The sequence below is a fragment of the Ambystoma mexicanum genome, chromosome 4q, assembly GCF_040938575.1.
Source record: "Ambystoma mexicanum isolate Mex_15411 chromosome 4q, UKY_AmexF1_1, whole genome shotgun sequence".
NCBI classification, from domain to species: domain Eukaryota; kingdom Metazoa; phylum Chordata; class Amphibia; order Caudata; family Ambystomatidae; genus Ambystoma; species Ambystoma mexicanum.
The window spans coordinates 1,316,625,765-1,316,692,250 of NC_090928.1; positions in this window are offsets into that span (position 1 = coordinate 1,316,625,765).

Sequence of the window (66,486 nt, forward strand, 5' to 3'; positions counted from 1 at the left end):
GATGAGGGGGCTTGTGAATGAGTCCTGTGTGGAGGAGTGAGGGGGCTTGTGAATGAGTCCTGTGTGGAGGAGTGAGGGTGCTTGTGAATGAGTCCTGTGTGGAGGAGTGAGAGGAGCTTGTGAATGAGTTCTGTGTGGAGGAGTGAGGGGGCTTGTGAATGAGTCCTGTGTGGAGGAGTGAGAGGAGCTTGTGAATGAGTCCTGTGTGGAGGAGTGAGAGGGCTTGTGACTGAGTCCTGTGTGGAGGAGTGAGAGGAGCTTGTGAATGAGTCCTGTGTGGAGGAGTGAGCGGGGCTTGTGAATGAGTCCAGTTTGTATGTGTGAGGGTGGCTTGTGGATGAGTCCTGTGTGGAGAAGTGAGGGGGCTTGTGAATGAGTCCTGTGTGGAGGAGTGAGAGGAGCTTGTGAATGAGTCCTGTGTAGAGGAGTGAGGGGGGGGCTTGTGAATGAGTCCTGTGTGGAGGAGTGAGGGGGCTTGTGAATGAGTCCTGTGTGGAGGAGTGAGAGGAGCTTGTGAATGAGTCCTGTGTAGAGGAGTGAGGGGGGCTTGTGAATGAGTCCTGTGTGGAGGAGTGAGAGGAGCTTGTGAATGAGTCCAGTTTGTATGTGTGAGGGGGGCTTGTGAATGAGTCCTGTGTGGAGGAGTGAGGGGGCTTGTGAATGAGTCCTGTGTGGAGGAGTGAGGGGGGCTTGTGAATGAGTCCTGTGTGGAGGGGTGAGCGGGGCTTGTGAATGAGTCCAGTTTGTATGTGTGAGGGGGGCTTGTGGATGAGTCCTGTGTGGAGAAGTGAGGGGGCTTGTGAATGAGTCCTGTGTGGAGGAGTGAGAGGAGCTTGTGAATGAGTCCTGTGTAGAGGAGTGAGGGGGGGCTTGTGAATGAGTTTTGTGTGGAGGTGTGAGGGGGCTTGTGAATGAGTCCTGTGTGGAGGAGTGAGGGGGGCTTGTGAATGAGTCCAGTTTGTATGTGTGAGGGAGGCTTGTGAATGAGTCCTGTGTGGAGGAGTGAGGGGGCTTGTGAATGAGTCCTGTGTGGAGGAGTGAGGGGGGCTTGTGAATGAGTCCTGTGTGGAGGGGTGAGCGGGGCTTGTGAATGAGTCCAGTTTGTATGTGTGAGGGTGGCTTGTGGATGAGTCCTGTGTGGAGAAGTGAGGGGGCTTGTGAATGAGTCCTGTGTGGAGGAGTGAGAGGAGCTTGTGAATGAGTCCTGTGTAGAGGAGTGAGGGGGGGCTTGTGAATGAGTCCTGTGTGGAGGAGTGAGAGGAGCTTGTGAATGAGTCCAGTGTAGCGGATGAGGGGGCTTGTGAATGAGTACTGTGTGGAGGAGTGAGGGGGCTTGTGAATGAGTCCTGTGTGGAAGAGTGAGGGGGCTTGTGAATGAGTCCTGTGTGGAGGAGTGAGAGGAGCTTGTGAATGAGTCCTGTGTGGAGGAGTGAGGTGGCTTGTGAATGAGTCCTGTGTGGAGGAGTGAGAGGAGCTTGTGAATGAGTCCTGTGTGGAGGAGTGAGGGGGCTTGTGAATGAGTCCTGTGTGGAGGAGTGAGAGGAGCTTGTGAATGAGTCCTGTGTGGAGGAGTGAGAGGGCTTGTGAATGAGTCCTGTGTGGAGGAGTGAGGGGGCTTTTGAATGAGTACTGTGTGGAGGGGTGAGCGGGGCTTGTGAATGAGTCCAGTTTGTATGTGTGAGGGGGGCTTGTGAATGAGTCCTGTGTGGAGGAGTGAGGGGGCTTGTGAATGAGTCCTGTGTGGAGGAGTGAGGGGGGCTTGTGAATGAGTCCTGTGTGGAGGGGTGAGCGGGGCTTGTGAATGAGTCCAGTTTGTATGTGTGAGGGGGGCTTGTGGAGGAGTGAGGGGGCTTGTGAATGAGTCCTGTGTGGAGGAGTGAGAGGAGCTTGTGAATGAGTCCTGTGTAGAGGAGTGAGGGGGCTTGTGAATGAGTCCTGTGTGGAGGAGTGAGAGGAGCTTGTGAATGAGTCCAGTTTGTATGTGTGAGGGGGGCTTGTGAATGAGTCCTGTGTGGAGGAGTGAGGGGGCTTGTGAATGAGTCCTGTGTGGAGGAGTGAGGGGGGCTTGTGAATGAGTCCTGTGTGGAGGGGTGAGCGGGGCTTGTGAATGAGTCCAGTTTGTATGTGTGAGGGGGGCTTGTGGATGAGTCCTGTGTGGAGGAGTGAGGGGGCTTGTGAATGAGTCCTGTGTGGAGGAGTGAGAGGAGCTTGTGAATGAGTCCTGTGTAGCGGATGAGGGTGCTTGTGAATGAGTCCTGTGTGGAGGAGTGAGGTGGCTTGTGAATGAGTCCTGTGTGGAGGAGTGAGAGGAGCTTGTGAATGAGTCCAGTGTGGCAGATGAGGGAGCTTTTGAATGAGTACTGTGTGGAGGAGTGAGGGGGCTTGTGAATGAGTCCTGTGTGGAGGAGTGAGAGGAGCTTGTGAATGAGTCCAGTGTGGCAGATGAGGGGGCTTGTGAATGAGTCCTGTGTGGAGGAGTGAGGGGGGCTTGTGAATGAGTCCTGTCTGGAGGAGTGAGGGGGGCTTGTGAATGAGTCCTGTCTGGAGGAGTGAGTGGGGCTTGTGAATGAGTCCCGTCTGGAGGAGTGAGGGGGCTTGTGAATGAGTCCTGTGTGGAGGCGTGAGGGGCTTGTGAATGAGTCCTGTGTGGAGGAGTGAGGGGGCTTGTGAATGAGTCCTGTGTGGATGTGTGAGGGGGGCTTGTGAATGAGTCCTCTCTGGAAGAGTGAGGGGGGCTTGTGAATGAGTCCTGTCTGGAGGAGTGAGTGGGGCTTGTGAATGAGTCCCGTCTGGAGGAGTGAGGGGCTTGTGAATGAGTCCTGTGTGGAGGCGTGAGGGGCTTGTGAATGAGTCCTGTGTGGAGGAGTGAGGGGGCTTGTGAATGAGTCCTGTGTGGATGTGTGAGGGGGGCTTGTGAATGAGTCCTGTCTGGAGGAGTGAGGGGGGCTTGTGAATGAGTCCTGTCTGGAGGCGTGAGGGGCTTGTGAATGAGTCCTGTGTGGAGGAGTGAGGGGGCTTGTGAATGAGTCCTGTGTGGATGTGTGAGGGGGGCTTGTGAATGAGTCCTGTCTGGAGGAGTGAGGGGGCTTGTGAATGAGTCCTGTGTGGAGGAGTGAGGGGGGCTTGTGAATGAGTCCTGTGTGGAGGAGTGAGGGGGCTTGTGAATGAGTCCTGTGTGTTGAGGAGTGAGGGGGGCTTGTGAATGAGTCCTGTGTGGAGGAGTGAGGGGTGCTTGTGAATGAGTCCTGTGTGGAGGAGTGAGGGGGGCTTGTGAATGAGTTTTGTGTGGAGGTGTGAGGGGGCTTGTGAATGAGTCCTGTGTGGAGGAGTGAGGGGGGCTTGTGAATGAGTCCAGTTTGTATGTGTGAGGGAGGCTTGTGAATGAGTCCTGTGTGGAGGAGTGAGGGGGCTTGTGAATGAGTCCTGTGTGGAGGAGTGAGGGGGGCTTGTGAATGAGTCCTGTGTGGAGGGGTGAGCGGGGCTTGTGAATGAGTCCAGTTTGTATGTGTGAGGGGGGCTTGTGGATGAGTCCTGTGTGGAGAAGTGAGGGGGCTTGTGAATGAGTCCTGTGTGGAGGAGTGAGAGGAGCTTGTGAATGAGTCCTGTGTAGAGGAGTGAGGGGGGGCTTGTGAATGAGTCCTGTGTGGAGGAGTGAGAGGAGCTTGTGAATGAGTCCAGTGTAGCGGATGAGGGGGCTTGTGAATGAGTACTGTGTGGAGGAGTGAGGGGGCTTGTGAATGAGTCCTGTGTGGAAGAGTGAGGGGGCTTGTGAATGAGTCCTGTGTGGAGGAGTGAGAGGAGCTTGTGAATGAGTCCTGTGTGGAGGAGGGAGGTGGCTTGTGAATGAGTCCTGTGTGGAGGAGTGAGAGGAGCTTGTGAATGAGTCCTGTGTGGAGGAGTGAGGGGGCTTGTGAATGAGTCCTGTGTGGAGGAGTGAGAGGAGCTTGTGAATAAGTCCAGTGTGGCAGATGAGGGAGCTTGTGAATAAGTCCTGTGTGGAGGAGTGAGAGGAGCTTTTGAATGAGTACTGTGTGGAGGAGTGAGGGGGCTTGTGAATGAGTCCTGTGTGGAGGAGTGAGAGGAGCTTGTGAATGAGTCCAGTGTGGCAGATGAGGGGGCTTGTGAATGAGTCCTGTGTGGAGGAGTGAGGGGGCTTGTGAATGAGTCCTGTGTGGAGGAGTGAGGGTGCTTGTGAATGAGTCCTGTCTGGAGGAGTGAGAGGAGCTTGTGAATGAGTTCTGTGTGGAGGAGTGAGGGGGCTTGTGAATGAGTCCTGTGTGGAGGAGTGAGAGGAGCTTGTGAATGAGTCCTGTGTGGAGGAGTGAGAGGGCTTGTGACTGAGTCCTGTGTGGAGGAGTGAGAGGAGCTTGTGAATGAGTCCTGTGTGGAGGAGTGAGCGGGGCTTGTGAATGAGTCCAGTTTGTATGTGTGAGGGTGGCTTGTGGATGAGTCCTGTGTGGAGAAGTGAGGGGGCTTGTGAATGAGTCCTGTGTGGAGGAGTGAGAGGAGCTTGTGAATGAGTCCTGTTTAGAGGAGTGAGGGGGGGCTTGTGAATGAGTCCTGTGTGGAGGAGTGAGAGGAGCTTGTGAATGAGTACTGTGTGGAGGAGTGAGGGGGCTTGTGAATGAGTCCTGTGTGGAAGAGTGAGGGGGCTTGTGAATGAGTCCTGTGTGGAGGAGTGAGAGGAGCTTGTGAATGAGTCCTGTGTGGAGGAGTGAGGTGGCTTGTGAATGAGTCCTGTGTGGAGGAGTGAGAGGAGCTTGTGAATGAGTCCTGTGTGGAGGAGTGAGGGGGCTTGTGAATGAGTCCTGTGTGGAGGAGTGAGAGGAGCTTGTGAATAAGTCCAGTGTGGCAGATGAGGGAGCTTGTGAATAAGTCCTGTGTGGAGGAGTGAGAGGAGCTTTTGAATGAGTACTGTGTGGAGGAGTGAGGGGGCTTGTGAATGAGTCCTGTGTGGAGGAGTGAGAGGAGCTTGTGAATGAGTCCTGTGTGGAGGAGTGAGAGGGCTTGTGAATGAGTCCTGTGTGGAGGAGTGAGGGGGCTTGTGAATGAGTCCTGTGTGGAGGGGTGAGCGGGGCTTGTGAATGAGTCCAGTTTGTATGTGTGAGGGGGGCTTGTGAATGAGTCCTGTGTGGAGGAGTGAGGGGGCTTGTGAATGAGTCCTGTGTGGAGGAGTGAGGGGGGCTTGTGAATGAGTCCTGTGTGGAGGGGTGAGCGGGGCTTGTGAATGAGTCCAGTTTGTATGTGTGAGGGGGGCTTGTGGATGAGTCCTGTGTGGAGGAGTGAGGGGGCTTGTGAATGAGTCCTGTGTGGAGGAGTGAGAGGAGCTTGTGAATGAGTCCTGTGTAGAGGAGTGAGGGGGGCTTGTGAATGAGTCCTGTGTGGAGGAGTGAGAGGAGCTTGTGAATGAGTCCAGTTTGTATGTGTGAGGGGGGCTTGTGAATGAGTCCTGTGTGGAGGAGTGAGGGGGCTTGTGAATGAGTCCTGTGTGGAGGAGTGAGGGGGGCTTGTGAATGAGTCCTGTGTGGAGGGGTGAGCGGGGCTTGTGAATGAGTCCAGTTTGTATGTGTGAGGGGGGCTTGTGGATGAGTCCTGTGTGGAGGAGTGAGGGGGCTTGTGAATGAGTCCTGTGTGGAGGAGTGAGAGGAGCTTGTGAATGAGTCCTGTGTAGAGGAGTGAGGGGGCTTGTGAATGAGTCCTGTGTGGAGGAGTGAGAGGAGCTTGTGAATGAGTCCAGTGTAGCGGATGAGGGTGCTTGTGAATGAGTCCTGTGTGGAGGAGTGAGGTGGCTTGTGAATGAGTCCTGTGTGGAGGAGTGAGAGGAGCTTGTGAATGAGTCCAGTGTGGCAGATGAGGGAGCTTTTGAATGAGTACTGTGTGGAGGAGTGAGGGGGCTTGTGAATGAGTCCTGTGTGGAGGAGTGAGAGGAGCTTGTGAATGAGTCCAGTGTGGCAGATGAGGGGGCTTGTGAATGAGTCCTGTGTGGAGGAGTGAGGGGGGCTTGTGAATGAGTCCTGTCTGGAGGAGTGAGGGGGGCTTGTGAATGAGTCCTGTCTGGAGGAGTGAGTGGGGCTTGTGAATGAGTCCCGTCTGGAGGAGTGAGGGGGCTTGTGAATGAGTCCTGTGTGGAGGCGTGAGGGGCTTGTGAATGAGTCCTGTGTGGAGGAGTGAGGGGGCTTGTGAATGAGTCCTGTGTGGATGTGTGAGGGGGGCTTGTGAATGAGTCCTCTCTGGAAGAGTGAGGGGGGCTTGTGAATGAGTCCTGTCTGGAGGAGTGAGTGGGGCTTGTGAATGAGTCCCGTCTGGAGGAGTGAGGGGCTTGTGAATGAGTCCTGTGTGGAGGCGTGAGGGGCTTGTGAATGAGTCCTGTGTGGAGGAGTGAGGGGGCTTGTGAATGAGTCCTGTGTGGATGTGTGAGGGGGGCTTGTGAATGAGTCCTGTCTGGAGGAGTGAGGGGGGCTTGTGAATGAGTCCTGTCTGGAGGCGTGAGGGGCTTGTGAATGAGTCCTGTGTGGAGGAGTGAGGGGGCTTGTGAATGAGTCCTGTGTGGATGTGTGAGGGGGGCTTGTGAATGAGTCCTGTCTGGAGGAGTGAGGGGGCTTGTGAATGAGACCTGTGTGGAGGAGTGAGGGGGGCTTGTGAATGAGTCCTGTGTGGAGGAGTGAGGGGGCTTGTGAATGAGTCCTGTGTGGAGGAGTGAGGGGGGCTTGTGAATGAGTCCTGTGTGGAGGAGTGAGGGGGGCTTGTGAATGAGTCCTGTGTGGAGGAGTGAGGGGGGCTTGTGAATGAGTTTTGTGTGGAGGTGTGAGGGGGCTTGTGAATGAGTCCTGTGTGGAGGAGTGAGGGGGGCTTGTGAATGAGTCCAGTTTGTATGTGTGAGGGAGGCTTGTGAATGAGTCCTGTGTGGAGGAGTGAGGGGGCTTGTGAATGAGTCCTGTGTGGAGGAGTGAGGGGGGCTTGTGAATGAGTCCTGTGTGGAGGGGTGAGCGGGGCTTGTGAATGAGTCCAGTTTGTATGTGTGAGGGGGGCTTGTGGATGAGTCCTGTGTGGAGAAGTGAGGGGGCTTGTGAATGAGTCCTGTGTGGAGGAGTGAGAGGAGCTTGTGAATGAGTCCTGTGTAGAGGAGTGAGGGGGGGCTTGTGAATGAGTCCTGTGTGGAGAAGTGAGAGGAGCTTGTGAATGAGTCCAGTGTAGCGGATGAGGGGGCTTGTGAATGAGTACTGTGTGGAGGAGTGAGGGGGCTTGTGAATGAGTCCTGTGTGGAAGAGTGAGGGGGCTTGTGAATGAGTCCTGTGTGGAGGCGTGAGGGGCTTGTGAATGAGTCCTGTGTGGAGGAGTGAGGGGGCTTGTGAATGAGTCCTGTGTGGATGTGTGAGGGGGGCTTGTGAATGAGTCCTCTCTGGAAGAGTGAGGGGGGCTTGTGAATGAGTCCTGTCTGGAGGAGTGAGTGGGGCTTGTGAATGAGTCCCATCTGGAGGAGTGAGGGGCTTGTGAATGAGTCCTGTGTGGAGGCGTGAGGGGCTTGTGAATGAGTCCTGTGTGGAGGAGTGAGGGGGCTTGTGAATGAGTCCTGTGTGGATGTGTGAGGGGGGCTTGTGAATGAGTCCTGTCTGGAGGAGTGAGGGGGGCTTGTGAATGAGTCCTGTCTGGAGGCGTGAGGGGCTTGTGAATGAGTCCTGTGTGGAGGAGTGAGGGGGCTTGTGAATGAGCCCTGTGTGGATGTGTGAGGGGGGCTTGTGAATGAGTCCTGTCTGGAGGAGTGAGGGGGCTTGTGAATGAGTCCTGTGTGGAGGAGTGAGGGGGGCTTGTGAATGAGTCCTGTGTGGAGGAGTGAGGGGGCTTGTGAATGAGTCCTGTGTGTTGAGGAGTGAGGGGGGCTTGTGAATGAGTCCTGTGTGGAGGAGTGAGGGGGGCTTGTGAATGAGTCCTGTGTGGAGGAGTGAGGGGGGCTTGTGAATGAGTTTTGTGTGGAGGTGTGAGGGGGCTTGTGAATGAGTCCTGTGTGGAGGAGTGAGGGGGGCTTGTGAATGAGTCCAGTTTGTATGTGTGAGGGAGGCTTGTGAATGAGTCCTGTGTGGAGGAGTGAGGGGGCTTGTGAATGAGTCCTGTGTGGAGGAGTGAGGGGGGCTTGTGAATGAGTCCTGTGTGGAGGGGTGAGCGGGGCTTGTGAATGAGTCCAGTTTGTATGTGTGAGGGGGGCTTGTGGATGAGTCCTGTGTGGAGAAGTGAGGGGGCTTGTGAATGAGTCCTGTGTGGAGGAGTGAGAGGAGCTTGTGAATGAGTCCTGTGTAGAGGAGTGAGGGGGGGCTTGTGAATGAGTCCTGTGTGGAGGAGTGAGAGGAGCTTGTGAATGAGTCCAGTGTAGCGGATGAGGGGGCTTGTGAATGAGTACTGTGTGGAGGAGTGAGGGGGCTTGTGAATGAGTCCTGTGTGGAAGAGTGAGGGGGCTTGTGAATGAGTCCTGTGTGGAGGAGTGAGAGGAGCTTGTGAATGAGTCCTGTGTGGAGGAGGGAGGTGGCTTGTGAATGAGTCCTGTGTGGAGGAGTGAGAGGAGCTTGTGAATGAGTCCTGTGTGGAGGAGTGAGGGGGCTTGTGAATGAGTCCTGTGTGGAGGAGTGAGAGGAGCTTGTGAATAAGTCCAGTGTGGCAGATGAGGGAGCTTGTGAATAAGTCCTGTGTGGAGGAGTGAGAGGAGCTTTTGAATGAGTACTGTGTGGAGGAGTGAGGGGGCTTGTGAATGAGTCCTGTGTGGAGGAGTGAGAGGAGCTTGTGAATGAGTCCAGTGTGGCAGATGAGGGGGCTTGTGAATGAGTCCTGTGTGGAGGAGTGAGGGGGCTTGTGAATGAGTCCTGTGTGGAGGAGTGAGGGTGCTTGTGAATGAGTCCTGTGTGGAGGAGTGAGAGGAGCTTGTGAATGAGTTCTGTGTGGAGGAGTGAGGGGGCTTGTGAATGAGTCCTGTGTGGAGGAGTGAGAGGAGCTTGTGAATGAGTCCTGTGTGGAGGAGTGAGAGGGCTTGTGACTGAGTCCTGTGTGGAGGAGTGAGAGGAGCTTGTGAATGAGTCCTGTGTGGAGGAGTGAGCGGGGCTTGTGAATGAGTCCAGTTTGTATGTGTGAGGGTGGCTTGTGGATGAGTCCTGTGTGGAGAAGTGAGGGGGCTTGTGAATGAGTCCTGTGTGGAGGAGTGAGAGGAGCTTGTGAATGAGTCCTGTGTAGAGGAGTGAGGGGGGGCTTGTGAATGAGTCCTGTGTGGAGGAGTGAGAGGAGCTTGTGAATGAGTCCAGTGTAGCGGACGAGGGGGCTTGTGAATGAGTACTGTGTGGAGGAGTGAGGGGGCTTGTGAATGAGTCCTGTGTGGAAGAGTGAGGGGGCTTGTGAATGAGTCCTGTGTGGAGGAGTGAGAGGAGCTTGTGAATGAGTCCTGTGTGGAGGAGTGAGGTGGCTTGTGAATGAGTCCTGTGTGGAGGAGTGAGAGGAGCTTGTGAATGAGTCCTGTGTGGAGGAGTGAGGGGGCTTGTGAATGAGTCCTGTGTGGAGGAGTGAGAGGAGCTTGTGAATAAGTCCAGTGTGGCAGATGAGGGAGCTTGTGAATAAGTCCTGTGTGGAGGAGTGAGAGGAGCTTTTGAATGAGTACTGTGTGGAGGAGTGAGGGGGCTTGTGAATGAGTCCTGTGTGGAGGAGTGAGAGGAGCTTGTGAATGAGTCCTGTGTGGAGGAGTGAGAGGGCTTGTGAATGAGTCCTGTGTGGAGGAGTGAGGGGGCTTGTGAATGAGTCCTGTGTGGAGGGGTGAGCGGGGCTTGTGAATGAGTCCAGTTTGTATGTGTGAGGGGGGCTTGTGAATGAGTCCTGTGTGGAGGAGTGAGGGGGCTTGTGAATGAGTCCTGTGTGGAGGAGTGAGGGGGGCTTGTGAATGAGTCCTGTGTGGAGGGGTGAGCGGGGCTTGTGAATGAGTCCAGTTTGTATGTGTGAGGGGGGCTTGTGGATGAGTCCTGTGTGGAGGAGTGAGGGGGCTTGTGAATGAGTCCTGTGTGGAGGAGTGAGAGGAGCTTGTGAATGAGTCCTGTGTAGAGGAGTGAGGGGGGCTTGTGAATGAGTCCTGTGTGGAGGAGTGAGAGGAGCTTGTGAATGAGTCCAGTTTGTATGTGTGAGGGGGGCTTGTGAATGAGTCCTGTGTGGAGGAGTGAGGGGGCTTGTGAATGAGTCCTGTGTGGAGGAGTGAGGGGGGCTTGTGAATGAGTCCTGTGTGGAGGGGTGAGCGGGGCTTGTGAATGAGTCCAGTTTGTATGTGTGAGGGGGGCTTGTGGATGAGTCCTGTGTGGAGGAGTGAGGGGGCTTGTGAATGAGTCCTGTGTGGAGGAGTGAGAGGAGCTTGTGAATGAGTCCTGTGTAGAGGAGTGAGGGGGCTTGTGAATGAGTCCTGTGTGGAGGAGTGAGAGGAGCTTGTGAATGAGTCCAGTGTAGCGGATGAGGGTGCTTGTGAATGAGTCCTGTGTGGAGGAGTGAGGTGGCTTGTGAATGAGTCCTGTGTGGAGGAGTGAGAGGAGCTTGTGAATGAGTCCAGTGTGGCAGATGAGGGAGCTTTTGAATGAGTACTGTGTGGAGGAGTGAGGGGGCTTGTGAATGAGTCCTGTGTGGAGGAGTGAGAGGAGCTTGTGAATGAGTCCAGTGTGGCAGATGAGGGGGCTTGTGAATGAGTCCTGTGTGGAGGAGTGAGGGGGGCTTGTGAATGAGTCCTGTCTGGAGGAGTGAGGGGGGCTTGTGAATGAGTCCTGTCTGGAGGAGTGAGTGGGGCTTGTGAATGAGTCCCGTCTGGAGGAGTGAGGGGGCTTGTGAATGAGTCCTGTGTGGAGGCGTGAGGGGCTTGTGAATGAGTCCTGTGTGGAGGAGTGAGGGGGCTTGTGAATGAGTCCTGTGTGGATGTGTGAGGGGGGCTTGTGAATGAGTCCTCTCTGGAAGAGTGAGGGGGGCTTGTGAATGAGTCCTGTCTGGAGGAGTGAGTGGGGCTTGTGAATGAGTCCCGTCTGGAGGAGTGAGGGGCTTGTGAATGAGTCCTGTGTGGAGGCGTGAGGGGCTTGTGAATGAGTCCTGTGTGGAGGAGTGAGGGGGCTTGTGAATGAGTCCTGTGTGGATGTGTGAGGGGGGCTTGTGAATGAGTCCTGTCTGGAGGAGTGAGGGGGGCTTGTGAATGAGTCCTGTCTGGAGGCGTGAGGGGCTTGTGAATGAGTCCTGTGTGGAGGAGTGAGGGGGCTTGTGAATGAGTCCTGTGTGGATGTGTGAGGGGGGCTTGTGAATGAGTCCTGTCTGGAGGAGTGAGGGGGCTTGTGAATGAGACCTGTGTGGAGGAGTGAGGGGGGCTTGTGAATGAGTCCTGTGTGGAGGAGTGAGGGGGCTTGTGAATGAGTCCTGTGTGGAGGAGTGAGGGGGGCTTGTGAATGAGTCCTGTGTGGAGGAGTGAGGGGGGCTTGTGAATGAGTCCTGTGTGGAGGAGTGAGGGGGGCTTGTGAATGAGTTTTGTGTGGAGGTGTGAGGGGGCTTGTGAATGAGTCCTGTGTGGAGGAGTGAGGGGGGCTTGTGAATGAGTCCAGTTTGTATGTGTGAGGGAGGCTTGTGAATGAGTCCTGTGTGGAGGAGTGAGGGGGCTTGTGAATGAGTCCTGTGTGGAGGAGTGAGGGGGGCTTGTGAATGAGTCCTGTGTGGAGGGGTGAGCGGGGCTTGTGAATGAGTCCAGTTTGTATGTGTGAGGGGGGCTTGTGGATGAGTCCTGTGTGGAGAAGTGAGGGGGCTTGTGAATGAGTCCTGTGTGGAGGAGTGAGAGGAGCTTGTGAATGAGTCCTGTGTAGAGGAGTGAGGGGGGGCTTGTGAATGAGTCCTGTGTGGAGGAGTGAGAGGAGCTTGTGAATGAGTCCAGTGTAGCGGATGAGGGGGCTTGTGAATGAGTACTGTGTGGAGGAGTGAGGGGGCTTGTGAATGAGTCCTGTGTGGAAGAGTGAGGGGGCTTGTGAATGAGTCCTGTGTGGAGGAGTGAGAGGAGCTTGTGAATGAGTCCTGTGTGGAGGAGGGAGGTGGCTTGTGAATGAGTCCTGTGTGGAGGAGTGAGAGGAGCTTGTGAATGAGTCCTGTGTGGAGGAGTGAGGGGGCTTGTGAATGAGTCCTGTGTGGAGGAGTGAGAGGCTCTTGTGAATAAGTCCAGTGTGGCAGATGAGGGAGCTTGTGAATAAGTCCTGTGTGGAGGAGTGAGAGGAGCTTTTGAATGAGTACTGTGTGGAGGAGTGAGGGGGCTTGTGAATGAGTCCTGTGTGGAGGAGTGAGAGGAGCTTGTGAATGAGTCCAGTGTGGCAGATGAGGGGGCTTGTGAATGAGTCCTGTGTGGAGGAGTGAGGGGGCTTGTGAATGAGTCCTGTGTGGAGGAGTGAGGGTGCTTGTGAATGAGTCCTGTGTGGAGGAGTGAGAGGAGCTTGTGAATGAGTTCTGTGTGGAGGAGTGAGGGGGCTTGTGAATGAGTCCTGTGTGGAGGAGTGAGAGGAGCTTGTGAATGAGTCCTGTGTGGAGGAGTGAGAGGGCTTGTGACTGAGTCGTGTGTGGAGGAGTGAGAGGAGCTTGTGAATGAGTCCTGTGTGGAGGAGTGAGAGGGCTTGTGAATGAGTCCTGTGTGGAGGAGTGAGGGGGCTTGTGAATGAGTCCTGTGTGGAGGGGTGAGCGGGGCTTGTGAATGAGTCCAGTTTGTATGTGTGAGGGGGGCTTGTGGATGAGTCCTGTGTGGAGGAGTGAGGGGGCTTGTGAATGAGTCCTGTGTGGAGGAGTGAGAGGAGCTTGTGAATGAGTCCTGTGTAGAGGAGTGAGGGGGGCTTGTGAATGAGTCCTGTGTGGAGGAGTGAGAGGAGCTTGTGAATGAGTCCAGTTTGTATGTGTGAGGGGGGCTTGTGAATGAGTCCTGTGTGGAGGAGTGAGGGGGCTTGTGAATGAGTCCTGTGTGGAGGAGTGAGGGGGGCTTGTGAATGAGTCCAGTTTGTATGTGTGAGGGAGGCTTGTGAATGAGTCCTGTGTGGAGGAGTGAGGGGGCTTGTGAATGAGTCCTGTGTGGAGGAGTGAGGGGGGCTTGTGAATGAGTCCTGTGTGGAGGGGTGAGCGGGGCTTGTGAATGAGTCCAGTTTGTATGTGTGAGGGGGGCTTGTGGATGAGTCCTGTGTGGAGAAGTGAGGGGGCTTGTGAATGAGTCCTGTGTGGAGGAGTGAGAGGAGCTTGTGAATGAGTCCTGTGTAGAGGAGTGAGGGGGGGCTTGTGAATGAGTCCTGTGTGGAGGAGTGAGAGGAGCTTGTGAATGAGTCCAGTGTAGCGGATGAGGGGGCTTGTGAATGAGTACTGTGTGGAGGAGTGAGGGGGCTTGTGAATGAGTCCTGTGTGGAAGAGTGAGGGGGCTTGTGAATGAGTCCTGTGTGGAGGAGTGAGAGGAGCTTGTGAATGAGTCCTGTGTGGAGGAGTGAGGTGGCTTGTGAATGAGTCCTGTGTGGAGGAGTGAGAGGAGCTTGTGAATGAGTCCTGTGTGGAGGAGTGAGGGGGCTTGTGAATGAGTCCTGTGTGGAGGAGTGAGAGGAGCTTGTGAATAAGTCCAGTGTGGCAGATGAGGGAGCTTGTGAATAAGTCCTGTGTGGAGGAGTGAGAGGAGCTTTTGAATGAGTACTGTGTGGAGGAGTGAGGGGGCTTGTGAATGAGTCCTGTGTGGAGGAGTGAGAGGAGCTTGTGAATGAGTCCTGTGTGGAGGAGTGAGAGGGCTTGTGAATGAGTCCTGTGTGGAGGAGTGAGGGGGCTTGTGAATGAGTCCTGTGTGGAGGGGTGAGCGGGGCTTGTGAATGAGTCCAGTTTGTATGTGTGAGGGGGGCTTGTGAATGAGTCCTGTGTGGAGGAGTGAGGGGGCTTGTGAATGAGTCCTGTGTGGAGGAGTGAGGGGGGCTTGTGAATGAGTCCTGTGTGGAGGGGTGAGCGGGGCTTGTGAATGAGTCCAGTTTGTATGTGTGAGGGGGGCTTGTGGATGAGTCCTGTGTGGAGGAGTGAGGGGGCTTGTGAATGAGTCCTGTGTGGAGGAGTGAGAGGAGCTTGTGAATGAGTCCTGTGTAGAGGAGTGAGGGGGGCTTGTGAATGAGTCCTGTGTGGAGGAGTGAGAGGAGCTTGTGAATGAGTCCTGTGTGGAAGAGTGCGGGGGGCTTGTGAATGAGTCCTGTGTGGAGGAGTGAGGGGGCTTGTGAATGAGTCCTGTGTGGAGGAGTGAGGGGGGCTTGTGAATGAGTCCTGTGTGGAGGGGTGAGCGGGGCTTGTGAATGAGTCCAGTTTGTATGTGTGAGGGGGGCTTGTGGATGAGTCCTGTGTGGAGGAGTGAGGGGGCTTGTGAATGAGTCCTGTGTGGAGGAGTGAGAGGAGTTTGTGAATGAGTCCTGTGTAGAGGAGTGAGGGGGCTTGTGAATGAGTCCTGTGTGGAGGAGTGAGAGGAGCTTGTGAATGAGTCCAGTGTAGCGGATGAGGGTGCTTGTGAATGAGTCCTGTGTGGAGGAGTGAGGTGGCTTGTGAATGAGTCCTGTGTGGAGGAGTGAGAGGAGCTTGTGAATGAGTCCAGTGTGGCAGATGAGGGAGCTTTTGAATGAGTACTGTGTGGAGGAGTGAGGGGGCTTGTGAATGAGTCCTGTGTGGAGGAGTGAGAGGAGCTTGTGAATGAGTCCAGTGTGGCAGATGAGGGGGCTTGTGAATGAGTCCTGTGTGGAGGAGTGAGGGGGGCTTGTGAATGAGTCCTGTCTGGAGGAGTGAGGGGGGCTTGTGAATGAGTCCTGTCTGGAGGAGTGAGGGGGGCTTGTGAATGAGTCCCGTCTGGAGGAGTGAGGGGGGCTTGTGAATGAGTCCTGTGTGGAGGCGTGAGGGGCTTGTGAATGAGTCCTGTGTGGAGGAATGAGGGGGGCTTGTGAATGAGTCCTGTGTGGAGGCGTGAGGGGCTTGTGAATGAGTCCTGTGTGGAGGAGTGAGGGGGCTTGTGAATGAGTCCTGTGTGGATGTGTGAGGGGGGCTTGTGAATGAGTCCTGTCTGGAGGAGTGAGGGGGGCTTGTGAATGAGTCCTGTCTGGAGGAGTGAGGGGGGCTTGTGAATGAGTCCCGTCTGGAGGAGTGAGGGGGGCTTGTGAATGAGTCCTGTGTGGAGGAGTGAGGTGGCTTGTGAATGAGTCCTGTGTGGAGGAGTGAGAGGAGCTTGTGAATGAGCCCTGTGTGGAGGAGTGAGGGGGGCTTGTGAATGAGTCCTGTGTGGAGGAGTGAGGGGGCTTGTGAATGAGTCCTGTGTGGAAGAGTGAGGGGGCTTGTGAATAAGTCCTGTGTGGAGGAGTGAGAGGAGCTTGTGAATGAGTCCTGTGTGGAGGAGTGAGGTGGCTTGTGAATGAGTCCTGTCTGGAGGAGTGAGGGGGGCTTGTGAATGAGTCCCGTCTGGAGGAGTGAGGGGGGCTTGTGAATGAGTCCTGTGTGGAGGAGTGAGGTGGCTTGTGAATGAGTCCTGTGTGGAGGAGTGAGAGGAGCTTGTGAATGATCCCTGTGTGGAGGAGTGAGGGGGGCTTGTGAATGAGTCCTGTCTGGAGGAGTGAGGGGGGCTTTTGAATGAGTCCCGTCTGGAGGAGTGAGGGGGGCTTGTGAATGAGTCCTGTGTGGAGGAGTGAGGTGGCTTGTGAATGAGTCCTGTGTGGAGGAGTGAGAGGAGCTTGTGAATGAGCCCTGTGTGGAGGAGTGAGGGGGGCTTGTGAATGAGTCCTGTGTGGAGGAGTGAGGGGGCTTGTGAATGAGTCCTGTGTGGAAGAGTGAGGGGGCTTGTGAATAAGTCCTGTGTGGAGGAGTGAGAGGAGCTTGTGAATGAGTCCTGTGTGGAGGAGTGAGGTGGCTTGTGAATGAGTCCTGTGTGGAGGAGTGAGAGGAGCTTGTGAATGAGCCCTGTGTGGAGGAGTGAGGAGGGCGTGTGAATGAGTCCTGTGTGGAGGAGTGAGGGGGCGTGTGAATGAGTCCTGTGTGGAGGAGTGAGGGGGGCGTGTGAATGAGTCCTGTGTGGAAGAGTGAGGGGGGCTTGTGAATGAGTCCTGTGTGGAGGAGTGAGGGGGGCTTGTGAATGAGTCCTGTGTGGAAGAGTGAGGGGGGCTTGTGAATGAGTCCTGTGTGGAGGAGTGAGGGGGGCGTGTGAATGAGTCCTGTGTGGAGGAGTGAGGGGGCGTGTGAATGAGTCCTGTGTGGAGGAGTGAGGGGGGCGTGTGAATGAGTCCTGTGTGGAAGAGTGAGGGGGGCTTGTGAATGAGTCCTGTGTGGAGGAGTGAGGGGGCTTGTGAATGAGTCCTGTGTGGAGGGGTGAGCGGGGCTTGTGAATGAGTCCAGTTTGTATGTGTGAGGGGGGCTTGTGAATGAGTCCTGTGTGGAGGAGTGAGGGGGCTTGTGAATGAGTCCTGTGTGGAGGAGTGAGGGGGCCTTGTGAATGAGTCCTGTGTGGAGGGGTGAGCGGGGCTTGTGAATGAGTCCAGTTTGTATGTGTGAGGGGGGCTTGTGGATGAGTCCTGTGTGGAGGAGTGAGGGGGGCTTGTGAATGAGTCCTGTGTGGAGGACAGAGGGGGGCTTGTGAATGAGTCCTGTGTGGAGGAGTCAGGGGGCTTGTGAATGAGTTTTGTGTGGAGGTGTGAGGGGGCTTGTGAATGAGTCCTGTGTGGAGGGGTGAGCGGGGCTTGTGAATGAGTCCAGTTTGTATGTGTGAGGGGGGCTTGTGGATGAGTCCTGTGTGGAGAAGTGAGGGGGCTTGTGAATGAGTCCTGTGTGGAGGAGTGAGAGGAGCTTGTGAATGAGTCCTGTGTAGAGGAGTGAGGGGGGGCTTGTGAATGAGTCCTGTGTGGAGGAGTGAGGGGGGCTTGTGAATGAGTCCTGTCTGGAGGCGTGAGGGGCTTGTGAATGAGTCCTGTGTGGAGGAGTGAGGGGGCTTGTGAATGAGTCCTGTGTGGATGTGTGAGGGGGGCTTGTGAATGAGTCCTGTCTGGAGGAGTGAGGGGGCTTGTGAATGAGCCCTGTGTGGAGGAGTGAGGGGGGCTTGTGAATGAGTCCTGTGTGGAGGAGTGAGGGGGCTTGTGAATGAGTCCTGTGTGGAAGAGTGAGGGGGCTTGTGAATAAGTCCTGTGTGGAGGAGTGAGAGGAGCTTGTGAATGAGTCCTGTGTGGAGGAGTGAGGTGGCTTGTGAATGAGTCCTGTCTGGAGGAGTGAGGGGGGCTTGTGAATGAGTCCCGTCTGGAGGAGTGAGGGGGGCTTGTGAATGAGTCCTGTGTGGAGGAGTGAGGTGGCTTGTGAATGAGTCCTGTGTGGAGGAGTGAGAGGAGCTTGTGAATGATCCCTGTGTGGAGGAGTGAGGGGGGCTTGTGAATGAGTCCTGTCTGGAGGAGTGAGGGGGGCTTGTGAATGAGTCCCGTCTGGAGGAGTGAGGGGGGCTTGTGAATGAGTCCTGTGTGGAGGAGTGAGGTGGCTTGTGAATGAGTCCTGTGTGGAGGAGTGAGAGGAGCTTGTGAATGAGCCCTGTGTGGAGGAGTGAGGGGGGCTTGTGAATGAGTCCTGTGTGGAGGAGTGAGGGGGCTTGTGAATGAGTCCTGTGTGGAAGAGTGAGGGGGCTTGTGAATAAGTCCTGTGTGGAGGAGTGAGAGGAGCTTGTGAATGAGTCCTGTGTGGAGGAGTGAGGTGGCTTGTGAATGAGTCCTGTGTGGAGGAGTGAGAGGAGCTTGTGAATGAGCCCTGTGTGGAGGAGTGAGGAGGGCGTGTGAATGAGTCCTGTGTGGAGGAGTGAGGGGGCGTGTGAATGAGTCCTGTGTGGAGGAGTGAGGGGGGCGTGTGAATGAGTCCTGTGTGGAAGAGTGAGGGGGGCTTGTGAATGAGTCCTGTGTGGAGGAGTGAGGGGGGCTTGTGAATGAGTCCTGTGTGGAAGAGTGAGGGGGGCTTGTGAATGAGTCCTGTGTGGAGGAGTGAGGGGGGCGTGTGAATGAGTCCTGTGTGGAGGAGTGAGGGGGCGTGTGAATGAGTCCTGTGTGGAGGAGTGAGGGGGGCGTGTGAATAAGTCCAGTGTGGCAGATGAGGGAGCTTGTGAATAAGTCCTGTGTGGAGGAGTGAGAGGAGCTTTTGAATGAGTACTGTGTGGAGGAGTGAGGGGGCTTGTGAATGAGTCCTGTGTGGAGGAGTGAGAGGAGCTTGTGAATGAGTCCAGTGTGGCAGATGAGGGGGCTTGTGAATGAGTCCTGTGTGGAGGAGTGAGGGGGCTTGTGAATGAGTCCTGTGTGGAGGAGTGAGGGGGGCTTGTGAATGAGTCCTGTGTGGAGGAGTGAGGGGGGCTTGTGAATGAGTTTTGTGTGGAGGTGTGAGGGGGCTTGTGAATGAGTCCTGTGTGGAGGAGTGAGGGGGGGCTTGTGAATGAGTCCTGTGTGGAGGAGTGAGAGGGCTTGTGACTGAGTCCTGTGTGGAGGAGTGAGAGGAGCTTATGAATGAGTCCAGTGTGGTGGATGAGGGGGCTTGTGAATACGTCCTGTGTGGAGGAGTGAGAGGAGCTTGTGAATTAGTCATTTGTGGAGGAGTGAGGTGGCTTGTGAATGAGTCCTGTGTGGAGGAGTGAGAGGAGCTTGTGAATGAGCCCTGTGTGGAGGAGTGAGGGGGGCTTGTGAATGAGTCCTGTGTGGAGGAGTGAGGGGGCTTGTGAATGAGTCCTGTGTGGAAGAGTGAGGGGGCTTGTGAATACGTCCTGTGTGGAGGAGTGAGAGGAGCTTGTGAATGAGTCCTGTGTGGAGGAGTGAGGTGGCTTGTGAATGAGTCCTGTGTGGAGGAGTGAGAGGAGCTTGTGAATGAGTCCTGTGTGGAGGAGTGAGGGGGGCGTGTGAATGAGTCCTGTGTGGAGGAGTGAGGGGGCGTGTGAATGAGTCCTGTGTGGAGGAGTGAGGGGGGCATGTGAATGAGTCCTGTGTGGAAGAGTGAGGGGGGCTTGTGAATGAGTCCTGTGTGGAGGAGTGAGGGGGGCTTGTGAATGAGTCCTGTGTGGAAGAGTGAGGGGGGCTTGTGAATGAGTCCTGTGTGGAGGAGTGAGGGGGGCGTGTGAATGAGTCCTGTGTGGAGGAGTGAGGGGTGCTTCTGAATGAGTCCTGTGTGGAAGAGTGAGGGGGGCTTGTGAATGAGTCCTGTGTGGAGGAGTGAGGGGGGCTTGTGAATGAGTCCTGTGTGGAGGAGTGAGGGGGCTTGTGAATGAGTCCTGTGTGGAGGGGTGAGCGGGGCTTGTGAATGAGTCCAGTTTGTATGTGTGAGGGGGGCTTGTGAATGAGTCCTGTGTGGAGGAGTGAGGGGGCTTGTGAATGAGTCCAGTTTGTATGTGTGAGGGGGGCTTGTGGATGAGTCCTGTGTGGAGGAGTGAGGGGGCTTGTGAATGAGTCATGTGTGGAGGAGTGAGAGGAGCTTGTGAATGAGTCCTGTGTAGAGGAGTGAGGGGGGCTTCTGAATGAGTCCTGTGTGGAGGAGTGAGAGGAGCTTGTGAATGATTCCCGTTTGTATGTGTGAGGGGGGCTTGTGAATGAGTCCTGTGTGGAGGAGTGAGGGGGCTTGTGAATGAGTCCTGTGTGGAGGAGTGAGGGGGGCTTGTGAATGAGTCCTGTGTGGACGGGTGAGCGGGGCTTGTGAATGAGTCCAGTTTGTATGTGTGAGGGGGGCTTGTGGATGAGTCCTGTGTGGAGGAGTGAGGGGGCTTGTGAATGAGTCCTGTGTGGAGGAGTGAGAGGAGCTTGTGAATGAGTCCTGTGTAGAGGAGTGAGGGGGCTTGTGAATGATTCCTGTGTGGAGGAGTGAGAGGAGCTTGTGAATGAGTCCAGTGTAGCAGATGAGGGTGCTTGTGAATGAGTCCTGTGTGGAGGAGTGAGGGGGCTTGTGAATGAGTCCTGTGTGGAAGAGTGAGAGGGCTTGTGAATGAGTCCTGTGTGGAGGAGTGAGATGAGCTTGTGAATGAGTCCTGTGTGGAGGAGTGAGGTGGCTTGTGAATGAGTCCTGTGTGGAGGGGTGAGAGGAGCTTGTGAATGAGTCCAGTGTGGCAGATGAGGGAGCTTTTGAATGAGTACTGTGTGGAGGAGTGAGGGGGCTTGTGAATGAGTCCTGTGTGGAGGAGTGAGAGGAGCTTGTGAATGAGTCCAGTGTGGCAGATGAGGGGGCTTGTGAATGAGTCCTGTGTGGAGGAGTGAGGGGGGCTTGTGAATGAGTCCTGTCTGGAGGAGTGAGGGTGGCTTGTGAATGAGTCCTGTCTGGAGGAGTGAGGGGGGCTTGTGAATGAGTCCCGTCTGGAGGAGTGAGGGGGGCTTGTGAATGAGTCCTGTGTGGATGTGTGAGGGGCTTGTGAATGAGTCCTGTGTGGAGGAATGAGGGGGGCTTGTGAATGAGTCCTGTGTGGAGGCGTGAGGGGCTTGTGAATGAGTCCTGTGTGGAGGAGTGAGGGGGCTTGTGAATGAGTCCTGTGTGGATGTGTGAGGGGGGCTTGTGAATGAGTCCTGTCTGGAGGAGTGAGGGGGGCTTGTGAATGAGTCCTGTCTGGAGGAGTGAGGGGGGCTTGTGAATGAGTCCCGTCTGGAGGAGTGAGGGGGGCTTGTGAATGAGTCCTGTGTGGAGGAGTGAGGTGGCTTGTGAATGAGTCCTGTGTGGAGGAGTGAGAGGAGCTTGTGAATGAGCCCTGTGTGGAGGAGTGAGGGGGGCTTGTGAATGAGTCCTGTGCGGAGGAGTGAGGGGGCTTGTGAATGAGTCCTGTGTGGAAGAGTGAGGGGGCTTGTGAATAAGTCCTGTGTGGAGGAGTGAGAGGAGCTTGTGAATGAGTCCTGTGTGGAGGAGTGAGGTGGCTTGTGAATGAGTCCTGTGTGGAGGAGTGAGAGGAGCTTGTGAATGAGCCCTGTGTGGAGGAGTGAGGGGGGCGTGTGAATGAGTCCTGTGTGGAGGAGTGAGGGGGCGTGTGAATGAGTCCTGTGTGGAGGAGTGAGGGGGGCGTGTGAATGAGTCCTGTGTGGAAGAGTGAGGGGGGCTTGTGAATGAGTCCTGTGTGGAGGAGTGAGGGGGGCTTGTGAATGAGTCCTGTGTGGAAGAGTGAGGGGGGCTTGTGAATGAGTCCTGTGTGGAGGAGTGAGGGGGGTGTGTGAATGAGTCCTGTGTGGAGGAGTGAGGGGGTGTGTGAATGAGTCCTGTGTGGAGGAGTGAGGGGGGCGTGTGAATGAGTCCTGTGTGGAAGAGTGAGGGGGGCTTGTGAATGAGTCCTGTGTGGAGGAGTGAGGGGGGCTTGTGAATGAGTCCTGTGTGGAGGGGTGAGCGGGGCTTGTGAATGAGTCCAGTTTGTATGTGTGAGGGGGGCTTGTGAATGAGTCCTGTGTGGAGGAGTGAGGGGGCTTGTGAATGAGTCCTGTGTGGAGGAGTGAGGGGGGCTTGTGAATGAGTCCTGTGTGGAGGAGTGAGGGGGGCTTGTGAATGAGTCCTGTGTGGAGGGGTGAGCGGGGCTTGTGAATGAGTCCAGTTTGTATGTGTGAGGGGGGCTTGTGAATGAGTCCTGTGTGGAGGGGTGAGCGGGGCTTGTGAATGAGTCCAGTTTGTATGTGTGAGGGGGGCTTGTGAATGAGTCCTGTGTGGAGGAGTGAGGGGGCTTGTGAATGAGTCCTGTGTGGAGGAGTGAGGGGGGCTTGTGAATGAGTCCTGTGTGGAGGGGTGAGCGGGGCTTGTGAATGAGTCCAGTTTGTATGTGTGAGGGGGGCTTGTGGATGAGTCCTGTGTGGAGGAGTGAGGGGGCTTGTGAATGAGTCCTGTGTGGAGGAGTGAGAGGAGCTTGTGAATGAGTCCTGTGTAGAGGAGTGAGGGGGGCTTGTGAATGAGTCCTGTGTGGAGGAGTGAGACGAGCTTGTGAATGAGTCCAGTTTGTATGTGTGAGGGGGGCTTGTGAATGAGTCCTGTGTGGAGGAGTGAGGGGGCTTGTGAATGAGTCCTGTGTGGAGGAGTGAGGGGGGCTTGTGAATGAGTCCTGTGTGGAGGGGTGAGCGGGGCTTGTGAATGAGTCCAGTTTGTATGTGTGAGGGGGGCTTGTGGATGAGTCCTGTGTGGAGGAGTGAGGGGGGCTTGTGAATGAGTCCTGTGTGGAGGAGTGAGAGGAGATTGTGACTGAGTCCTGTGTAGAGGAGTGAGGGGGGCTTGTGAATGAGTCCTGTGTGGAGGAGTGAGAGGAGCTTGTGAATGAGTCCAGTGTAGCAGATGAGGGGGCTTGTGAATGAGTCCTGTGTGGAGGAGTGAGGGGGCTTGTGAATGAGTCCTGTGTGGAAGAGTGAGGGGGCTTGTGAATGAGTCCTGTGTGGAGGAGTGAGAGGAGCTTGTGAATGAGTCCTGTGTGGAGGAGTGAGGTGGCTTGTGAATGAGTCCTGTGTGGAGGAGTGAGAGGAGCTTGTGAATGAGTCCAGTGTGGCAGATGAGGGAGCTTTTGAATGAGTACTGTGTGGAGGAGTGAGGGGGCTTGTGAATGAGTCCTGTGTGGAGGAGTGAGAGGAGCTTGTGAATGAGTCCAGTGTGGCAGATGAGGGGGCTTGTGAATGAGTCCTGTGTGGAGGAGTGAGGGGGGCTTGTGAATGAGTCCTGTCTGGAGGAGATAGGGGGGCTTGTGAATGAGTCCTGTCTGGAGGAGTGAGGGGGGCTTGTGAATGAGTCCCGTCTGGAGGAGTGAGGGGGGCTTGTGAATGAGTCCTGTGTGGAGGCGTGAGGGGCTTGTGAATGAGTCCTGTGTGGAGGAATGAGGGGGCTTGTGAATGAGTCCTGTGTGGAGGTGTGAGGGGCTTGTGAATGAGTCCTGTGTGGAGGAGTGAGGGGGCTTGTGAATGAGTCCTGTGTGGATGTGTGAGGGGGGCTTGTGAATGAGTCCTGTCTGGAGGAGTGAGGGGGGCTTGTGAATGAGTCCTGTCTGGAGGAGTGAGGGGGGCTTGTGAATGAGTCCCGTCTGGAGGAGTGAGGGGGGCTTGTGAATGAGTCCTGTGTGGAGGTGTGAGGGGCTTGTGAATGAGTCCTGTGTGGAAGAGTGAGGGGGCTTGTGAATGAGTCCTGTGTGGAGGAGTGAGAGGAGCTTGTGAATGAGTCCTGTGTGGAGGAGTGAGGTGGCTTGTGAATGAGTCCTGTGTGGAGGAGTGAGAGGAGCTTGTGAATGAGTCCAGTGTGGCAGATGAGGGAGCTTTTGAATGAGTACTGTGTGGAGGAGTGAGGGGGCTTGTGAATGAGTCCTGTGTGGAGGAGTGAGAGGAGCTTGTGAATGAGTCCAGTGTGGCAGATGAGGGGGCTTGTGAATGAGTCCTGTGTGGAGGAGTGAGGGGGGCTTGTGAATGAGTCCCGTCTGGAGGAGTGAGGGGGGCTTGTGAATGAGTCCTGTGTGGAGGTGTGAGGGGCTTGTGAATGAGTCCTGTGTGGAAGAATGAGGGGGGCTTGTGAATGAGTCCTGTGTGGAGGCGTGAGGGGCTTGTGAATGAGTCCTGTGTGGAGGAGTGAGGGGGCTTGTGAATGAGTCCTGTGTGGATGTGTGAGGGGGGCTTGTGAATGAGTCCTGTCTGGAGGAGTGAGGGGGGCTTGTGAATGAGTCCTGTCTGGAGGAGTGAGGGGGCTTGTGAATGAGTCCCATCTGGAGGAGTGAGGGGGGCTTGTGAATGAGTCCTGTGTGGAGGCGTGAGGGGCTTGTGAATGAGTCCTGTGTGGAGGAGTGAGGGGGGCTTGTGAATGAGTCCTGTGTGGAGGCGTGAGGGGCTTGTGAATGAGTCCTGTGTGGAGGAGTGAGGGGGCTTGTGAATGAGTCCTGTGTTGATGTGTGAGGGGGGCTTGTGAATGAGTCCTGTCTGGAGGAGTGAGGGGGGCTTGTGAATGAGTCCTGTCTGGAGGGGTGATGGGGGCTTGTGAATGAGTCCCGTCTGGAGGAGTGAGGGGGGCTTGTGAATGAGTCCTGTGTGGAGGCGTGAGGGGCTTGTGAATGAGTCCTGTGTGGATGTGTGAGGGGGGCTTGTGAATGAGTCCTGTGTGGAGGAGTGAGGGGGGCTTGTGAATGAGTCCTGTGTGGAGGAGTGAGGGGGCTTGTGAATGAGTCCTGTGTGGAGGAGTGAGGGGGGCTTGTGCATGAGTCCTGTATGGAGGAGTGAGGGGGCTTGTGAATGAGTCCTGTGTGGAGGAGTGAGGGGGGCTTGTGAATGAGTCCTGTGTGGAGGAGTGAGGGGGCTTGTGAATGAGTCCTGTGTGGAGGAGTGAGGGGGGCTTGTGAATGAGTCCTGTGTGGAGGGGTGAGCGGGGCTTGTGAATGAGTCCAGTTTGTATGTGTGAGGGGGGCTTGTGGATGAGTCCTGTGTGGAGGAGTGAGGGGGCTTGTGAATGAGTCCTGTGTGGAGGAGTGAGAGGAGCTTGTGAATGAGTCCTGTGTGGAGGAGTGAGGGGGCTTGTGAATGAGTCCTGTGTGGAGGAGTGAGAGGAGCTTGTGAATGAGTCCAGTGTAGCGGATGAGGGTGCTTGTGAATGAGTCCTGTGTGGAGGAGTGAGGTGGCTTGTGAATGAGTCCTGTGTGGAGGAGTGAGAGGAGCTTGTGAATGAGTCCAGTGTGGCAGATGAGGGAGCTTTTGAATGAGTACTGTGTGGAGGAGTGAGGGGGCTTGTGAATGAGTCCTGTGTGGAGGAGTGAGAGGAGCTTGTGAATGAGTCCAGTGTGGCAGATGAGGGGGCTTGTGAATGAGTCCTGTGTGGAGGAGTGAGGGGGGCTTGTGAATGAGTCCTGTCTGGAGGAGTGAGGGGGGCTTATGAATGAGTCCTGTCTGGAGGAGTGAGGGGGGCTTGTGAATGAGTCCCGTCTGGAGGAGTGAGGGGGGCTTGTGAATGAGTCCTGTGTGGAGGCGTGAGGGGCTTGTGAATGAGTCCTGTGTGGAGGAATGAGGGGGGCTTGTGAATGAGTCCTGTGTGGAGGCGTGAGGGGCTTGTGAATGAGTCCTGTGTGGAGGAGTGAGGGGGCTTGTGAATGAGTCCTGTGTGGATGTGTGAGGGGGGCTTGTGAATGAGTCCTGTCTGGAGGAGTGAGGGGGGCTTGTGAATGAGTCCCGTCTGGAGGAGTGAGGGGGTCTTGTGAATGAGTCCTGTGTGGAGGAGTGAGGTGGCTTGTGAATGAGTCCTGTGTGGAGGAGTGAGAGGAGCTTGTGAATGAGCCCTGTGTGGAGGAGTGAGGGGGGCTTGTGAATGAGTCCTGTGTGGAGGAGTGAGGGGGCTTGTGAATGAGTCCTGTGTGGAAGAGTGAGGGGGCTTGTGAATAAGTCCTGTGTGGAGGAGTGAGAGGAGCTTGTGAATGAGTCCTGTGTGGAGGAGTGAGGTGGCTTGTGAATGAGTCCTGTCTGGAGGAGTGAGGGGGGCTTGTGAATGAGTCCCGTCTGGAGGAGTGAGGGGGGCTTGTGAATGAGTCCTGTGTGGAGGAGTGAGGTGGCTTGTGAATGAGTCCTGTGTGGAGGAGTGAGAGGAGCTTGTGAATGAGCCCTGTGTGGAGGAGTGAGGGGGGCTTGTGAATGAGTCCTGTCTGGAGGAGTGAGGGGGGCTTGTGAATGAGTCCCGTCTGGAGGAGTGAGGGGGGCTTGTGAATGAGTCCTGTGTGGAGGAGTGAGGTGGCTTGTGAATGAGTCCTGTGTGGAGGAGTGAGAGGAGCTTGTGAATGAGCCCTGTGTGGAGGAGTGAGGGGGGCTTGTGAATGAGTCCTGTGTGGAGGAGTGAGGGGGCTTGTGAATGAGTCCTGTGTGGAAGAGTGAGGGGGCTTGTGAATAAGTCCTGTATGGAGGAGTGAGAGGAGCTTGTGAATGAGTCCTGTGTGGAGGAGTGAGGTGGCTTGTGAATGAGTCCTGTGTGGAGGAGTGAGAGGAGCTTGTGAATGAGCCCTGTGTGGAGGAGTGAGGGGGCGTGTGAATGAGTCCTGTGTGGAGGAGTGAGGGGGCATGTGAATGAGTCCTGTGTGGAGGAGTGAGGGGGGCGTGTGAATGAGTCCTGTGTGGAAGAGTGAGGGGGGCTTGTGAATGAGTCCTGTGTGGAGGAGTGAGGGGGGCTTGTGAATGAGTCCTGTGTGGAAGAGTGAGGGGGGCTTGTGAATGAGTCCTGTGTGGAGGAGTGAGGGGGGCGTGTGAATGAGTCCTGTGTGGAGGAGTGAGGGGGCGTGTGAATGAGTCCTGTGTGGAGGAGTGAGGGGGGCGTGTGAATGAGTCCTGTGTGGAAGAGTGAGGGGGGCTTGTGAATGAGTCCTGTGTGGAGGAGTGAGGGGGCTTGTGAATGAGTCCTGTGTGGAGGGGTGAGCGGGGCTTGTGAATGAGTCCAGTTTGTATGTGTGAGGGGGGCTTGTGAATGAGTCCTGTGTGGAGGAGTGAGGGGGCTTGTGAATGAGTCCTGTGTGGAGGAGTGAGGGGGGCTTGTGAATGAGTCCTGTGTGGAGGGGTGAGCGGGGCTTGTGAATGAGTCCAGTTTGTATGTGTGAGGGGGGCTTGTGGATGAGTCCTGTGTGGAGGAGTGAGGGGGGCTTGTGAATGAGTCCTGTGTGGAGGAGTGAGGGGGGCTTGTGAATGAGTCCTGTGTGGAGGAGTGAGGGGGGCTTGTGAATGAGTTTTGTGTGGAGGTGTGAGGGGGCTTGTGAATGAGTCCTGTGTGGAGGAGTGAGGGGGGCTTGTGAATGAGTCCAGTTTGTATGTGTGAGGGAGGCTTGTGAATGAGTCCTGTGTGGAGGAGTGAGGGGGCTTGTGAATGAGTCCTGTGTGGAGGAGTGAGGGGGGCTTGTGAATGAGTCCTGTGTGGAGGGGTGAGCGGGGCTTGTGAATGAGTCCAGTTTGTATGTGTGAGGGGGGCTTGTGGATGAGTCCTGTGTGGAGAAGTGAGGGGGCTTGTGAATGAGTCCTGTGTGGAGGAGTGAGAGGAGCTTGTGAATGAGTCCTGTGTAGAGGAGTGAGGGGGGGCTTGTGAATGAGTCCAGTGTGGAGGAGTGAGGGGGGCTTGTGAATGAGTCCTGTCTGGAGGCGTGAGGGGCTTGTGAATGAGTCCTGTGTGGAGGAGTGAGGGGGCTTGTGAATGAGTCCTGTGTGGATGTGTGAGGGGGGCTTGTGAATGAGTCCTGTCTGGAGGAGTGAGGGGGCTTGTGAATGAGTCCTGTGTGGAGGAGTGAGGGGGGCTTGTGAATGAGTCCTGTGTGGAGGAGTGATGGGGCTTGTGAATGAGTCCTGTGTGGAGGAGTGAGGGGGGCTTGTGAATGAGTCCTGTGTGGAGGAGTGAGGGGGGCTTGTGAATGAGTCCTGTGTGGAGGAGTGAGGGGGGCTTGTGAATGAGTTTTGTGTGGAGGTGTGAGGGGGCTTGTGAATGAGTCCTGTGTGGAGGAGTGAGGGGGGGCTTGTGAATGAGTCCAGTTTGTATGTGTGAGGGAGGCTTGTGAATGAGTCCTGTGTGGAGGAGTGAGGGGGCTTGTGAATGAGTCCTGTGTGGAGGAGTGAGGGGGGCTTGTGAATGAGTCCTGTGTGGAGGGGTGAGCGGGGCTTGTGAATGAGTCCAGTTTGTATGTGTGAGGGGGGCTTGTGGATGAGTCCTGTGTGGAGGAGTGAGGGGGCTTGTGAATGAGTCCTGTGTGGAGGGGTGAGCGGGGCTTGTGAATGCGTCCAGTTTGTATGTGTGAGGGGGGCTTGTGGATGAGTCCTGTGTGGATGTGTGAGGGGGGCTTGTGAATGAGTCCTGTGTGGATGTGTGAGGGGGGCTTGTGAATGAGTCCTCTCTGGAAGAGTGAGGGGGGCTTGTGAATGAGTCCTGTCTGGAGGAGTGAGTGGGGCTTGTGAATGAGTCCCGTCTGGAGGAGTGAGGGGGCTTGTGAATGAGTCCTGTATGGAGGCGTGAGGGGCTTGTGAATGAGTCCTGTGTGGAGGAGTGAGGGGGCTTGTGAATGAGTCCTGTGTGGATGTGTGAGGGGGGCTTGTGAATGAGTCCTGTCTGGAGGAGTGAGGGGGGCTTGTGAATGAGTCCTGTCTGGAGGCGTGAGGGGCTTGTGAATGAGTCCTGTGTGGAGGAGTGAGGGGGCTTGTGAATGAGTCCTGTGTGGATGTGTGAGGGGGGCTTGTGAATGAGTCCTGTCTGGAGGAGTGAGGGGGCTTGTGAATGAGTCCTGTGTGGAGGAGTGAGGGGGGCTTGTGAATGAGTCCTGTGTGGAGGAGTGAGGGGGCTTGTGAATGAGTCCTGTGTGGAGGAGTGAGGGGGGCTTGTGAATGAGTCCTGTGTGGAGGAGTGAGGGGGGCTTGTGAATGAGTCCTGTGTGGAGGAGTGAGGGGGGCTTGTGAATGAGTTTTGTGTGGAGGTGTGAGGGGGCTTGTGAATGAGTCCTGTGTGGAGGAGTGAGGGGGGCTTGTGAATGAGTCCAGTTTGTATGTGTGAGGGAGGCTTGTGAATGAGTCCTGTGTGGAGGAGTGAGGGGGCTTGTGAATGAGTCCTGTGTGGAGGAGTGAGGGGGGCTTGTGAATGAGTCCTGTGTGGAGGGGTGAGCGGGGCTTGTGAATGAATCCAGTTTGTATGTGTGAGGGGGGCTTGTGGATGAGTCCTGTGTGGAGAAGTGAGGGGGCTTGTGAATGAGTCCTGTGTGGAGGAGTGAGGGGGGGCTTGTGAATGAGTCCTGTGTGGAGGAGTGAGAGGAGCTTGTGAATGAGTCCAGTGTAGCGGATGAGGGGGCTTGTGAATGAGTACTGTGTGCAGGAGTGAGGGGGCTTGTGAATGAGTCCTGTGTGGAAGAGTGAGGGGGCTTGTGAATGAGTCCTGTGTGGAGGAGTGAGAGGAGCTTGTGAATGAGTCCTGTGTGGAGGAGTGAGGTGGCTTGTGAATGAGTCCTGTTTGGAGGAGTGAGAGGAGCTTGTGAATGAGTCCTGTGTGGAGGAGTGAGGGGGCTTGTGAATGAGTCCTGTGTGGAGGAGTGAGAGGAGCTTGTGAATAAGTCCAGTGTGGCAGATGAGGGAGCTTGTGAATAAGTCCTGTGTGGAGGAGTGAGAGGAGCTTTTGAATGAGTACTGTGTGGAGGAGTGAGGGGGCTTGTGAATGAGTCCTGTGTGGAGGAGTGAGAGGAGCTTGTGAATGAGTCCAGTGTGGCAGATGAGGGGGCTTGTGAATGAGTCCTGTGTGGAGGAGTGAGGGGGCTTGTGAATGAGTCCTGTGTGGAGGAGTGAGGGTGCTTGTGAATGAGTCCTGTGTGGAGGAGTGAGAGGAGCTTGTGAATGAGTTCTGTGTGGAGGAGTGAGGGGGCTTGTGAATGAGTCCTGTGTGGAGGAGTGAGAGGAGCTTGTGAATGAGTCCTGTGTTTAGGAGTGAGAGGGCTTGTGACTGAGTCCTGTGTGGAGGAGTGAGAGGAGCTTATGAATGAGTCCAGTGTGGTGGATGAGGGGGCTTGTGAATACGTCCTGTGTGGAGGAGTGAGAGGAGCTTGTGAATGAGTCATTTGTGGAGGAGTGAGGTGGCTTGTGAATGAGTCCTGTGTGGAGGAGTGAGAGGAGCTTGTGAATGAGCCCTGTGTGGAGGAGTGAGGGGGGCTTGTGAATGAGTCCTGTGTGGAGGAGTGAGGGGGCTTGTGAATGAGTACTGTGTGGAAGAGTGAGGGGGCTTGTGAATAAGTCCTGTGTGGAGGAGTGAGAGGAGCTTGTGAATGAGTCCTATGTGGAGGAGTGAGGTGGCTTGTGAATGAGTCCTGTGTGGAGGAGTGAGAGGAGCTTGTGAATGAGTCCTGTGTGGAGGAGTGAGGGGGGCGTGTGAATGAGTCCTGTGTGGAGGAGTGAGGGGGCGTGTGAATGAGTCCTGTGTGGAGGAGTGAGGGGGGCGTGTGAATGAGTCCTGTGTGGAAGAGTGAGGGGGGCTTGTGAATGAGTCCTGTGTGGAGGAGTGAGGGGGGCTTGTGAATGAGTCCTGTGTGGAAGAGTGAGGGGGGCTTGTGAATGAGTCCTGTGTGGAGGAGTGAGGGGGGCGTGTGAATGAGTCCTGTGTGGAGGAGTGAGGGGTGCTTGTGAATGAGTCCTGTGTGGAAGAGTGAGGGGGGCTTGTGAATGAGTCCTGTGTGGAGGAGTGAGGGGGGCTTGTGAATGAGTCCTGTGTGGAGGAGTGAGGGGGCTTGTGAATGAGTCCTGTGTGGAGGGGTGAGCGGAGCTTGTGAATGAGTCCAGTTTGTATGTGTGAGGGGGGCTTGTGAATGAGTCCTGTGTGGAGGAGTGAGGGGGCTTGTGAATGAGTCCTGTGTGGAGGAGTGAGGGGGGCTTGTGAATGAGTCCTGTGTAGAGGAGTGAGGGGGGCTTCTGAATGAGTCCTGTGTGGAGGAGTGAGAGGAGCTTGTGAATGAGTCCCGTTTGTATGTGTGAGGGGGGCTTGTGAATGAGTCCTGTGTGGAGGAGTGAGGGGGCTTGTGAATGAGTCCTGTGTGGAGGAGTGAGGGGGGCTTGTGAATGAGTCCTGTGTGGACGGGTGAGCGGGGCTTGTGAATGAGTCCAGTTTGTATGTGTGAGGGGGGCTTGTGGATGAGTCCTGTGTGGAGGAGTGAGGGGGCTTGTGAATGAGTCCTGTGTGGAGGAGTGAGAGGAGCTTGTGAATGAGTCCTGTGTAGAGGAGTGAGGGGGCTTGTGAATGATTCCTGTGTGGAGGAGTGAGAGGAGCTTGTGAATGAGTCCAGTGTAGCAGATGAGGGTGCTTGTGAATGAGTCCTGTGTGGAGGAGTGAGGGGGCTTGTGAATGAGTCCTGTGTGGAAGAGTGAGAGGGCTTGTGAATGAGTCCTGTGTGGAGGAGTGAGAGGAGCTTGTGAATGAGTCCTGTGTGGAGGAGTGAGGTGGCTTGTGAATGAGTCCTGTGTGGAGGGGTGAGAGGAGCTTGTGAATGAGTCCAGTGTGGCAGATGAGGGAGCTTTTGAATGAGTACTGTGTGGAGGAGTGAGGGGGCTTGTGAATGAGTCCTGTGTGGAGGAGTGAGAGGAGCTTGTGAATGAGTCCAGTGTGGCAGATGAGGGGGCTTGTGAATGAGTCCTGTGTGGAGGAGTGAGGGGGGCTTGTGAATGAGTCCTGTCTGGAGGAGTGAGGGTGGCTTGTGAATGAGTCCTGTCTGGAGGAGTGAGGGGGGCTTGTGAATGAGTCCCGTCTGGAGGAGTGAGGGGGGCTTGTGAATGAGTCCTGTGTGGATGTGTGAGGGGCTTGTGAATGAGTCCTGTGTGGAGGAATGAGGGGGGCTTGTGAATGAGTCCTGTGTGGAGGCGTGAGGGGCTTGTGAATGAGTCCTGTGTGGAGGAGTGAGGGGGCTTGTGAATGAGTCCTGTGTGGATGTGTGAGGGGGGCTTGTGAATGAGTCCTGTCTGGAGGAGTGAGGGGGGCTTGTGAATGAGTCCTGTCTGGAGGAGTGAGGGGGGCTTGTGAATGAGTCCCGTCTGGAGGAGTGAGGGGGGCTTGTGAATGAGTCCCTGTGTGGAGGAGTGAGGTGGCTTGTGAATGAGTCCTGTGTGGAGGAGTGAGAGGAGCTTGTGAATGAGCCCTGTGTGGAGGAGTGAGGGGGGCTTGTGAATGAGTCCTGTGCGGAGGAGTGAGGGGGCTTGTGAATGAGTCCTGTGTGGAAGAGTGAGGGGGCTTGTGAATAAGTCCTGTGTGGAGGAGTGAGAGGAGCTTGTGAATGAGTCCTGTGTGGAGGAGTGAGGTGGCTTGTGAATGAGTCCTGTGTGGAGGAGTGAGAGGAGCTTGTGAATGAGCCCTGTGTGGAGGAGTGAGGGGGGCGTGTGAATGAGTCCTGTGTGGAGGAGTGAGGGGGCGTGTGAATGAGTCCTGTGTGGAGGAGTGAGGGGGGCGTGTGAATGAGTCCTGTGTGGAAGAGTGAGGGGGGCTTGTGAATGAGTCCTGTGTGGAGGAGTGAGGGGGGCTTGTGAATGAGTCCTGTGTGGAAGAGTGAGGGGGGCTTGTGAATGAGTCCTGTGTGGAGGAGTGAGGGGGGTGTGTGAATGAGTCCTGTGTGGAGGAGTGAGGGGGCGTGTGAATGAGTCCTGTGTGGAGGAGTGAGGGGGCCGTGTGAATGAGTCCTGTGTGGAAGAGTGAGGGGGGCTTGTGAATGAGTCCTGTGTGGAGGAGTGAGGGGGGCTTGTGAATGAGTCCTGTGTGGAGGGGTGAGCGGGGCTTGTGAATGAGTCCAGTTTGTATGTGTGAGGGGGGCTTGTGAATGAGTCCTGTGTGGAGGAGTGAGGGGGCTTGTGAATGAGTCCTGTGTGGAGGGGTGAGCGGGGCTTGTGAATGAGTCCAGTTTGTATGTGTGAGGGGGGCTTGTGGATGAGTCCTGTGTGGAGGAGTGAGGGGGCTTGTGAATGAGTCCTGTGTGGAGGAGTGAGAGGAGATTGTGACTGAGTCCTGTGTAGAGGAGTGAGGGGGGCTTGTGAATGAGTCCTGTGTGGAGGAGTGAGAGGAGCTTGTGAATGAGTCCAGTGTAGCAGATGAGGGGGCTTGTGAATGAGTCCTGTGTGGAGGAGTGAGGGGGCTTGTGAATGAGTCCTGTGTGGAAGAGTGAGGGGGCTTGTGAATGAGTCCTGTGTGGAGGAGTGAGAGGAGCTTGTGAATGAGTCCTGTGTGGAGGAGTGAGGTGGCTTGTGAATGAGTCCTGTGTGTAGTAGTGAGAGGAGCTTGCGAATGAGTCCAGTGTGGCAGATGAGGGAGCTTTTGAATGAGTACTGTGTGGAGGAGTGAGGGGGCTTGTGAATGAGTCCTGTGTGGAGGAGTGAGAGGAGCTTGTGAATGAGTCCAGTGTGGCAGATGAGGGGGCTTGTGAATGAGTCCTGTGTGGAGGAGTGAGAGGAGCTTGTGAATGAGTCCAGTGTAGCAGATGAGGGTGCTTGTGAATGAGTCCTGTGTGGAGGAGTGAGGGGGCTTGTGAATGAGTCCTGTGTGGAAGAGTGAGAGGGCTTGTGAATGAGTCCTGTGTGGAGGAGTGAGAGGAGCTTGTGAATGAGTCCTGTGTGGAGGAGTGAGGGGGCTTGTGAATGAGTCCTGTGTGGAGGGGTGAGCGGGGCTTGTGAATGAGTCCAGTTTGTATGTGTGAGGGGGGCTTGTGAATGAGTCCTGTGTGGAGGAGTGAGGGGGCTTGTGAATGAGTCCAGTTTGTATGTGTGAGGGGGGCTTGTGGATGAGTCCTGTGTGGAGGAGTGAGGGGGCTTGTGAATGAGTCATGTGTGGAGGAGTGAGAGGAGCTTGTGAATGAGTCCTGTGTAGAGGAGTGAGGGGGGCTTCTGAATGAGTCCTGTGTGGAGGAGTGAGAGGAGCTTGTGAAGGATTCCCGTTTGTATGTGTGAGGGGGGCTTGTGAATGAGTCCTGTGTGGAGGAGTGAGGGGGCTTGTGAATGAGTCCTGTGTGGAGGAGTGAGGGGGGCTTGTGAATGAGTCCTGTGTGGACGGGTGAGCGGGGCTTGTGAATGAGTCCAGTTTGTATGTGTGAGGGGGGCTTGTGGATGAGTCCTGTGTGGAGGAGTGAGGGGGCTTGTGAATGAGTCCTGTGTGGAGGAGTGAGAGGAGCTTGTGAATGAGTCCTGTGTAGAGGAGTGAGGGGGCTTGTGAATGATTCCTGTGTGGAGGAGTGAGAGGAGCTTGTGAATGAGTCCAGTGTAGCAGATGAGGGTGCTTGTGAATGAGTCCTGTGTGGAGGAGTGAGGGGGCTTGTGAATGAGTCCTGTGTGGAAGAGTGAGAGGGCTTGTGAATGAGTCCTGTGTGGAGGAGTGAGATGAGCTTGTGAATGAGTCCTGTGTGGAGGAGTGAGGTGGCTTGTGAATGAGTCCTGTGTGGAGGGGTGAGAGGAGCTTGTGAATGAGTCCAGTGTGGCAGATGAGGGAGCTTTTGAATGAGTACTGTGTGGAGGAGTGAGGGGGCTTGTGAATGAGTCCTGTGTGGAGGAGTGAGAGGAGCTTGTGAATGAGTCCAGTGTGGCAGATGAGGGGGCTTGTGAATGAGTCCTGTGTGGAGGAGTGAGGGGGGCTTGTGAATGAGTCCTGTCTGGAGGAGTGAGGGTGGCTTGTGAATGAGTCCTGTCTGGAGGAGTGAGGGGGGCTTGTGAATGAGTCCCGTCTGGAGGAGTGAGGGGGGCTTGTGAATGAGTCCTGTGTGGATGTGTGAGGGGCTTGTGAATGAGTCCTGTGTGGAGGAATGAGGGGGGCTTGTGAATGAGTCCTGTGTGGAGGCGTGAGGGGCTTGTGAATGAGTCCTGTGTGGAGGAGTGAGGGGGCTTGTGAATGAGTCCTGTGTGGATGTGTGAGGGGGGCTTGTGAATGAGTCCTGTCTGGAGGAGTGAGGGGGGCTTGTGAATGAGTCCTGTCTGGAGGAGTGAGGGGGGCTTGTGAATGAGTCCCGTCTGGAGGAGTGAGGGGGGCTTGTGAATGAGTCCTGTGTGGAGGAGTGAGGTGGCTTGTGAATGAGTCCTGTGTGGAGGAGTGAGAGGAGCTTGTGAATGAGCCCTGTGTGGAGGAGTGAGGGGGGCTTGTGAATGAGTCCTGTGCGGAGGAGTGAGGGGGCTTGTGAATGAGTCCTGTGTGGAAGAGTGAGGGGGCTTGTGAATAAGTCCTGTGTGGAGGAGTGAGAGGAGCTTGTGAATGAGTCCTGTGTGGAGGAGTGAGGTGGCTTGTGAATGAGTCCTGTGTGGAGGAGTGAGAGGAGCTTGTGAATGAGCCCTGTGTGGAGGAGTGAGGGGGGCGTGTGAATGAGTCCTGTGTGGAGGAGTGAGGGGGCGTGTGAATGAGTCCTGTGTGGAGGAGTGAGGGGGGCGTGTGAATGAGTCCTGTGTGGAAGAGTGAGGGGGGCTTGTGAATGAGTCCTGTGTGGAGGAGTGAGGGGGGCTTGTGAATGAGTCCTGTGTGGAAGAGTGAGGGGGGCTTGTGAATGAGTCCTGTGTGGAGGAGTGAGGGGGGTGTGTGAATGAGTCCTGTGTGGAGGAGTGAGGGGGTGTGTGAATGAGTCCTGTGTGGAGGAGTGAGGGGGGCGTGTGAATGAGTCCTGTGTGGAAGAGTGAGGGGGGCTTGTGAATGAGTCCTGTGTGGAGGAGTGAGGGGGGCTTGTGAATGAGTCCTGTGTGGAGGGGTGAGCGGGGCTTGTGAATGAGTCCAGTTTGTATGTGTGAGGGGGGCTTGTGAATGAGTCCTGTGTGGAGGAGTGAGGGGGCTTGTGAATGAGTCCTGTGTGGAGGAGTGAGGGGGGCTTGTGAATGAGTCCTGTGTGGAGGGGTGAGCGGGGCTTGTGAATGAGTCCAGTTTGTATGTGTGAGGGGGGCTTGTGAATGAGTCCTGTGTGGAGGGGTGAGCGGGGCTTGTGAATGAGTCCAGTTTGTATGTGTGAGGGGGGCTTGTGAATGAGTCCTGTGTGGAGGAGTGAGGGGGCTTGTGAATGAGTCCTGTGTGGAGGAGTGAGGGGGGCTTGTGAATGAGTCCTGTGTGGAGGGGTGAGCGGGGCTTGTGAATGAGTCCAGTTTGTATGTGTGAGGGGGGCTTGTGGATGAGTCCTGTGTGGAGGAGTGAGGGGGCTTGTGAATGAGTCCTGTGTGGAGGAGTGAGAGGAGCTTGTGAATGAGTCCTGTGTAGAGGAGTGAGGGGGGCTTGTGAATGAGTCCTGTGTGGAGGAGTGAGACGAGCTTGTGAATGAGTCCAGTTTGTATGTGTGAGGGGGGCTTGTGAATGAGTCCTGTGTGGAGGAGTGAGGGGGCTTGTGAATGAGTCCTGTGTGGAGGAGTGAGGGGGGCTTGTGAATGAGTCCTGTGTGGAGGGGTGAGCGGGGCTTGTGAATGAGTCCAGTTTGTATGTGTGAGGGGGGCTTGTGGATGAGTCCTGTGTGGAGGAGTGAGGGGGGCTTGTGAATGAGTCCTGTGTGGAGGAGTGAGAGGAGATTGTGACTGAGTCCTGTGTAGAGGAGTGAGGGGGGCTTGTGAATGAGTCCTGTGTGGAGGAGTGAGAGGAGCTTGTGAATGAGTCCAGTGTAGCAGATGAGGGGGCTTGTGAATGAGTCCTGTGTGGAGGAGTGAGGGGGCTTGTGAATGAGTCCTGTGTGGAAGAGTGAGGGGGCTTGTGAATGAGTCCTGTGTGGAGGAGTGAGAGGAGCTTGTGAATGAGTCCTGTGTGGAGGAGTGAGGTGGCTTGTGAATGAGTCCTGTGTGGAGGAGTGAGAGGAGCTTGTGAATGAGTCCAGTGTGGCAGATGAGGGAGCTTTTGAATGAGTACTGTGTGGAGGAGTGAGGGGGCTTGTGAATGAGTCCTGTGTGGAGGAGTGAGAGGAGCTTGTGAATGAGTCCAGTGTGGCAGATGAGGGGGCTTGTGAATGAGTCCTGTGTGGAGGAGTGAGGGGGGCTTGTGAATGAGTCCTGTCTGGAGGAGTGAGGGGGGCTTGTGAATGAGTCCTGTCTGGAGGAGTGAGGGGGGCTTGTGAATGAGTCCCGTCTGGAGGAGTGAGGGGGGCTTGTGAATGAGTCCTGTGTGGAGGCGTGAGGGGCTTGTGAATGAGTCCTGTGTGGAGGAATGAGGGGGCTTGTGAATGAGTCCTGTGTGGAGGCGTGAGGGGCTTGTGAATGAGTCCTGTGTGGAGGAGTGAGGGGGCTTGTGAATGAGTCCTGTGTGGATGTGTGAGGGGGGCTTGTGAATGAGTCCTGTCTGGAGGAGTGAGGGGGGCTTGTGAATGAGTCCTGTCTGGAGGAGTGAGGGGGGCTTGTGAATGAGTCCCGTCTGGAGGAGTGAGGGGGGCTTGTGAATGAGTCCTGTGTGGAGGTGTGAGGGGCTTGTGAATGAGTCCTGTGTGGAAGAGTGAGGGGGCTTGTGAATGAGTCCTGTGTGGAGGAGTGAGAGGAGCTTGTGAATGAGTCCTGTGTGGAGGAGTGAGGTGGCTTGTGAATGAGTCCTGTGTGGAGGAGTGAGAGGAGCTTGTGAATGAGTCCAGTGTGGCAGATGAGGGAGCTTTTGAATGAGTACTGTGTGGAGGAGTGAGGGGGCTTGTGAATGAGTCCTGTGTGGAGGAGTGAGAGGAGCTTGTGAATGAGTCCAGTGTGGCAGATGAGGGGGCTTGTGAATGAGTCCTCTGTGGAGGAGTGAGGGGGGCTTGTGAATGAGTCCCGTCTGGAGGAGTGAGGGGGGCTTGTGAATGAGTCCTGTGTGGAGGTGTGAGGGGCTTGTGAATGAGTCCTGTGTGGAAGAATGAGGGGGGCTTGTGAATGAGTCCTGTGTGGAGGCGTGAGGGGCTTGTGAATGAGTCCTGTGTGGAGGAGTGAGGGGGCTTGTGAATGAGTCCTGTGTGGATGTGTGAGGGGGGCTTGTGAATGAGTCCTGTCTGGAGGAGTGAGGGGGGCTTGTGAATGAGTCCTGTCTGGAGGAGTGAGGGGGCTTGTGAATGAGTCCCATCTGGAGGAGTGAGGGGGGCTTGTGAATGAGTCCGGTGTGGAGGCGTGAGGGGCTTGTGAATGAGTCCTGTGTGGAGGAGTGAGGGGGGCTTGTGAATGAGTCCTGTGTGGAGGCGTGAGGGGCTTGTGAATGAGTCCTGTGTGGAGGAGTGAGGGGGCTTGTGAATGAGTCCTGTGTTGATGTGTGAGGGGGGCTTGTGAATGAGTCCTGTCTGGAGGAGTGAGGGGGGCTTGTGAATGAGTCCTGTCTGGAGGGGTGATGGGGGCTTGTGAATGAGTCCCGTCTGGAGGAGTGAGGGGGGCTTGTGAATGAGTCCTGTGTGGAGGCGTGAGGGGCTTGTGAATGAGTCCTGTGTGGATGTGTGAGGGGGGCTTGTGAATGAGTCCTGTGTGGAGGAGTGAGGGGGGCTTGTGAATGAGTCCTGTGTGGAGGAGTGAGGGGGCTTGTGAATGAGTCCTGTGTGGAGGAGTGAGGGGGGCTTGTGCATGAGTCCTGTATGGAGGAGTGAGGGGGCTTGTGAATGAGTCCTGTGTGGAGGAGTGAGGGGGGCTTGTGAATGAGTCCTGTGTGGAGGAGTGAGGGGGCTTGTGAATGAGTCCTGTGTGGAGGAGTGAGGGGGGCTTGTGAATGAGTCCTGTGTGGAGGGGTGAGCGGGGCTTGTGAATGAGTCCAGTTTGTATGTGTGAGGGGGGCTTGTGGATGAGTCCTGTGTGGAGGAGTGAGGGGGCTTGTGAATGAGTCCTGTGTGGAGGAGTGAGAGGAGCTTGTGAATGAGTCCTGTGTGGAGGAATGAGGGGGCTTGTGAATGAGTCCTGTGTGGAGGAGTGAGAGGAGCTTGTGAATGAGTCCAGTGTAGCGGATGAGGGTGCTTGTGAATGAGTCCTGTGTGGAGGAGTGAGGTGGCTTGTGAATGAGTCCTGTGTGGAGGAGTGAGAGGAGCTTGTGAATGAGTCCAGTGTGGCAGATGAGGGAGCTTTTGAATGAGTACTGTGTGGAGGAGTGAGGGGGCTTGTGAATGAGTCCTGTGTGGAGGAGTGAGAGGAGCTTGTGAATGAGTCCAGTGTGGCAGATGAGGGGGCTTGTGAATGAGTCCTGTGTGGAGGAGTGAGGGGGGCTTGTGAATGAGTCCTGTCTGGAGGAGTGAGGGGGGCTTATGAATGAGTCCTGTCTGGAGGAGTGAGGGGGGCTTGTGAATGAGTCCCGTCTGGAGGAGTGAGGGGGGCTTGTGAATGAGTCCTGTGTGGAGGCGTGAGGGGCTTGTGAATGAGTCCTGTGTGGAGGAATGAGGGGGGCTTGTGAATGAGTCCTGTGTGGAGGCGTGAGGGGCTTGTGAATGAGTCCTGTGTGGAGGAGTGAGGGGGCTTGTGAATGAGTCCTGTGTGGATGTGTGAGGGGGGCTTGTGAATGAGTCCTGTCTGGAGGAGTGAGGGGGGCTTGTGAATGAGTCCCGTCTGGAGGAGTGAGGGGGTCTTGTGAATGAGTCCTGTGTGGAGGAGTGAGGTGGCTTGTGAATGAGTCCTGTGTGGAGGAGTGAGAGGAGCTTGTGAATGAGCCCTGTGTGGAGGAGTGAGGGGGGCTTGTGAATGAGTCCTGTGTGGAGGAGTGAGGGGGCTTGTGAATGAGTCCTGTGTGGAAGAGTGAGGGGGCTTGTGAATAAGTCCTGTGTGGAGGAGTGAGAGGAGCTTGTGAATGAGTCCTGTGTGGAGGAGTGAGGTGGCTTGTGAATGAGTCCTGTCTGGAGGAGTGAGGGGGGCTTGTGAATGAGTCCCGTCTGGAGGAGTGAGGGGGGCTTGTGAATGAGTCCTGTGTGGAGGAGTGAGGTGGCTTGTGAATGAGTCCTGTGTGGAGGAGTGAGAGGAGCTTGTGAATGAGCCCTGTGTGGAGGAGTGAGGGGGGCTTGTGAATGAGTCCTGTCTGGAGGAGTGAGGGGGGCTTGTGAATGAGTCCCGTCTGGAGGAGTGAGGGGGGCTTGTGAATGAGTCCTGTGTGGAGGAGTGAGGTGGCTTGTGAATGAGTCCTGTGTGGAGGAGTGAGAGGAGCTTGTGAATGAGCCCTGTGTGGAGGAGTGAGGGGGGCTTGTGAATGAGTCCTGTGTGGAGGAGTGAGGGGGCTTGTGAATGAGTCCTGTGTGGAAGAGTGAGGGGGCTTGTGAATAAGTCCTGTATGGAGGAGTGAGAGGAGCTTGTGAATGAGTCCTGTGTGGAGGAGTGAGGTGGCTTGTGAATGAGTCCTGTGTGGAGGAGTGAGAGGAGCTTGTGAATGAGCCCTGTGTGGAGGAGTGAGGGGGCGTGTGAATGAGTCCTGTGTGGAGGAGTGAGGGGGCATGTGAATGAGTCCTGTGTGGAGGAGTGAGGGGGGCGTGTGAATGAGTCCTGTGTGGAAGAGTGAGGGGGGCTTGTGAATGAGTCCTGTGTGGAGGAGTGAGGGGGGCTTGTGAATGAGTCCTGTGTGGAAGAGTGAGGGGGGCTTGTGAATGAGTCCTGTGTGGAGGAGTGAGGGGGGCGTGTGAATGAGTCCTGTGTGGAGGAGTGAGGGGGCGTGTGAATGAGTCCTGTGTGGAGGAGTGAGGGGGGCGTGTGAATGAGTCCTGTGTGGAAGAGTGAGGGGGGCTTGTGAATGAGTCCTGTGTGGAGGAGTGAGGGGGCTTGTGAATGAGTCCTGTGTGGAGGGGTGAGCGGGGCTTGTGAATGAGTCCAGTTTGTATGTGTGAGGGGGGCTTGTGAATGAGTCCTGTGTGGAGGAGTGAGGGGGCTTGTGAATGAGTCCTGTGTGGAGGAGTGAGGGGGGCTTGTGAATGAGTCCTGTGTGGAGGGGTGAGCGGGGCTTGTGAATGAGTCCAGTTTGTATGTGTGAGGGGGGCTTGTGGATGAGTCCTGTGTGGAGGAGTGAGGGGGGCTTGTGAATGAGTCCTGTGTGGAGGAGTGAGGGGGGCTTGTGAATGAGTCCTGTGTGGAGGAGTGAGGGGGGCTTGTGAATGAGTTTTGTGTGGAGGTGTGAGGGGGCTTGTGAATGAGTCCTGTGTGGAGGAGTGAGGGGGGCTTGTGAATGAGTCCAGTTTGTATGTGTGAGGGAGGCTTGTGAATGAGTCCTGTGTGGAGGAGTGAGGGGGCTTGTGAATGAGTCCTGTGTGGAGGAGTGAGGGGGGCTTGTGAATGAGTCCTGTGTGGAGGGGTGAGCGGGGCTTGTGAATGAGTCCAGTTTGTATGTGTGAGGGGGGCTTGTGGATGAGTCCTGTGTGGAGAAGTGAGGGGGCTTGTGAATGAGTCCTGTGTGGAGGAGTGAGAGGAGCTTGTGAATGAGTCCTGTGTAGAGGAGTGAGGGGGGGCTTGTGAATGAGTCCAGTGTGGAGGAGTGAGGGGGGCTTGTGAATGAGTCCTGTCTGGAGGCGTGAGGGGCTTGTGAATGAGTCCTGTGTGGAGGAGTGAGGGGGCTTGTGAATGAGTCCTGTGTGGATGTGTGAGGGGGGCTTGTGAATGAGTCCTGTCTGGAGGAGTGAGGGGGCTTGTGAATGAGTCCTGTGTGGAGGAGTGAGGGGGGCTTGTGAATGAGTCCTGTGTGGAGGAGTGATGGGGCTTGTGAATGAGTCCTGTGTGGAGGAGTGAGGGGGGCTTGTGAATGAGTCCTGTGTGGAGGAGTGAGGGGGGCTTGTGAATGAGTCCTGTGTGGAGGAGTGAGGGGGGCTTGTGAATGAGTTTTGTGTGGAGGTGTGAGGGGGCTTGTGAATGAGTCCTGTGTGGAGGAGTGAGGGGGGGCTTGTGAATGAGTCCAGTTTGTATGTGTGAGGGAGGCTTGTGAATGAGTCCTGTGTGGAGGAGTGAGGGGGCTTGTGAATGAGTCCTGTGTGGAGGAGTGAGGGGGGCTTGTGAATGAGTCCTGTGTGGAGGGGTGAGCGGGGCTTGTGAATGAGTCCAGTTTGTATGTGTGAGGGGGGCTTGTGGATGAGTCCTGTGTGGAGGAGTGAGGGGGCTTGTGAATGAGTCCTGTGTGGAGGGGTGAGCGGGGCTTGTGAATGCGTCCAGTTTGTATGTGTGAGGGGGGCTTGTGGATGAGTCCTGTGTGGATGTGTGAGGGGGGCTTGTGAATGAGTCCTGTGTGGATGTGTGAGGGGGGCTTGTGAATGAGTCCTCTCTGGAAGAGTGAGGGGGGCTTGTGAATGAGTCCTGTCTGGAGGAGTGAGTGGGGCTTGTGAATGAGTCCCGTCTGGAGGAGTGAGGGGGCTTGTGAATGAGTCCTGTATGGAGGCGTGAGGGGCTTGTGAATGAGTCCTGTGTGGAGGAGTGAGGGGGCTTGTGAATGAGTCCTGTGTGGATGTGTGAGGGGGGCTTGTGAATGAGTCCTGTCTGGAGGAGTGAGGGGGGCTTGTGAATGAGTCCTGTCTGGAGGCGTGAGGGGCTTGTGAATGAGTCCTGTGTGGAGGAGTGAGGGGGCTTGTGAATGAGTCCTGTGTGGATGTGTGAGGGGGGCTTGTGAATGAGTCCTGTCTGGAGGAGTGAGGGGGCTTGTGAATGAGTCCTGTGTGGAGGAGTGAGGGGGGCTTGTGAATGAGTCCTGTGTGGAGGAGTGAGGGGGCTTGTGAATGAGTCCTGTGTGGAGGAGTGAGGGGGGCTTGTGAATGAGTCCTGTGTGGAGGAGTGAGGGGGGCTTGTGAATGAGTCCTGTGTGGAGGAGTGAGGGGGGCTTGTGAATGAGTTTTGTGTGGAGGTGTGAGGGGGCTTGTGAATGAGTCCTGTGTGGAGGAGTGAGGGGGGCTTGTGAATGAGTCCAGTTTGTATGTGTGAGGGAGGCTTGTGAATGAGTCCTGTGTGGAGGAGTGAGGGGGCTTGTGAATGAGTCCTGTGTGGAGGAGTGAGGGGGGCTTGTGAATGAGTCCTGTGTGGAGGGGTGAGCGGGGCTTGTGAATGAATCCAGTTTGTATGTGTGAGGGGGGCTTGTGGATGAGTCCTGTGTGGAGAAGTGAGGGGGCTTGTGAATGAGTCCTGTGTGGAGGAGTGAGGGGGGGCTTGTGAATGAGTCCTGTGTGGAGGAGTGAGAGGAGCTTGTGAATGAGTCCAGTGTAGCGGATGAGGGGGCTTGTGAATGAGTACTGTGTGGAGGAGTGAGGGGGCTTGTGAATGAGTCCTGTGTGGAAGAGTGAGGGGGCTTGTGAATGAGTCCTGTGTGGAGGAGTGAGAGGAGCTTGTGAATGAGTCCTGTGTGGAGGAGTGAGGTGGCTTGTGAATGAGTCCTGTTTGGAGGAGTGAGAGGAGCTTGTGAATGAGTCCTGTGTGGAGGAGTGAGGGGGCTTGTGAATGAGTCCTGTGTGGAGGAGTGAGAGGAGCTTGTGAATAAGTCCAGTGTGGCAGATGAGGGAGCTTGTGAATAAGTCCTGTGTGGAGGAGTGAGAGGAGCTTTTGAATGAGTACTGTGTGGAGGAGTGAGGGGGCTTGTGAATGAGTCCTGTGTGGAGGAGTGAGAGGAGCTTGTGAATGAGTCCAGTGTGGCAGATGAGGGGGCTTGTGAATGAGTCCTGTGTGGAGGAGTGAGGGGGCTTGTGAATGAGTCCTGTGTGGAGGAGTGAGGGTGCTTGTGAATGAGTCCTGTGTGGAGGAGTGAGAGGAGCTTGTGAATGAGTTCTGTGTGGAGGAGTGAGGGGGCTTGTGAATGAGTCCTGTGTGGAGGAGTGAGAGGAGCTTGTGAATGAGTCCTGTGTGGAGGAGTGAGAGGGCTTGTGACTGAGTCCTGTGTGGAGGAGTGAGAGGAGCTTATGAATGAGTCCAGTGTGGTGGATGAGGGGGCTTGTGAATACGTCCTGTGTGGAGGAGTGAGAGGAGCTTGTGAATGAGTCATTTGTGGAGGAGTGAGGTGGCTTGTGAATGAGTCCTGTGTGGAGGAGTGAGAGGAGCTTGTGAATGAGCCCTGTGTGGAGGAGTGAGGGGGGCTTGTGAATGAGTCCTGTGTGGAGGAGTGAGGGGGCTTGTGAATGAGTACTGTGTGGAAGAGTGAGGGGGCTTGTGAATAAGTCCTGTGTGGAGGAGTGAGAGGAGCTTGTGAATGAGTCCTATGTGGAGGAGTGAGGTGGCTTGTGAATGAGTCCTGTGTGGAGGAGTGAGAGGAGCTTGTGAATGAGTCCTGTGTGGAGGAGTGAGGGGGGCGTGTGAATGAGTCCTGTGTGGAGGAGTGAGGGGGCGTGTGAATGAGTCCTGTGTGGAGGAGTGAGGGGGGCGTGTGAATGAGTCCTGTGTGGAAGAGTGAGGGGGGCTTGTGAATGAGTCCTGTGTGGAGGAGTGAGGGGGGCTTGTGAATGAGTCCTGTGTGGAAGAGTGAGGGGGGCTTGTGAATGAGTCCTGTGTGGAGGAGTGAGGGGGGCGTGTGAATGAGTCCTGTGTGGAGGAGTGAGGGGTGCTTGTGAATGAGTCCTGTGTGGAAGAGTGAGGGGGGCTTGTGAATGAGTCCTGTGTGGAGGAGTGAGGGGGGCTTGTGAATGAGTCCTGTGTGGAGGAGTGAGGGGGCTTGTGAATGAGTCCTGTGTGGAGGGGTGAGCGGAGCTTGTGAATGAGTCCAGCTTGTATGTGTGAGGGGGGCTTGTGAATGAGTCCTGTGTGGAGGAGTGAGGGGGCTTGTGAATGAGTCCTGTGTGGAGGAGTGAGGGGGGCTTGTGAATGAGTCCTGTGTAGAGGAGTGAGGGGGGCTTCTGAATGAGTCCTGTGTGGAGGAGTGAGAGGAGCTTGTGAATGAGTCCCGTTTGTATGTGTGAGGGGGGCTTGTGAATGAGTCCTGTGTGGAGGAGTGAGGGGGCTTGTGAATGAGTCCTGTGTGGAGGAGTGAGGGGGGCTTGTGAATGAGTCCTGTGTGGACGGGTGAGCGGGGCTTGTGAATGAGTCCAGTTTGTATGTGTGAGGGGGGCTTGTGGATGAGTCCTGTGTGGAGGAGTGAGGGGGCTTGTGAATGAGTCCTGTGTGGAGGAGTGAGAGGAGCTTGTGAATGAGTCCTGTGTAGAGGAGTGAGGGGGCTTGTGAATGATTCCTGTGTGGAGGAGTGAGAGGAGCTTGTGAATGAGTCCAGTGTAGCAGATGAGGGTGCTTGTGAATGAGTCCTGTGTGGAGGAGTGAGGGGGCTTGTGAATGAGTCCTGTGTGGAAGAGTGAGAGGGCTTGTGAATGAGTCCTGTGTGGAGGAGTGAGAGGAGCTTGTGAATGAGTCCTGTGTGGAGGAGTGAGGTGGCTTGTGAATGAGTCCTGTGTGGAGGGGTGAGAGGAGCTTGTGAATGAGTCCAGTGTGGCAGATGAGGGAGCTTTTGAATGAGTACTGTGTGGAGGAGTGAGGGGGCTTGTGAATGAGTCCTGTGTGGAGGAGTGAGAGGAGCTTGTGAATGAGTCCAGTGTGGCAGATGAGGGGGCTTGTGAATGAGTCCTGTGTGGAGGAGTGAGGGGGGCTTGTGAATGAGTCCTGTCTGGAGGAGTGAGGGTGGCTTGTGAATGAGTCCTGTCTGGAGGAGTGAGGGGGGCTTGTGAATGAGTCCCGTCTGGAGGAGTGAGGGGGGCTTGTGAATGAGTCCTGTGTGGATGTGTGAGGGGCTTGTGAATGAGTCCTGTGTGGAGGAATGAGGGGGGCTTGTGAATGAGTCCTGTGTGGAGGCGTGAGGGGCTTGTGAATGAGTCCTGTGTGGAGGAGTGAGGGGGCTTGTGAATGAGTCCTGTGTGGATGTGTGAGGGGGGCTTGTGAATGAGTCCTGTCTGGAGGAGTGAGGGGGGCTTGTGAATGAGTCCTGTCTGGAGGAGTGAGGGGGGCTTGTGAATGAGTCCCGTCTGGAGGAGTGAGGGGGGCTTGTGAATGAGTCCTGTGTGGAGGAGTGAGGTGGCTTGTGAATGAGTCCTGTGTGGAGGAGTGAGAGGAGCTTGTGAATGAGCCCTGTGTGGAGGAGTGAGGGGGGCTTGTGAATGAGTCCTGTGCGGAGGAGTGAGGGGGCTTGTGAATGAGTCCTGTGTGGAAGAGTGAGGGGGCTTGTGAATAAGTCCTGTGTGGAGGAGTGAGAGGAGCTTGTGAATGAGTCCTGTGTGGAGGAGTGAGGTGGCTTGTGAATGAGTCCTGTGTGGAGGAGTGAGAGGAGCTTGTGAATGAGCCCTGTGTGGAGGAGTGAGGGGGGCGTGTGAATGAGTCCTGTGTGGAGGAGTGAGGGGGCGTGTGAATGAGTCCTGTGTGGAGGAGTGAGGGGGGCGTGTGAATGAGTCCTGTGTGGAAGAGTGAGGGGGGCTTGTGAATGAGTCCTGTGTGGAGGAGTGAGGGGGGCTTGTGAATGAGTCCTGTGTGGAAGAGTGAGGGGGGCTTGTGAATGAGTCCTGTGTGGAGGAGTGAGGGGGGTGTGTGAATGAGTCCTGTGTGGAGGAGTGAGGGGGCGTGTGAATGAGTCCTGTGTGGAGGAGTGAGGGGGCCGTGTGAATGAGTCCTGTGTGGAAGAGTGAGGGGGGCTTGTGAATGAGTCCTGTGTGGAGGAGTGAGGGGGGCTTGTGAATGAGTCCTGTGTGGAGGGGTGAGCGGGGCTTGTGAATGAGTCCAGTTTGTATGTGTGAGGGGGGCTTGTGAATGAGTCCTGTGTGGAGGAGTGAGGGGGCTTGTGAATGAGTCCTGTGTGGAGGGGTGAGCGGGGCTTGTGAATGAGTCCAGTTTGTATGTGTGAGGGGGGCTTGTGGATGAGTCCTGTGTGGAGGAGTGAGGGGGCTTGTGAATGAGTCCTGTGTGGAGGAGTGAGAGGAGATTGTGACTGAGTCCTGTGTAGAGGAGTGAGGGGGGCTTGTGAATGAGTCCTGTGTGGAGGAGTGAGAGGAGCTTGTGAATGAGTCCAGTGTAGCAGATGAGGGGGCTTGTGAATGAGTCCTGTGTGGAGGAGTGAGGGGGCTTGTGAATGAGTCCTGTGTGGAAGAGTGAGGGGGCTTGTGAATGAGTCCTGTGTGGAGGAGTGAGAGGAGCTTGTGAATGAGTCCTGTGTGGAGGAGTGAGGTGGCTTGTGAATGAGTCCTGTGTGTAGTAGTGAGAGGAGCTTGCGAATGAGTCCAGTGTGGCAGATGAGGGAGCTTTTGAATGAGTACTGTGTGGAGGAGTGAGGGGGCTTGTGAATGAGTCCTGTGTGGAGGAGTGAGAGGAGCTTGTGAATGAGTCCAGTGTGGCAGATGAGGGGGCTTGTGAATGAGTCCTGTGTGGAGGAGTGAGGGGGGCTTGTGAATGAGTCCTGTCTGGAGGAGTGAGGGGGGCTTGTGAATGAGTCCTGTCTGGAGGAGTGAGGGGGGCTTGTGAATGAGTCCCGTCTGGAGGAGTGAGGGGGGCTTGTGAATGAGTCCTGTGTGGAGGAATGAGGGGGGCTTGTGAATGAGTCCTGTGTGGAGGCGTGAGGGGCTTGTGAATGAGTCCTGTGTGGAGGAGTGAGGGGGCTTTTGAATGAGTCCTGTGTGGATGTGTGAGGGGGGCTTGTGAATGAGTCCTGTCTGGAGGAGTGAGGGGGGCTTGTGAATGAGTCCTGTCTGGAGGAGTGAGGGGGGCTTGTGAATGAGTCCCGTCTGGAGGAGTGAGGGGGGCTTGTGAATGAGTCCTGTGTGGAGGTGTGAGGGGCTTGTGAATGAGTCCTGTGTGGAAGAGTGAGGGGGCTTGTGAATGAGTCCTGTGTGGAGGAGTGAGAGGAGCTTGTGAATGAGTCCTGTGTGGAGGAGTGAGGTGGCTTGTGAATGAGTCCTGTGTGGAGGAGTGAGAGGAGCTTGTGAATGAGTCCAGTGTGGCAGATGAGGGAGCTTTTGAATGAGTACTGTGTGGAGGAGTGAGGGGGCTTGTGAATGAGTCCTGTGTGGAGGAGTGAGAGGAGCTTGTGAATGAGTCCAGTGTGGCAGATGAGGGGGCTTGTGAATGAGTCCTGTGTGGAGGAGTGAGGGGGGCTTGTGAATGAGTCCCGTCTGGAGGAGTGAGGGGGGCTTGTGAATGAGTCCTGTGTGGAGGTGTGAGGGGCTTGTGAATGAGTCCTGTGTGGAAGAATGAGGGGGGCTTGTGAATGAGTCCTGTGTGGAGGCGTGAGGGGCTTGTGAATGAGTCCTGTGTGGAGGAGTGAGGGGGCTTGTGAATGAGTCCTGTGTGGATGTGTGAGGGGGGCTTGTGAATGAGTCCTGTCTGGAGGAGTGAGGGGGGCTTGTGAATGAGTCCTGTCTGGAGGAGTGAGGGGGGCTTGTGAATGAGTCCCATCTGGAGGAGTGAGGGGGGCTTGTGAATGAGTCCTGTGTGGAGGCGTGAGGGGCTTGTGAATGAGTCCTGTGTGGAGGAGTGAGGGGGGCTTGTGAATGAGTCCTGTGTGGAGGCGTGAGGGGCTTGTGAATGAGTCCTGTGTTGATGTGTGAGGGGGGCTTGTGAATGAGTCCTGTCTGGAGGAGTGAGGGGGGCTTGTGAATGAGTCCTGTCTGGAGGAGTGAGGGGGGCTTGTGAATGAGTCCCGTCTGGAGGAGTGAGGGGGGCTTGTGAATGAGTCCTGTGTGGAGGCGTGAGGGGCTTGTGAATGAGTCCTGTGTGGATGTGTGAGGGGGGCTTGTGAATGAGTCCTGTGTGGAGGAGTGAGGGGGGCTTGTGAATGAGTCCTGTGTGGAGGAGTGAGGGGGCTTGTGAATGAGTCCCGTGTGGAGGAGTGAGGGGGGCTTGTGCATGAGTCCTGTATGGAGGAGTGAGGGGGCTTGTGAATGAGTCCTGTGTGGAGGAGTGAGGGGGCTTGTGAATGAGTCCTGTGTGGAGGAGTGAGGGGGGCTTGTGAATGAGTCCTGTGTGGAGGAGTGAGGGGGGCTTGTGAATGAGTTTTGTGTGGAGGTGTGAGAGGGCTTGTGAATGAGTCCTGTGTGGAGGAGTGAGGTGGCTTGTGAATGAGTCCTGTGTGGAGGAGTGAGAGGAGCTTGTGAATGAGTCCTGTGTGGAGGAGTGAGGGGGCTTGTGAATGAGTCCTGTGTGGAGGAGTGAGGGGGGCTTGTGAATGAGTTTTGTGTGGAGGTGTGAGGGGGCTTGTGAATGAGTCCTGTGTGGAGGAGTGAGGTGGCTTGTGAATGAGTCCTGTGTGGAGGAGTGAGAGGATCTTGTGAATGAGTCCTGTGTGGAGGAGTGAGAGGAGCTTGTGAATGAGTCCAGTGTAGCGGATGAGGGGGCTTGTGAATGAGTACTGTGTGGAGGAGTGAGGGGGCTTGTGAATGAGTCCTGTGTGGAAGAGTGAGTGGGCTTGTGAATGAGTCCTGTGTGGAGGAGTGAGAGGAGCTTGTGAATGAGTCCTGTGTGGAGGAGTGAGGTGGCTTGTGAATGAGTCCTGTGTGGAGGAGTGAGAGGAGCTTGTGAATGAGTCCTGTGTGGAGGAGTGAGGGGGCTTGTGAATGAGTCCTGTGTGGAGGAGTGAGAGGAGCTTGTGAATAAGTCCAGTGTGGCAGATGAGGGGGCTTGTGAATGAGTCCTGTGTGGAGGAGTGAGGGGGGGGCTTGTGAATGAGTCCTGTGTGGAGGAGTGAGGGGGCTTGTGAATGAGTCCTGTGTGGAGGAGTGAGGGGGCTTGTGAATGAGTCCTGTGTGGAGGAGTGAGGGGGGCTTGTGAATGAGTCCTGTGTGGAGGAGTGAGAGGAGCTTGTGAATAAGTCCTGTGGGGAGGAGTGAGAGGAGCTTTTGAATGAGTACTGTGTGGAGGAGTGAGGGGGCTTGTGAATGAGTCCTGTGTGGAGGAGTGAGAGGAGCTTGTGAATGAGTCCAGTGTGGCAGATGAGGGGGCTTGTGAATGAGTCCTGTGTGGAGGAGTGAGGGGGCTTGTGAATGAGTCCTGTGTGGAGGAGTGAGGGTGCTTGTGAATGAGTCCTGTGTGGAGGAGTGAGAGGAGCTTGTGAATGAGTTCTGTGTGGAGGAGTGAGGGGGCTTGTGAATGAGTCCTGTGTGGAGGAGTGAGAGGAGCTTGTGAATGAGTCCTGTGTGGAGGAGTGAGAGGGCTTGTGACTGAGTCCTGTGTGGAGGAGTGAGAGGAGCTTATGAATGAGTCCAGTGTGGTGGATGAGGGGGCTTGTGAATACGTCCTGTGTGGAGGAGTGAGAGGAGCTTGTGAATGAGTCATTTGTGGAGGAGTGAGGTGGCTTGTGAATGAGTCCTGTGTGGAGGAGTGAGAGGAGCTTGTGAATGAGCCCTGTGTGGAGGAGTGAGGGGGGCTTGTGAATGAGTCCTGTGTGGAGGAGTGAGGGGGCTTGTGAATGAGTACTGTGTGGAAGAGTGAGGGGGCTTGTGAATAAGTCCTGTGTGGAGGAGTGAGAGGAGCTTGTGAATGAGTCCTATGTGGAGGAGTGAGGTGGCTTGTGAATGAGTCCTGTGTGGAGGAGTGAGAGGAGCTTGTGAATGAGTCCTGTGTGGAGGAGTGAGGGGGGCGTGTGAATGAGTCCTGTGTGGAGGAGTGAGGGGGCGTGTGAATGAGTCCTGTGTGGAGGAGTGAGGGGGGCGTGTGAATGAGTCCTGTGTGGAAGAGTGAGGGGGGCTTGTGAATGAGTCCTGTGTGGAGGAGTGAGGGGGGCTTGTGAATGAGTCCTGTGTGGAAGAGTGAGGGGGGCTTGTGAATGAGTCCTGTGTGGAGGAGTGAGGGGGGCGTGTGAATGAGTCCTGTGTGGAGGAGTGAGGGGTGCTTGTGAATGAGTCCTGTGTGGAAGAGTGAGGGGGGCTTGTGAATGAGTCCTGTGTGGAGGAGTGAGGGGGGCTTGTGAATGAGTCCTTTGTGGAGGAGTGAGGGGGCTTGTGAATGAGTCCTGTGTGGAGGGGTGAGCGGAGCTTGTGAATGAGTCCAGTTTGTATGTGTGAGGGGGGCTTGTGAATGAGTCCTGTGTGGAGGAGTGAGGGGGCTTGTGAATGAGTCCTGTGTGGAGGAGTGAGGGGGGCTTGTGAATGAGTCCTGTGTGGACGGGTGAGCGGGGCTTGTGAATGAGTCCAGTTTGTATGTGTGAGGGGGGCTTGTGGATGAGTCCTGTGTGGAGGAGTGAGGGGGCTTGTGAATGAGTCCTGTGTGGAGGAGTGAGAGGAGCTTGTGAATGAGTCCTGTGTAGAGGAGTGAGGGGGCTTGTGAATGATTCCTGTGTGGAGGAGTGAGAGGAGCTTGTGAATGAGTCCAGTGTAGCAGATGAGGGTGCTTGTGAATGAGTCCTGTGTGGAGGAGTGAGGGGGCTTGTGAATGAGTCCTGTGTGGAAGAGTGAGAGGGCTTGTGAATGAGTCCTGTGTGGAGGAGTGAGAGGAGCTTGTGAATGAGTCCTGTGTGGAGGAGTGAGGTGGCTTGTGAATGAGTCCTGTGTGGAGGGGTGAGAGGAGCTTGTGAATGAGTCCAGTGTGGCAGATGAGGGAGCTTTTGAATGAGTACTGTGTGGAGGAGTGAGGGGGCTTGTGAATGAGTCCTGTGTGGAGGAGTGAGAGGAGCTTGTGAATGAGTCCAGTGTGGCAGATGAGGGGGCTTGTGAATGAGTCCTGTGTGGAGGAGTGAGGGGGGCTTGTGAATGAGTCCTGTCTGGAGGAGTGAGGGTGGCTTGTGAATGAGTCCTGTCTGGAGGAGTGAGGGGGGCTTGTGAATGAGTCCCGTCTGGAGGAGTGAGGGGGGCTTGTGAATGAGTCCTGTGTGGATGTGTGAGGGGCTTGTGAATGAGTCCTGTGTGGAGGAATGAGGGGGGCTTGTGAATGAGTCCTGTGTGGAGGCGTGAGGGGCTTGTGAATGAGTCCTGTGTGGAGGAGTGAGGGGGCTTGTGAATGAGTCCTGTGTGGATGTGTGAGGGGGGCTTGTGAATGAGTCCTGTCTGGAGGAGTGAGGGGGGCTTGTGAATGAGTCCTGTCTGGAGGAGTGAGGGGGGCTTGTGAATGAGTCCCGTCTGGAGGAGTGAGGGGGGCTTGTGAATGAGTCCTGTGTGGAGGAGTGAGGTGGCTTGTGAATGAGTCCTGTGTGGAGGAGTGAGAGGAGCTTGTGAATGAGCCCTGTGTGGAGGAGTGAGGGGGGCTTGTGAATGAGTCCTGTGCGGAGGAGTGAGGGGGCTTGTGAATGAGTCCTGTGTGGAAGAGTGAGGGGGCTTGTGAATAAGTCCTGTGTGGAGGAGTGAGAGGAGCTTGTGAATGAGTCCTGTGTGGAGGAGTGAGGTGGCTTGTGAATGAGTCCTGTGTGGAGGAGTGAGAGGAGCTTGTGAATGAGCCCTGTGTGGAGGAGTGAGGGGGGCGTGTGAATGAGTCCTGTGTGGAGGAGTGAGGGGGCGTGTGAATGAGTCCTGTGTGGAGGAGTGAGGGGGGCGTGTGAATGAGTCCTGTGTGGAAGAGTGAGGGGGGCTTGTGAATGAGTCCTGTGTGGAGGAGTGAGGGGGGCTTGTGAATGAGTCCTGTGTGGAAGAGTGAGGGGGGCTTGTGAATGAGTCCTGTGTGGAGGAGTGAGGGGGGTGTGTGAATGAGTCCTGTGTGGAGGAGTGAGGGGGCGTGTGAATGAGTCCTGTGTGGAGGAGTGAGGGGGCCGTGTGAATGAGTCCTGTGTGGAAGAGTGAGGGGGGCTTGTGAATGAGTCCTGTGTGGAGGAGTGAGGGGGGCTTGTGAATGAGTCCTGTGTGGAGGGGTGAGCGGGGCTTGTGAATGAGTCCAGTTTGTATGTGTGAGGGGGGCTTGTGAATGAGTCCTGTGTGGAGGAGTGAGGGGGCTTGTGAATGAGTCCTGTGTGGAGGGGTGAGAGGGGCTTGTGAATGAGTCCAGTTTGTATGTGTGAGGGGGGCTTGTGGATGAGTCCTGTGTGGAGGAGTGAGGGGGCTTGTGAATGAGTCCTGTGTGGAGGAGTGAGAGGAGATTGTGACTGAGTCCTGTGTAGAGGAGTGAGGGGGGCTTGTGAATGAGTCCTGTGTGGAGGAGTGAGAGGAGCTTGTGAATGAGTCCAGTGTAGCAGATGAGGGGGCTTGTGAATGAGTCCTGTGTGGAGGAGTGAGGGGGCTTGTGAATGAGTCCTGTGTGGAAGAGTGAGGGGGCTTGTGAATGAGTCCTGTGTGGAGGAGTGAGAGGAGCTTGTGAATGAGTCCTGTGTGGAGGAGTGAGGTGGCTTGTGAATGAGTCCTGTGTGTAGTAGTGAGAGGAGCTTGCGAATGAGTCCAGTGTGGCAGATGAGGGAGCTTTTGAATGAGTACTGTGTGGAGGAGTGAGGGGGCTTGTGAATGAGTCCTGTGTGGAGGAGTGAGAGGAGCTTGTGAATGAGTCCAGTGTGGCAGATGAGGGGGCTTGTGAATGAGTCCTGTGTGGAGGAGTGAGGGGGGCTTGTGAATGAGTCCTGTCTGGAGGAGTGAGGGGGGCTTGTGAATGAGTCCTGTCTGGAGGAGTGAGGGGGGCTTGTGAATGAGTCCCGTCTGGAGGAGTGAGGGGGGCTTGTGAATGAGTCCTGTGTGGAGGCGTGAGGGGCTTGTGAATGAGTCCTGTGTGGAGGAATGAGGGGGGCTTGTGAATGAGTCCTGTGTGGAGGCGTGAGGGGCTTGTGAATGAGTCCTGTGTGGAGGAGTGAGGGGGCTTGTGAATGAGTCCTGTGTGGATGTGTGAGGGGGGCTTGTGAATGAGTCCTGTCTGGAGGAGTGAGGGGGGCTTGTGAATGAGTCCTGTCTGGAGGAGTGAGGGGGGCTTGTGAATGAGTCCCGTCTGGAGGAGTGAGGGGGGCTTGTGAATGAGTCCTTTGTGGAGGTGTGAGGGGCTTGTGAATGAGTCCTGTGTGGAAGAGTGAGGGGGCTTGTGAATGAGTCCTGTGTGGAGGAGTGAGAGGAGCTTGTGAATGAGTCCTGTGTGGAGGAGTGAGGTGGCTTGTGAATGAGTCCTGTGTGGAGGAGTGAGAGGAGCTTGTGAATGAGTCCAGTGTGGCAGATGAGGGAGCTTTTGAATGAGTACTGTGTGGAGGAGTGAGGGGGCTTGTGAATGAGTCCTGTGTGGAGGAGTGAGAGGAGCTTGTGAATGAGTCCAGTGTGGCAGATGAGGGGGCTTGTGAATGAGTCCTGTGTGGAGGAGTGAGGGGGGCTTGTGAATGAGTCCCGTCTGGAGGAGTGAGGGGGGCTTGTGAATGAGTCCTGTGTGGAGGTGTGAGGGGCTTGTGAATGAGTCCTGTGTGGAAGAATGAGGGGGGCTTGTGAATGAGTCCTGTGTGGAGGCGTGAGGGGCTTGTGAATGAGTCCTGTGTGGAGGAGTGAGGGGGCTTGTGAATGAGTCCTGTGTGGATGTGTGAGGGGGGCTTGTGAATGAGTCCTGTCTGGAGGAGTGAGGGGGGCTTGTGAATGAGTCCTGTCTGGAGGAGTGAGGGGGGCTTGTGAATGAGTCCCATCTGGAGGAGTGAGGGGGGCTTGTGAATGAGTCCTGTGTGGAGGCGTGAGGGGCTTGTGAATAAGTCCTGTGTGGAGGAGTGAGGGGGGCTTGTGAATGAGTCCTGTGTGGAGGCGTGAGGGGCTTGTGAATGAGTCCTGTGTGGAGGAGTGAGGGGGCTTGTGAATGAGTCCTGTGTTGATGTGTGAGGGGGGCTTGTGAATGAGTCCTGTCTGGAGGAGTGAGGGGGGCTTGTGAATGAGTCCTGTCTGGAGGAGTGAGGGGGGCTTGTGAATGAGTCCCGTCTGGAGGAGTGAGGGGGGCTTGTGAATGAGTCCTGTGTGGAGGCGTGAGGGGCTTGTGAATGAGTCCTGTGTGGATGTGTGAGGGGGGCTTGTGAATGAGTCCTGTGTGGAGGAGTGAGGGGGGCTTGTGAATGAGTCCTGTGTGGAGGAGTGAGGGGGCTTGTGAATGAGTCCTGTGTGGAGGAGTGAGGGGGGCTTGTGCATGAGTCCTGTATGGAGGAGTGAGGGGGCTTGTGAATGAGTCCTGTGTGGAGGAGTGAGGGGGCTTGTGAATGAGTCCTGTGTGGAGGAGTGAGGGGGGCTTGTGAATGAGTCCTGTGTGGAGGAGTGAGGGGGGCTTGTGAATGAGTTTTGTGTGGAGGTGTGAGAGGGCTTGTGAATGAGTCCTGTGTGGAGGAGTGAGGTGGCTTGTGAATGAGTCCTGTGTGGAGGAGTGAGAGGAGCTTGTGAATGAGTCCTGTGTGGAGGAGTGAGGGGGCTTGTGAATGAGTCCTGTGTGGAGGAGTGAGGGGGGCTTGTGAATGAGTTTTGTGTGGAGGTGTGAGGGGGCTTGTGAATGAGTCCTGTGTGGAGGAGTGAGGTGGCTTGTGAATGAGTCCTGTGTGGAGGAGTGAGAGGATCTTGTGAATGAGTCCTGTGTGGAGGAGTGAGAGGAGCTTGTGAATGAGTCCAGTGTAGCGGATGAGGGGGCTTGTGAATGAGTACTGTGTGGAGGAGTGAGGGGGCTTGTGAATGAGTCCTGTGTGGAAGAGTGAGTGGGCTTGTGAATGAGTCCTGTGTGGAGGAGTGAGAGGAGCTTGTGAATGAGTCCTGTGTGGAGGAGTGAGGTGGCTTGTGAATGAGTCCTGTGTGGAGGAGTGAGAGGAGCTTGTGAATGAGTCCTGTGTGGAGGAGTGAGGGGGCTTGTGAATGAGTCCTGTGTGGAGGAGTGAGAGGAGCTTGTGAATAAGTCCAGTGTGGCAGATGAGGGGGCTTGTGAATGAGTCCTGTGTGGAGGAGTGAGGGGGGGGCTTGTGAATGAGTCCTGTGTGGAGGAGTGAGGGGGCTTGTGAATGAGTCCTGTGTGGAGGAGTGAGGGGGCTTGTGAATGAGTCCTGTGTGGAGGAGTGAGGGGGGCTTGTGAATGAGTCCTGTGTGGAGGAGTGAGAGGAGCTTGTGAATAAGTCCTGTGGGGAGGAGTGAGAGGAGCTTTTGAATGAGTACTGTGTGGAGGAGTGAGGGGGCTTGTGAATGAGTCCTGTGTGGAGGAGTGAGAGGAGCTTGTGAATGAGTCCAGTGTGGCAGATGAGGGGGCTTGTGAATGAGTCCTGTGTGGAGGAGTGAGGGGGCTTGTGAATGAGTCCTGTGTGGAGGAGTGAGGGTGCTTGTGAATGAGTCCAGTGTGGAGGAGTGAGAGGAGCTTGTGAATGAGTTCTGTGTGGAGGAGTGAGGGGGCTTGTGAATGAGTCATGTGTGGAGGAGTGAGAGGAGCTTGTGAATGAGTCCTGTGTGGAGGAGTGAGAGGGCTTGTGACTGAGTCCTGTGTGGAGGAGTGAGAAGACCTTATGAATGAGTCCAGTGTGGTGGATGAGGGGGCTTGTGAATAAGTCCTGTGTGGAGGAGTGAGAGGAGCTTGTGAATGAGTCCTTTGTGGAGGAGTGAGGTGGCTTGTGAATGAGTCCTGTGTGGAGGAATGAGGGGGGCTTGTGAATGAGTCCTGTGTGGAGGCGTGAGGGGCTTGTGAATGAGTCCTGTGTGGAGGAGTGAGGGGGCTTGTGAATGAGTCCTGTGTGGATGTGTGAGGGGGGCTTGTGAATGAGTCCTGTCTGGAGGAGTGAGAGGAGCTTGTGAATAAGTCCAGTGTGGCAGATGAGGGAGCTTGTGAATAAGTCCTGTGGGGAGGAGTGAGAGGAGCTTTTGAATGAGTACTGTGTGGAGGAGTGAGGGGGCTTGTGAATGAGTCCTGTGTGGAGGAGTGAGAGGAGCTTGTGAATGAGTCCAGTGTGGCAGATGAGGGGGCTTGTGAATGAGTCCTGTGTGGAGGAGTGAGGGGGCTTGTGAATGAGTCCTGTGTGGAGGAGTGAGGGTGCTTGTGAATGAGTCCAGTGTGGAGGAGTGAGAGGAGCTTGTGAATGAGTTCTGTGTGGAGGAGTGAGGGGGCTTGTGAATGAGTCCTGTGTGGAGGAGTGAGAGGAGCTTGTGAATGAGTCCTGTGTGGAGGAGTGAGAGGGCTTGTGACTGAGTCCTGTGTGGAGGAGTGAGAGGAGCTTATGAATGAGTCCAGTGTGGTGGATGAGGGGGCTTGTGAATAAGTCCTGTGTGGAGGAGTGAGAGGAGCTTGTGAATGAGTCCTTTGTGGAGGAGTGAGGTGGCTTGTGAATGAGTCCTGTGTGGAGGAGTGAGAGGAGCTTGTGAATGAGTCCTGTGTGGAGGAATGAGGGGGGCTTGTGAATGAGTCCTGTGTGGAGGCGTGAGGGGCTTGTGAATGAGTCCTGTGTGGAGGAGTGAGGGGGCTTGTGAATGAGTCCTGTGTGGATGTGTGAGGGGGGCTTGTGAATGAGTCCTGTCTGGAGGAGTGAGGGGGCTTGTGAATGAGTCCTGTCTGGAGGAGTGAGGGGGGCTTGTGAATGAGTCCCGTCTGGAGGAGTGAGGGGGGCTTGTGAATGAGTCCTGTGTGGAGGCGTGAGGGGCTTGTGAATGAGTCCTGTGTGGAGGAGTGAGGGGGGCTTGTGAATGAGTCCTGTGTGGAGGCGTGAGGGGCTTGTGAATGAGTCCTGTGTGGAGGAGTGAGGGGGCTTGTGAATGAGTCCTGTGTTGATGTGTGAGGGGGGCTTGTGAATGAGTCCTGTCTGGAGGAGTGAGGGGGGCTTGTGAATGAGTCCTGTCTGGAGGAGTGAGGGGGGCTTGTGAATGAGTCCCGTCTGGAGGAGTGAGGGGGGCTTGTGAATGAGTCCTGTGTGGAGGCGTGAGGGGCTTGTGAATGAGTCCTGTGTGGAGGAGTGAGGGGGGCTTGTGAATGAGTCCTGTGTGGAGGCGTGAGGGGTTTGTGAATGAGTCCTGTGTGGAGGAGTGAGGGGGCTTGTGAATGAGTCCTGTGTGGATGTGTGAGGGGGGCTTGTGAATGAGTCCTGTGTGGAGGAGTGAGGGGGGCTTGTGAATGAGTCCTGTGTGGAGGAGTGAGGGGGCTTGTGAATGAGTCCTGTGTGGAGGAGTGAGGGGGGCTTGTGAATGAGTCCTGTGTGGAGGAGTGAGGGGGCTTGTGAATGAGTCCTGTGTGGAGGAGTGAGGGGGGCTTGTGAATGAGTCCTGTGTGGAGGAGTGAGGGGGGCTTGTGAATGAGTCCTGTGTGGAGGAGTGAGGGGGGCTTGTGAATGAGTTTTGTGTGGAGGTGTGAGGGGGCTTGTGAATGAGTCCTGTGTGGAGGAGTGAGGGGGGCTGGTGAATGAGTCCAGTTTGTATTTGTGAGGGAGGCTTGTGAATGAGTCCTGTGTGGAGGAGTGAGGGGGCTTGTGAATGAGTCCTGTGTGGAGGAGTGAGGGGGGCTTGTGAATGAGTCCTGTGTGGAGGGGTGAGCGGGGCTTGTGAATGAGTCCAGTTTGTATGTGTGAGGGGGGCTTGTGGATGAGTCCTGTGTGGAGGAGTGAGGGGGCTTGTGAATGAGTCCTGTGTGGAGGAGTGAGAGGAGCTTGTGAATGAGTCCTGTGTAGAGGAGTGAGGGGGGCTTGTGAATGAGTCCTGTGTGGAGGAGTGAGAGGAGCTTGTGAATGAGTCCAGTGTAGCGGATGAGGGGGCTTGTGAATGAGTACTGTGTGGAGGAGTGAGGGGGCTTGTGAATGAGTCCTGTGTGGAAGAGTGAGGGGGCTTGTGAATGAGTCCTGTGTGGAAGCGTGAGAGGAGCTTGTGAATGAGTCCTGTGTGGAGGAGTGAGGTGGCTTGTGAATGAGTCCTGTGTGGAGGAGTGAGAGGAGCTTGTGAATGAGTCCTGTGTGGAGGAGTGAGGGGGCTTGTGAATGAGTCCTGTGTGGAGGAGTGAGAGGAGCTTGTGAATAAGTCCAGTGTGGCAGATGAGGGAGCTTGTGAATAAGTCCTGTGGGGAGGAGTGAGAGGAGCTTTTGAATGAGTACTGTGTGGAGGAGTGAGGGGGCTTGTGAATGAGTCCTGTGTGGAGGAGTGAGAGGAGCTTGTGAATGAGTCCAGTGTGGAGGAGTGAGGGGGGCTGGTGAATGAGTCCAGTTTGTATGTGTGAGGGAGGCTTGTGAATGAGTCCTGTGGGGAGGAGTGAGGGTGCTTGTGAATGAGTCCTGTGTGGAGGAGTGAGGGGGGCTTGTGAATGAGTCCTGTGTGGAGGGGTGAGCGGGGCTTGTGAATGAGTCCAGTTTGTATGTGTGAGGGGGGCTTGTGGATGAGTCCTGTGTGGAGGAGTGAGGGGGGCTTGTGAATGAGTCCTGTGTGGAGGAGTGAGGGGGGCTTGTGAATGAGTCCTGTGTGGAAGAGTGAGGGGGGCTTGTGAATGAGTCCTGTGTGGAGGAGTGAGGGGGGCGTGTGAATGAGTCCTGTGTGGAGGAGTGAGGGGTGCTTGTGAATGAGTCCTGTGTGGAGGAGTGAGAGGAGCTTGTGAATGAGTCCTGTGTGGAGGAGTGAGGGGGGCGTGTGAATGAGTCCTGTGTGGAGGAGTGAGGGGGCGTGTGAATGAGTCCTGTGTGGAGGAGTGAGGGGGGCGTGTGAATGAGTCCTGTGTGGAAGAGTGAGGGGGGCTTGTGAATGAGTCCTGTGTGGAGGAGTGAGGGGTGCTTGTGAATGAGTCCTGTGTGGAAGAGTGAGGGGGGCTTGTGAATGAGTCCTGTGTGGAGGAGTGAGGGGGGCTTGTGAATGAGTCCTGTGTGGAGGAGTGAGGGGGCTTGTGAATGAGTCCTGTGTGGAGGGGTGAGCGGGGCTTGTGAATGAGTCCAGTTTGTATGTGTGAGGGGGGCTTGTGAATGAGTCCTGTGTGGAGGAGTGAGGGGGCTTGTGAATGAGTCCTGTGTGGAGGAGTGAGGGGGGCTTGTGAATGAGTCCTGTGTGGAGGGGTGAGCGGGGCTTGTGAATGAGTCCAGTTTGTATGTGTGAGGGGGGCTTGTGGATGAGTCCTGTGTGGAGGAGTGAGGGGGCTTGTGAATGAGTACTGTGTGGAGGAGTGAGAGGAGCTTGTGAATGAGTCCTGTGTAGAGGTGTGAGGGGGCTTCTGAATGAGTCCTGTGTGGAGGAGTGAGAGGAGCTTGTGAATGAGTCCCGTTTGTATGTGTGAGGGGGGCTTGTGAATGAGTCCTGTGTGGAGGAGTGAGGGGGCTTGTGAATGAGTCCTGTGTGGAGGAGTGAGGGGGGCTTGTGAATGAGTCCTGTGTGGACGGGTGAGCGGGGCTTGTGAATGAGTCCAGTTTGTATGTGTGAGGGGGGCTTGTGGATGAGTCCTGTGTGGAGGAGTGAGGGGGCTTGTGAATGAGTCCTGTGTGGAGGAGTGAGAGGAGCTTGTGAATGAGTCCTGTGTAGAGGAGTGAGGGGGCTTGTGAATGAGTCCTGTGTGGAGGAGTGAGAGGAGCTTGTGAATGAGTCCAGTGTAGCAGATGAGGGTGCTTGTGAATGAGTCCTGTGTGGAGGAGTGAGGGGGCTTGTGAATGAGTCCTGTGTGGAAGAGTGAGAGGGCTTGTGAATGAGTCCTGTGTGGAGGAGTGAGAGGAGCTTGTGAATGAGTCCTGTGTGGAGGAGTGAGGTGGCTTGTGAATGAGTCCTGTGTGGAGGGGTGAGAGGAGCTTGTGAATGAGTCCAGTGTGGCAGATGAGGGAGCTTTTGAATGAGTACTGTGTGGAGGAGTGAGGGGGCTTGTGAATGAGTCCTGTGTGGAGGAGTGAGAGGAGCTTGTGAATGAGTCCAGTGTGGCAGATGAGGGGGCTTGTGAATGAGTCCTGTGTGGAGGAGTGAGGGGGGCTTGTGAATGAGTCCTGTCTGGAGGAGTGAGGGTGGCTTGTGAATGAGTCCTGTCTGGAGGAGTGAGGGGGGCTTGTGAATGAGTCCCGTCTGGAGGAGTGAGGGGGGCTTGTGAATGAGTCCTGTGTGGATGTGTGAGGGGCTTGTGAATGAGTCCTGTGTGGAGGAATGAGGGGGGCTTGTGAATGAGTCCTGTGTGGAGGCGTGAGGGGCTTGTGAATGAGTCCTGTGTGGAGGAGTGAGGGGACTTGTGAATGAGTCCTGTGTGGATGTGTGAGGGGGGCTTGTGAATGAGTCCTGTCTGGAGGAGTGAGGGGGGCTTGTGAATGAGTCCTGTCTGGAGGAGTGAGGGGGGCTTGTGAATGAGTCCCGTCTGGAGGAGTGAGGGGGGCTTGTGAATGAGTCCTGTGTGGAGGAGTGAGGTGGCTTGTGAATGAGTCCTGTGTGGAGGAGTGAGAGGAGCTTGTGAATGAGCCCTGTGTGGAGGAGTGAGGGGGGCTTGTGAATGAGTCCTGTGCGGAGGAGTGAGGGGGCTTGTGAATGAGTCCTGTGTGGAAGAGTGAGGGGGCTTGTGAATAAGTCCTGTGTGGAGGAGTGAGAGGAGCTTGTGAATGAGTCCTGTGTGGAGGAGTGAGGTGGCTTGTGAATGAGTCCTGTGTGGAGGAGTGAGAGGAGCTTGTGAATGAGCCCTGTGTGGAGGAGTGAGGGGGGCGTGTGAATGAGTCCTGTGTGGAGGAGTGAGGGGGCGTGTGAATGAGTCCTGTGTGAAGGAGTGAGGGGGGCGTGTGAATGAGTCCTGTGTGGAAGAGTGAGGGGGGCTTGTGAATGAGTCCTGTGTGGAGGAGTGAGGGGGGCTTGTGAATGAGTCCTGTGTGGAAGAGTGAGGGGGGCTTGTGAATGAGTCCTGTGAGGAGGAGTGAGGGGGGTGTGTGAATGAGTCCTGTGTGGAGGAGTGAGGGGGCGTGTGAATGAGTCCTGTGTGGAGGAGTGAGGGGGGCGTGTGAATGAGTCCTGTGTGGAAGAGTGAGGGGGGCTTGTGAATGAGTCCTGTGTGGAGGAGTGAGGGGGGCTTGTGAATGAGTCCTGTGTGGAGGGGTGAGCGGGGCTTGTGAATGAGTCCAGTTTGTATGTGTGAGGGGGGCTTGTGAATGAGTCCTGTGTGGAGGAGTGAGGGGGCTTGTGAATGAGTCCTGTGTGGAGGAGTGAGGGGGGCTTGTGAATGAGTCCTGTGTGGAGGGGTGAGCGGGGCTTGTGAATGAGTCCAGTTTGTATGTGTGAGGGGGGCTTGTGGATGAGTCCTGTGTGGAGGAGTGAGGGGGCTTGTGAATGAGTCCTGTGTGGAGGAGTGAGAGGAGCTTGTGAATGAGTCCTGTGTAGAGGAGTGAGGGGGGCTTGTGAATGAGTCCTGTGTGGAGGAGTGAGAGGAGCTTGTGAATGAGTCCAGTTTGTATGTGTGAGGGGGGCTTGTGAATGAGTCCTGTGTGGAGGAGTGAGGGGGCTAGTGAATGAGTCCTGTGTGGAGGAGTGAGGGGGGCTTGTGAATGAGTCCTGTGTGGAGGGGTGAGCGGGGCTTGTGAATGAGTCCAGTTTGTATGTGTGAGGGGGGCTTGTGGATGAGTCCTGTGTGGAGGAGTGAGGGGGCTTGTGAATGAGTCCTGTGTGGAGGAGTGAGAGGAGATTGTGACTGAGTCCTGTGTAGAGGAGTGAGGGGGGCTTGTGAATGAGTCCTGTGTGGAGGAGTGAGAGGAGCTTGTGAATGAGTCCAGTGTAGCAGATGAGGGGGCTTGTGAATGAGTCCTGTGTGGAGGAGTGAGGGGGCTTGTGAATGAGTCCTGTGTGGAAGAGTGAGGGGGCTTGTGAATGAGTCCTGTGTGGAGGAGTGAGAGGAGCTTGTGAATGAGTCCTGTGTGGAGGAGTGAGGTGGCTTGTGAATGAGTCCTGTGTGGAGGAGTGAGAGGAGCTTGTGAATGAGTCCAGTGTGGCAGATGAGGGAGCTTTTGAATGAGTACTGTGTGGAGGAGTGAGGGGGCTTGTGAATGAGTCCTGTGTGGAGGAGTGAGAGGAGCTTGTGAATGAGTCCAGTGTGGCAGATGAGGGGGCTTGTGAATGAGTCCTGTGTGGAGGAGTGAGGGGGGCTTGTGAATGAGTCCTGTCTGGAGGAGTGAGGGGGGCTTGTGAATGAGTCCTGTCTGGAGGAGTGAGGGGGGCTTGTGAATGAGTCCCGTCTGGAGGAGTGAGGGGGGCTTGTGAATGAGTCCTGTGTGGAGGCGTGAGGGGCTTGTGAATGAGTCCTGTGTGGAGGAATGAGGGGGCTTGTGAATGAGTCCTGTGTGGAGGCGTGAGGGGCTTGTGAATGAGTCCTGTGTGGAGGAGTGAGGGGGCTTGTGAATGAGTCCTGTGTGGATGTGTGAGGGGGGCTTGTGAATGAGTCCTGTCTGGAGGAGTGAGGGGGGCTTGTGAATGAGTCCTGTCTGGAGGAGTGAGGGGGGCTTGTGAATGAGTCCCGTCTGGAGGAGTGAGGGGGGCTTGTGAATGAGTCCTGTGTGGAAGAGTGAGGGGGCTTGTGAATGAGTCCTGTGTGGAGGAGTGAGAGGAGCTGGTGAATGAGTCCTGTGTGGAGGAGTGAGGTGGCTTGTGAATGAGTCCTGTGTGGAGGAGTGAGAGGAGCTTGTGAATGAGTCCAGTGTGGCAGATGAGGGAGCTTTTGAATGAGTACTGTGTGGAGGAGTGAGGGGGCTTGTGAATGAGTCCTGTGTGGAGGAGTGAGAGGAGCTTGTGAATGAGTCCAGTGTGGCAGATGAGGGGGCTTGTGAATGAGTCCTGTGTGGAGGAGTGAGGGGGGCTTGTGAATGAGTCCCGTCTGGAGGAGTGAGGGGGGCTTGTGAATGAGTCCTGTGTGGAGGTGTGAGGGGCTTGTGAATGAGTCCTGTGTGGAGGAATGAGGGGGGCTTGTGAATGAGTCCTGTGTGGAGGCGTGAGGGGCTTGTGAATGAGTCCTGTGTGGAGGAGTGAGGGGGCTTGTGAATGAGTCCTGTGTGGATGTGTGAGGGGGGCTTGTGAATGAGTCCTGTCTGGAGGAGTGAGGGGGGCTTGTGAATGAGTCCTGTCTGGAGGAGTGAGGGGGGCTTGTGAATGAGTCCCATCTGGAGGAGTGAGGGGGGCTTGTGAATGAGTCCTGTGTGGAGGCGTGAGGGGCTTGTGAATGAGTCCTGTGTGGAGGAGTGAGGGGGGCTTGTGAATGAGTCCTGTGTGGAGGAGTGAGGGGGCTTGTGAATGAGTCCTGTGTTGATGTGTGAGGGGGGCTTGTGAATGAGTCCTGTCTGGAGGAGTGAGGGGGGCTTGTGAATGAGTCCTGTCTGGAGGAGTGAGGGGGGCTTGTGAATGAGTCCCGTCTGGAGGAGTGAGGGGGGCTTGTGAATGAGTCCTGTGTGGAGGCGTGAGGGGCTTGTGAATGAGTCCTGTGTGGATGTGTGAGGGGGGCTTGTGAATGAGTCCGGTGTGGAGGAGTGAGGGGGGCTTGTGAATGAGTCCTGTGTGGAGGAGTGAGGGGGCTTGTGAATGAGTCCTGTGTGGAGGAGTGAGGGGGGCTTGTGAATGAGTCCTGTATGGAGGAGTGAGGGGGCTTGTGAATGAGTCCTGTGTGGAGGAGTGAGGGGGCTTGTGAATGAGTCCTGTGTGGAGGAGTGAGGGGGGCTTGTGAATGAGTCCTGTGTGGAGGAGTGAGGGGGGCTTGTGAATGAGTTTTGTGTGGAGGTGTGAGAGGGCTTGTGAATGAGTCCTGTGTGGAGGAGTGAGGTGGCTTGTGAATGAGTCCTGTGTGGAGGAGTGAGAGGAGCTTGTGAATGAGTCCTGTGTGGAGGAGTGAGGGGGCTTGTGAATGAGTCCTGTGTGGAGGAGTGAGGGGGGCTTGTGAATGAGTTTTGTGTGGAGGTGTGAGGGGGCTTGTGAATGAGTCCTGTGTGGAGGAGTGAGGTGGCTTGTGAATGAGTCCTGTGTGGAGGAGTGAGAGGAGCTTGTGAATGAGTCCTGTGTGGAGGAGTGAGAGGAGCTTGTGAATGAGTCCAGTGTAGCGGATGAGGGGGCTTGTGAATGAGTACTGTGTGGAGGAGTGAGGGGGCTTGTGAATGAGTCCTGTGTGGAAGAGTGAGTGGGCTTGTGAATGAGTCCTGTGTGGAGGAGTGAGAGGAGCTTGTGAATGAGTCCTGTGTGGAGGAGTGAGGTGGCTTGTGAATGAGTCCTGTGTGGAGGAGTGAGAGGAGCTTGTGAATGAGTCCTGTGTGGAGGAGTGAGGGGGCTTGTGAATGAGTCCTGTGTGGAGGAGTGAGAGGAGCTTGTGAATAAGTCCAGTGTGGCAGATGAGGGAGCTTGTGAATAAGTCCTGTGGGGAGGAGTGAGAGGAGCTTTTGAATGAGTACTGTGTGGAGGAGTGAGGGGGCTTGTGAATGAGTCCTGTGTGGAGGAGTGAGAGGAGCTTGTGAATGAGTCCAGTGTGGCAGATGAGGGGGCTTGTGAATGAGTCCTGTGTGGAGGAGTGAGGGGGCTTGTGAATGAGTCCTGTGTGGAGGAGTGAGGGTGCTTGTGAATGAGTCCAGTGTGGAGGAGTGAGAGGAGCTTGTGAATGAGTTCTGTGTGGAGGAGTGAGGGGGCTTGTGAATGAGTCCTGTGTGGAGGAGTGAGAGGAGCTTGTGAATGAGTCCTGTGTGGAGGAGTGAGAGGGCTTGTGACTGAGTCCTGTGTGGAGGAGTGAGAAGACCTTATGAATGAGTCCAGTGTGGTGGATGAGGGGGCTTGTGAATAAGTCCTGTGTGGAGGAGTGAGAGGAGCTTGTGAATGAGTCCTTTGTGGAGGAGTGAGGTGGCTTGTGAATGAGTCCTGTGTGGAGGAATGAGGGGGGCTTGTGAATGAGTCCTGTGTGGAGGCGTGAGGGGCTTGTGAATGAGTCCTGTGTGGAGGAGTGAGGGGGCTTGTGAATGAGTCCTGTGTGGATGTGTGAGGGGGGCTTGTGAATGAGTCCTGTCTGGAGGAGTGAGAGGAGCTTGTGAATAAGTCCAGTGTGGCAGATGAGGGAGCTTGTGAATAAGTCCTGTGGGGAGGAGTGAGAGGAGCTTTTGAATGAGTACTGTGTGGAGGAGTGAGGGGGCTTGTGAATGAGTCCTGTGTGGAGGAGTGAGAGGAGCTTGTGAATGAGTCCAGTGTGGCAGATGAGGGGGCTTGTGAATGAGTCCTGTGTGGAGGAGTGAGGGGGCTTGTGAATGAGTCCTGTGTGGAGGAGTGAGGGTGCTTGTGAATGAGTCCAGTGTGGAGGAGTGAGAGGAGCTTGTGAATGAGTTCTGTGTGGAGGAGTGAGGGGGCTTGTGAATGAGTCCTGTGTGGAGGAGTGAGAGGAGCTTGTGAATGAGTCCTGTGTGGAGGAGTGAGAGGGCTTGTGACTGAGTCCTGTGTGGAGGAGTGAGAGGAGCTTATGAATGAGTCCAGTGTGGTGGATGAGGGGGCTTGTGAATAAGTCCTGTGTGGAGGAGTGAGAGGAGCTTGTGAATGAGTCCTTTGTGGAGGAGTGAGGTGGCTTGTGAATGAGTCCTGTGTGGAGGAGTGAGAGGAGCTTGTGAATGAGTCCTGTGTGGAGGAATGAGGGGGGCTTGTGAATGAGTCCTGTGTGGAGGCGTGAGGGGCTTGTGAATGAGTCCTGTGTGGAGGAGTGAGGGGGCTTGTGAATGAGTCCTGTGTGGATGTGTGAGGGGGGCTTGTGAATGAGTCCTGTCTGGAGGAGTGAGGGGGGCTTGTGAATGAGTCCTGTCTGGAGGAGTGAGGGGGGCTTGTGAATGAGTCCCGTCTGGAGGAGTGAGGGGGGCTTGTGAATGAGTCCTGTGTGGAGGCGTGAGGGGCTTGTGAATGAGTCCTGTGTGGAGGAGTGAGGGGGGCTTGTGAATGAGTCCTGTGTGGAGGCGTGAGGGGCTTGTGAATGAGTCCTGTGTGGAGGAGTGAGGGGGCTTGTGAATGAGTCCTGTGTTGATGAGTGAGGGGGGCTTGTGAATGAGTCCTGTCTGGAGGAGTGAGGGGGGCTTGTGAATGAGTCCTGTCTGGAGGAGTGAGGGGGGCTTGTGAATGAGTCCCGTCTGGAGGAGTGAGGGGGGCTTGTGAATGAGTCCTGTGTGGAGGCGTGAGGGGCTTGTGAATGAGTCCTGTGTGGAGGAGTGAGGGGGGCTTGTGAATGAGTCCTGTGTGGAGGCGTGAGGGGCTTGTGAATGAGTCCTGTGTGGAGGAGTGAGGGGGCTTGTGAATGAGTCCTGTGTGGATGTGTGAGGGGGGCTTGTGAATGAGTCCTGTGTGGAGGAGTGAGGAGGGCTTGTGAATGAGTCCTGTGTGGAGGAGTGAGGGGGCTTGTGAATGAGTCCTGTGTGGAGGAGTGAGGGGGGCTTGTGAATGAGTCCTGTGTGGAGGAGTGAGGGGGCTTGTGAATGAGTCCTGTGTGGAGGAGTGAGGGGGGCTTGTGAATGAGTCCTGTGTGGAGGAGTGAGGGGGGCTTGTGAATGAGTCCTGTGTGGAGGAGTGAG